The 72,089-nt window shown below is 43.0% G+C and overlaps 1 protein-coding gene across 1 annotated transcript; it reads left to right on the forward strand.

Moving 5' to 3' along the window:
* Positions 1 to 3,352: 3,352 nt before the first annotated feature.
* Positions 3,353 to 50,904, forward strand: SREBF2 (sterol regulatory element binding transcription factor 2). Its single transcript, XM_083156564.1, has 19 exons — positions 3,353 to 3,656; positions 25,685 to 26,047; positions 26,239 to 26,441; positions 27,470 to 27,616; positions 28,323 to 28,544; positions 28,916 to 29,030; positions 29,796 to 29,980; positions 31,233 to 31,425; positions 33,540 to 33,724; positions 36,579 to 36,840; positions 37,206 to 37,375; positions 39,182 to 39,353; positions 42,437 to 42,545; positions 42,695 to 42,807; positions 44,309 to 44,438; positions 45,054 to 45,219; positions 48,731 to 48,916; positions 48,997 to 49,108; positions 50,420 to 50,904. Exons 1-19 carry the CDS (start codon positions 3,575 to 3,577, stop codon positions 50,638 to 50,640), a joined length of 3,336 nt encoding a protein of 1,111 aa, XP_083012690.1. The 5' UTR covers positions 3,353 to 3,574; the 3' UTR covers positions 50,641 to 50,904.
* The last annotated feature ends 21,185 nt before the right edge of the window (positions 50,905 to 72,089 follow it).

Consider the following 72,089-nt stretch of genomic DNA (forward strand, 5'->3'; position numbering starts at 1 on the left):
CCCATTTCCTTCCCACACAGTTATGGTCTGCATGCCTCTCCAAACTGACACAGTATAATTAGCTGAAAAGTTGTTTATTAGCTTATCAGAGAACCGCTTTTTGCAAACCTAATTTCTCTTGTCATGGAATTTCTGGCCTGGTTATACAGAACCCTATCCCCACTTCTATAAGGCTCCTCCTTAGCCCAACAGAGTTGCCTAAGCTGGGCATTGAACCATGGTTTGTTGTTGCTAAAAACACTGATTGTTTGGTTGGTACACACATTTCCTCAAAAAAACAAATATATGATGTCACAGCATCTTACAGATCATCCATATCAATAGCTAAGTCTACAAAGACCTCCACAGTCCTTGCAATCAAATCAGGCCTGGAGCTCCAATTTTGCCTTGCTAGTCCATCTTGTATCAGTCCTAACCACAGGCTTAACTAACCTCAGATTCTGCTTTAGGTTGGGAGGTGAACTAAACAGTGGTTGGAAAGACCCAAAACTGCACGAGGAATGGACCAATAAGCAGCCTTGAAGTGGTGTAACAGTGATATAAAGTGCACCCCTCACTAGTAGGCCACTTAACATGCTGGTTTCGTAACTCCTGGCTCAAGTTAGCTTTGTTAAAGTCGGTCACAGCCAGTGGGGGAAATACTATTCATCACAACAAGTTGGCCGTGAAGTGCAAAGGTTTAACCAGGTGCAATGGATTCCCTGGAAAGCTTTGGGTGGTATTGCAGGGTGGGGCTTTGGGGGGTTGCTATAATGCTGCTTATATACTCCAATAGGTGGCTGCATTCCAGCAATAATGCAGAATGGGCCATACAGGATGTGCACCAGGTGAGGATGCTGTGCGGATGGTAGCTGGTCCCAAAATAGTAGGGGGTATGGCCGTGTACCCACAAGGTTGGGAACACACACCCCAGGTGGTCCAGAGATGGTAGGGGCATGGTCCCATACCAACAAGGTTGATATAGGCACCCCCCAGGTGGTACAACGTTGAAAGAGCCTTTATGCACCGCTTCCTTTTCCTTGCATTGAGATTGGTTTGGTTTTAAGTATGTAATAATAAATAAAGTTGTGAATGATTTAAATTTGCCAAAAGTTTCATGTCTGTAATCATACCTCCCAACATGACCCTCTCCAGGAGGGACACAATGTTCTGTTTCTGCACTTCCTTCTTAATGTATGATTGCCATCACCTATATTAAACAGGTTAACTGATAAAAAAAAGTGTTTTACCACGACATCCATAGAGGGAGAATAAATTAGTGTGCCCGCTGCGTGGCGAGTGCAGCGAGCCCGCAAAGGGGGGGCGATCCACGTCCCCCCCTTGTTGGGATTTAGTTGGTCAGGATTTAGAACGCCGGGTTTCCGACCGCCGGGATTTAGTACCAATCCCAAATAAAGAGGGAAGTCCAGGAATAGGAGTATTCTGTCCCTCCTGGAGAGGTTTATGTTGGGAGGTATGCTGTAATTAGTTGGACATGGCAGGGCATGGGTAAGTTGGCCTCTCCATCCTTATGGTGCCTATACACTTGTTTCCCTTCTTTTATCCAGCACCTGTTGTCGCATGCCACCTGAGATTTTTGACATTTACTATCCCAAAAATACGGCAATTCGTATTCGTATTGATAGCACATCAATACGACTACGAATTGCCGTATTTTCGGGATAGTAAATGTCAAAAATAAGTGTATTTCTGGATACAAATAAACCTATTTTTTTTTTACAAATTTCCTTTAGTAAATTTCCCTCTACACATCAGGTGCTGGAAGTGGACTGGCGTGCGGCGGTGTAGCGAAAGCTGACAGGTAGCGGGTGGCAGAATTAGAATTTTTTTTTTTCAAAAGACTGGGCATCCCTCTTTCTTTTGAAATCTTTTTTTCTTCTTCAAGTTCTGCCGCCCACCACCAGCTCCCCTGACTACCACCAACAGCTCCTCTGACTAATGCCGCCGATTGCATTGTGATTGTTCATATATGGTTAAAAACCATGTGCGCAGGGCCGGCGCCACCACTAGGCAGGTCTAGGCATTTGCCTAGGGCGCCGGCCACTGGAGGGCGGCAGTTCGCCCCTCGCTCCCCGTGCAAAGGGGGTCCATGCCGGCTTCTGGTGCCTGCAGAAGCCTGCAGTGGTGTCCTTGCCGGGCTGATACCTCCTGCGAGGCTGAGTATAAAGCTTAAGCTGGCGGTGGCGGGGGGTCCCTTCAGTGAATAAGAAATAACTAGCGCTATGCGGCGGCGCGGGAAGCGCTTCTGTTTTGAAACACTGGCCGCACGGCGCACACTGATTGGCTGAGAAGCAGCCAATCAGCGTGCGCCGTGCGGCCAGTGTTTTCAAAACAGAAGCGCTTCCCGCGCCGCCACATAGCGCTAGTTATTTCTTATTTACTGAAGGGACCCCCCGCCGCCGCCAGCTTTATACTCAGCGCAGCAGGAGGTACCCGAGCGGCAAGGACACCACTGCAGGGCTGGCTCCTGTCAGACGCCAGCCTGGACCCCCCTGAACGCTCCCCAGACGGCGCAACAGGTACCCCGGCACCGGGGCACCCCCACCCTGACTCGCCTGGGGCGCTCCGGTGCCTTGCACCGGCCCTGCATGTGCGATCACAAATGCAATAGATATTATGTAAAGTACATAATATCTGGCGATGCGAAATTTGATCGGTGGGCCCGCACATCAAGTTGGATGGCACATACCATGACATGCAAGTTATCACGTCAATTTATCAAAATCGTATCATGCAATATATACAGTATGTCACGTGTGGCACCATTACACAGATATGCCATTATATAAAAGAAACTGTATGTCTCCTTCCTGTTCTATGATGCAATCTATGAACATATTTCAATCATGACATATGATTGTTGCACATAAATCTCTTGGTTAACTTGCAAACGTCATCAAAGTGTGTGTGTCATTATCCGACTGACACTATTTTAGTAAATGGAGACATAACTTTACCAGGCTTAAATTAAGCCACTTAATACATCTGCCCCTTACTTCCTTGCAATAAAAGAAAATAGCATGACTTTAGTTTACATGTGTTATTCCATTAACTCGCACTCGTAAGTAAGGGGTTAAACTAGATGAGATCACGATCACACACACATCAGTCACACAGAGCACAACGCTACTATTTTGTCCATTGGGGTGTTGCCCAGCGTCAAGGGGCTTTATACTGAGTCTGTCCAACCCAATATGCAAATGAACATCCCCTGATCACTGACGTAGTATCACCCCACAGCATGCCAAGCCCTCCCATTGGTCAGTGGCCTCTGGTCTCATTGACAACAAAACATTCAGCACGCTTCAGTACGAGGTTAGTGAGTGGGCGGGGATCTCAGTTTTGGAAGCCAAGCCTCTTCTTCATTCTGTATGAGTTCTTATGAGCTCCTGGTGGCCGCAGCGAGGCTTGGCACGCAATGTGCCGGCGTCACAGCTGGGGAGGGGGCGTTGTGCGAACATGGCGAAGGTTTCGCCTGTGACAGCTATTTGAGGTGGTGAGCCTGACAGAAGCCGGAACAAGGTGCCAGCTCCCCGGTGTGGAGTTCTAGCGTAGCGGCTCTCTCAGCTGCCGGATGGAAGCAGCCGAGATGAGCATGGAGAACATGGAGACCTTGACGGAGCTGGGCGACGAGCTTACTCTGGGAGATATTGACGGTGAGAACCGTGAGCACCGAGCAGACCTGTGGGCGATCACGGCTTTCAGAGTCGACCATTGCTTATATATTTCGGGGAAGGGGGTGGGGTGGGTTGCGAGGCATAGCATAGAATGCATCATACTATGTAGTGTAGGTGGGCGTAATATCTAGGAACACCCTACGGAGTCGGTATAGGAGTGCTAGGGTTAGACACAGATGTATCAAGCCTTGGAGAGAGATAAAGAGGAGTAATTTTCAAAAGCACCCAACCAGTTTTTGTTATTTCAAAGTCTGTGCTGATAGAAGTTAATAGGTTGCTTTGTGCACCTGGTTCACTTTATCTCTCTCCAAGACTTGATACATCTCCATAATATCATGCACCATTGGTGCCTCTTCATTTTAACTCAAAGTTTTTGAGTTTAAGGCTGGGGCCACACATCGTGGCGCAGCAGGACCCGCTGCACTGCAAGGAGTCTGCACACAGGCATCTATGCGGCTGACCCTGTATTCGTTTTGCGCACCCAGCCGTCGGGTCCGACTGGACAGCGCACCCAGCCGTCGGGTCCGACTGGACAGCGGGATGACTGCATTTCAGTGTGAACACATACATTTCAATGGTGCGGTGCCTCACAGTTTTAAACGTGAAATGCGGTTGGGAGTGGGCAGATCCTGTTCTCAAACACAGCCTCCTGAATGGGACCCACTGCACTGCGTTGTAAGGCCGCAGCCTGACTATTTCACACGCTCCGGCTCCTGCTGGGCGGCAAAACCCAGCACGGCCAGGTAGCCGTGCAGCACACATCAGTTTACAATGGTAGCGATGGCCATAGCCCGGCAGCCGTCCCTTCCATTGGTGCGATCCGGCTGCAACCGGGTGGCCGTCCCGTGTGAATGGACACAATTAACAACTACTGTGTGCGGCACGGCTTTTGGCCATGCGGGGTTTCGCCGCCCGGCAGGAGCCGGAGCGTGTGAAATAGCCCTAAGAGGCCCATTTATCGATAATCACATTTACAATGCGATCTGGGCAGAATATTTGCACCCAGGATCGCTTTGTAAAATGCGATGCTAGAGCTGGATGTATCATCCCCTTGCTTGCAGGGGTAGGGCTCCGAAAGGATGCGCTCAGCCAGAAACTGGGTTAGTGTTGATGCACATACGCGGTTAGTGTTGACCCCTTCGCTGCATTGCCTCGGCAGCAGTGCGATCCTATAGCCATAGGCTACAATGGGCTACCCCCATCTCAGAATGGCGATAGCCCAGGGATGCAAAGCCAGTCTGCCTGGTGTTGATACATCAGGCAGCTTCTCTTCCCCCATAGAAACCTATGGGGGATGTGGCCGGCGGTGGTGCAGGGGGGATCGCAGCAGGAATCTGAGATTCCTGCTGCGATTCCCCCTTTGTTACATTTCAGTGATACTTCATATTTGCGGCTAACACACCCCCCCCCAACTTTTTTTTTTTTCTGGATTTAGCCATAAATGTGGCTCAGAGAGAGAGAGAGAGAAATTAAAATCTCCATGCAGTACTTACCAGTTATCTGTAACAATAATATTTGCAGGTTTAACATCTGTAACAATAATATTTGCAGGTTTAACATGACCTATCTTAAATATATGTTTCTAATTGTAAATCTGTTAGGTCCATGTATTAAGTTATTGGATTAGATGAAGGTGCAGCTTTAGGTTCCTGTGTGTCATCCTGTGGTGAGTGTTGTTGTGTTATGTCAGAGGAAAGGTGGTGTCATTCTGTCTAAACAGGGTTAATGATGGTACACATGAGAGCTTGTCAGAGGTATCATTCAGAAGGTGTGAGTCTGACTCATTGAGGCTTGCTAGAGTAAAAGTTTACTCAGTGGCTTTCAACGTTTTCAACGTTTTCCACAAATTGGTTTGTCTGGGCCAGGCATAAGAATACACAAAACATGTGTGTTAAATTTACAATTTGTTAACAAAAAGTAGTAGATTTATTCAATAACTGATTATTTTACCTCATAACAGTGATATACTGTAGCAACCTACAGGGGAAACCCTCAGTGGGCCCCACTGGCTAGGGGCCCGCCTCCTCTTGGGATTATGGTGTATTTTTTACAGTGCTTTGCCATTATCTATCTGGTTATCCTGCATGTACTACCGTAGCAGTATTTACTATACATACTTATCAAGGGACCATGCACTCTGTAATGTTTGGTCAAGCCTCTATGGTAGCAACTACACTTAAAATGAATATTTTATTTTGAATACAATGTTTTTGATTTAAAACAAATTGCAGGTTTTAATCTAGTGGCTTGATCAAATCTCGTTGCTGCCCACATATTGCAGGCTATGATATTACATCTGTGCTTTTTAACAATGTTTAAAGGTGGTAATAAGTATCCTCATGATGTTAGAAGCACAAGTTTGAAATACCATGTTGAATCCAAAGACCATTAAAACATTGGGCCCAATATCAAGCTTGCTTTATTTTTATACTAGCTGACCCGCCTGGCGTTGCCCGGGAAACCCTTGGGGTTTCTTTATTTCCAAAATTGCTGACAAATGTCATCTTACAATACGCTGTGCCAAAGACCTAAGATTGTAATTTGTTATAGATTCCACCATAATGTTAAAATGTGTTTGCATTGATACTCAATGACGGCAATGAAATCAGGTGTGGTGTTGTTGTTTGAAACACAACGCTCCTGAGTTGATAACTTGTATGTGTTGATGAATTCCACATCCACTCCTGAGATTTAGCACCTACTGTATGACATATCCTCCAACATCTGAGGGTCAGAAATCGGTACAAAATCAGAAAGGGACGTGGCCACACCTCCATTTCTATACTTTCAAATTGTACAGTTTCTAGGGTGTGTAATTACAGGCGCTGAGTGCGAAGGGACCGGGGTGGGCGTTACGTACCCCGCCATAATTAATTAAAAATTCTCTGCTCCCTGCCACTGCCACTCCCCTCACCGAACCTGCAGCAGTCTCTGAGGTCTGGGGATCTGTAAAGCACATGCACCGGGCATCTCTACCAAACAGTGGGGCAGCCCCTGAGTGTGGGAGCAGGTCCACGGGCCTGGCCACATGATGTTATGACGCGACGCACGCTACCCGCACCACTGTAATGCCCCACTGGGAATGGGTGCAATGGGCCAAATTCTTCCCTACACCCGCCGAGCCAATCCACTGATCCAGCCATCACAATCATCAATGGGTGCATTGCTAAGGTTTGAGTGTAAGAAGTTGAAGAATAAGACTGAGAAAAAGAATTGCCATGTTACAAAGTGTACAATTTACTCAATAAATCGTGAAAAAAATGTAAGTGTACATAGAAGTACAATCAAGAAATGAAAGTAGGATTAAAAAAATAAGTTCTGATTCAAACTGATAATTGTTTGGATGGGGTGGGTTGTGAAACAAATCTATAGGTGGGGGTATGGATATTGTGGGCATAATTGGTGTTTGTTACACCTACATGGGGCCCTCAATTGATGGGATTTTCACTACAGTGTCACGGTCACATTGTCACCATAGGGGGATTCCCAATTGGGGTCCAGGTGGTCTTTTAGGGACCCTTTACAATCCTGTAGGTCTCTTCTCCTTGAGCTTACGGTCTCCCTTAATGATAGTAATTATAATCACTGAGGGAGACCATAGGCTCCAGGAGAAGAGACCAATGGAATTGTAAAGGGGTCCCTAAAAGACCACCTGAACCCCAATTGGAAATCCCCCTACGGTGACACTGTAGTGAAAATTTCTCATCATCTGGGTACCCCCTGTAGGTGTACCAAACACCAATTATGCCCACAATATCCATACCCCCTCCACCTATAGATTTGTTTCGCAACCCACCGCCATCCAAACAATTATCGGTTTGAATCATAATTTATTTTTTATTCCTACTTTCATTTCTTGATTGTACTTCTATGTACACATATTTTTTTCACGATTTATTGAGTAAATTGTACACTATAACATGGCAAATCTTCATCTCAGTCTTATTCTTCAACTTCTTACACTCATAACATTCAAACAAATGCATGCAGCGCTCATGCTCATCGACCAAACATTATCTATGAACCAAAAGAGTCTGGGAAACCCTTAAGGCAGAGCAGTGCCTGATATCCAACTGACTAATGCTGCTTTCCCACTGCAGACCCGTTTTAAGTTACAGGTAATCTTAAACGGTATTTAGCATTCCCACTGCAGCAGATTACAGTTTTAAATGCCATTTAAGTACCATTCCCATTGCAGGTAAAATGTTTTAGCTCTTCAAAACGTTTTTACAGCACAGATGAGTGCCTGTGACTTTAATGGGCTTTTCAGGGTTAAAAAGGTGCACACCTACAGTTGTTTTCACATAATAAAAGGAGGGGAAGGGGCCAGTGGTGCGTACAAATCCCGCAGCCGTCAACATTTGTGCTATGTGTCGGCTCAATTTAACCCATGGTGGACAGTCAAATATACATTGCTGGCCAGTGCCAGCTATGTATATATTACTGCCTAATAACTAAATCATTGGTGCCCAGTGGTGCCTGTAATAAATAGATTGCTGGCATGTGTCAGCAATCTATATATTACTGGCTTAGGATTCTCATTGGTGCCCAGTGGTACCAGAAATATATAGATTGCTGGCATGTGCCAGCAATCTATATATTACTGGCTTAGGATTCTCATTGGTGCCCAGTGGTTCCAGAAATATATAGATTGCTGGCATGTGCCAGCAATCTATATATTACTGGCTTACAAAAAAAAACATTGGTGGCCAGTGCTGCTCCTTGTGGAGCAGGACGGAGGGAGGCGGGGCATGTGGCCGGACCAGCGTCGCTAACGGCATCCAGCAGCAGCCAGCCGGACACAGCGGGGCAGCGTGGACAAGTGAGTATGACAGGAGGGGGGGGGGGCGGGGGGTGGCAGCGGGGCGTACCGCCGGGCTGAAAGTGGTTAATCTTTCAGCCTGGCAGCGTACACACACGGAGATGATGGCTGAAAAAATCAGCCATCATCTCTACCGTTTAAGATGCATTCCCATTGCCTCTTAAACGGTAGATTACCGTGTAAAACCCTGCTCTGAAAACGGGTTGAAATACCGTTTAACTTTAAACGGTATTTCAACTCTGGCGCTTTCCCACTGCAGCCTTAAACGGTATTTTGCCCTCAAAAATCGGCAAAATACCGTTTTAAGGCTGCAGTGGGAAAGGGGCATTACACGGTGAGTGCAGTGTACCCACTTTGTATTGATCAATGGGTGCATTGGCCAGGACAAAGATTTCTCAGTGCAACTGGAGGACTGGAGAGACGGATATGGGGAACAAAGTAGAAATGGTACATTAGGTACAGTTTTTATTTGCCGGTACAGACTGTTAAATAAACGGCAAATTATTTTTTATGTGTTCTGTGTCTTTGTGTGTGTTGTACTGTTTTTGTGTGTGTGTTGTAATGTATGTGGTTTTGTGTGTTATATTGTATGTATCTCTGTCCAATGCGTAAGTGTGTGAGGTGTGCTATGTATATACAGTATGTGTGTGTTGTGTCTTTATGTATCTGTGCAAAGTTTAAATGTGTGTGCTGTACTGTTTTTTTGGGTGTGTGTGGTGAATGTGGGTGTGTGTTGTGCTGTTAGAGGTATGTTATGTGTGTGTATCTGTGCAATGTTTAAGTGTGTGTTCTGTGTATTGTACTGTTTTTGGGTGTGTGTTGTAGTGAATGTTGGTGTGTTTTGTACTGTGAGTTGTGTGTGTGTGTGTGTTGTGTTGTGTGTATATCTGCCGAATGTGTAAGTTTGTGAGGTGCGCTACGTATATATATGTGTGTGTGTGTGTAGTGTGCTGTGCATATCCTGGCAATGTTTAAGTGTGTGTGTTCTCAGTGGCGTAGCTTGGTTTGGGGCGCCCCCCTGCCGTTAATTAATGGGGGGGCGCCTCCCCCCCTCCCCACCCTGGCCACCGGTGCCACCCCCCCCCCCCACATCGCCGCAGGCTTACCTGTCTCCGCGTCCCAGCTCCCCTCCTGGCTTCAATTAATAACTATGCAGACGGACCATGATAAAATGGCCGCCCCATACCGCAAACAGTTTCAGAGAACTGTCTGCTTTATGGGGCGGCCATTTTATCGTGGTCCGTCTCCATAGAATTGATTGAAGCCAGGAGTTGTGTGTTTGTTGTACTGTTTTTGGGTGTGTGTTGTATTGTGTATGGATTTGTATTGTACTGCATGCGGTGTGTTTCCAGCGATTTCAGCCCCTATCTCCCCTGTGTGTACACAGCTTAAGTGTGTGAGGTGCTCTACGTATAAATGTGTAATTGTGTGTGTGTGTTATGTGTGGTCTATGTATATCTTCAATTATTTCCTAATTGTTTAAAGCCTTCACCATAATGTTAGAATGTGTCTGTCATACTCAATGACAGCAATGAAATCAGGTGTGGAGTTGTTCCTTCGTCCACGGTTTCCCAGATCGTCGATCTTGTCCCCAGATCATCAATGAAGGAAAATTAAAACTTGGTGTTTTTTAAAATTCTAAGTGAAATTTCCCAAAAAACGGCTTCGAGGTGCACACCACCAGGTCCAGAGGTATCTTGTTGCCAAATTTGGTGCCACGGTGTGTCCGCAATGCGACGGACACGCACGCACACACACACACACGCACACAGACTCTTCAACTTATTATATAGACAATTATTTTCCCCTATCTATGTCCACTTATTAATTGGGGAATTAAGTAAATAATGGTAACATGATGTGTGTATGAAGTACAGACTGCCAAGTTTACATTTAAAATTATATTGTAAGCTGGAAAAATGGCTAATAGTGTACTTTTACCCTCTGTGCTTTTGGTGTTCGGTGGAGAACTAAATTCAGAGATCTGACAAATTATTTTCGGATGTAATAATTATTGACGTTAACTGGCAGCTTTCATAGTGGTGTTGTGATGAGGGCATCAAAATTGCAGTGCGAGTTCCATCTGCTCATATGTGAGATTTGTTTCTGTTCACTCTTGTGATTAAAGGTGCCCATATACATTACAATTATTGTATTTTTAATTATTTTATTGTATACAATTTCGCATCTTGGTTTTGCGATGAGATCTAGTACAAAAAGTATGTACTGCACATACTTTTTGTACTAGATCTCATCGCAAAACCGAGATGCGATATTGTATACAATAATTGCAACGTGTACGGGCACCTTAAGTCAATACATTTTTATTTTTTTTAATTGCAGCTAAAAATGTCAGTGCCTAATTTGTATTGGTAGAGAATGGGGTAATATTTTTTTGCCACTATTCTCTGGTAACCGGCACCACTGAATAATTTGTACCATGTAGATTGTAGTTTCATTATAGATATCAGCAATGTAAAGTAAAAAATTTGAAATCACAGCAATATGAACAATTGAAGGGACTTGTGCTTGTCAGTGAGTCTTCAGTATTCCACACTCCTGTACTTCATTATAGTAAAGAAAACTATTATCCTACTTTGTGTTGATGGTTTTTTTTCTGGTAAAGATTACAAATCTGAGATGAAATTAAACTTTTTGTTTTGAAGTATGTTTCTTATGTTCTTGTATTTAAATGATCTGTCAATTTTTTTATTAACAATTGGTGCGATTCAATTGGCAGAGTGAGAGTGTAGCTCCTGGGTTTACTTGCCAGAGATATTCAATTGTAGTGTACCTTTTAAAGGTATCCACTGGTGCAATATGTCCTTTTTTCATGCGATGGAGCTCATGAAAACTGGCACATCGCAGGTAGTTTTGGTGCGAGTGCGATTCCAGGCGCACTCCCGTGGTCCTTGCATATCAATCGCAAATCTCACTGGCTGCCATGAATATCTATCGCAGCCCATAGCCCCTGCTAAGATCGAATTATGCAAAAGGGCCACATACAATGTATCCTATGCAATTCTGTCCCCTGGGAAGGTCTGGGTCCACATTGCAAGCAAAATGCATGCAACCAATTTCTGAGATACAGTACATCACACTAGTGGATGGAGGCCTTAACCCTCCTGATGGTGTTAACTAGTTCCTCAGCACTAGTCATGAGCTTACCACTTGTGGCCTGCTACTTAATTTAAGAGAAGCAGCTTTCCATGAACTAAGCAACGGGCATTAATCATGATAAGGTGCACATCCCAGTTTAAGTCCCGGCTATGATGCATTTAACCGATTATCTCAGAGGAACTGCAACCCTACGGTGGTAACTGTTTACATGGACAGTGTAAGCGTTCGAATTATGTATTGCCTCCCAGCACTGAGGTCATGGGTTTGATTTCCACCATGGCGCCAACTGTGGGAAGTTAGCATATTCTCCCAGTATTTGCATGCTTTTCTTTTCCAGGTAATCTGGTTTCATCCCACAATCAAAGGTTAATTGGCTTCCAACCAAAATGAACCCTTGTGTGAATGTGTGCGTGTATATATTGTAAGCATTATATGGGACTAATGAGAATGGCCAAATTTCTCTATACATTGCAGGGAAATATGTTTGTGCTATGAAAATAACTGATAATTAGTAAATAATAGTTAATCTTCTTTGTGCTCACATTTTGATCCAATATAGAAAATGCCCAGCCAATGGGGTCTACGCCAAATTTGTTGAAAAGTGCTCGCACCTCCATAATGGTGCAAGCAAATTTCAGTGAATTTGACCCTGTGAAGGGTGCGAGTTAGGGTTAATTCAGGTGCTGTTTTCAGCGTGAAACGGCAACTAGGGGTTAATAGGATCGACTTCAATGTGTGTATCTATACACACCCAATATGAAGGTGCACCTCATCTAGTGTATTTTAGAAGTCAATACTAACACTGCCAGAGCGACCACTCCTTCAGGACAGCGTGGCCAGATATCGTGGAGGGTAACGCTGGTCATACACTAGACCAGTGGTTGCCAACCCGTCGCTCACGAACTAATGGTAACTCGCGGCAGCGATCCATGTGGCTTGACCACTCTGCAGCCCACGTCCCTTTATTACCCGCTGCCGGCTTCCCTTCCTCTGAGGGGAGGAGAGCGCATTGTGTGTCTCTCCTAAACCTCACTCTGCATCCCTGTGACTGGGCCGTCTGCCAATCAGAGCTCCGCCAATTGATAAATTGGAGTAAGTCGGCTCTGGTCCCATCCAGATGTATGGTACATCTGTGGGGCAATGTTGGACTCAACCTCTCTTTCTGCCACTGGACACGTGTGGTCTGCTGCAGGATCAGATCCGTCGGTTTCTTCAACCGAACAGGGTCCCAGTGCATCAGGCAATGCAGGGTCTAGGCCAGGCATGTCCAAACTATGGCCCTCCAGCTGTTGTGAAACTACAAGTGCCTTGCCACAGTTTTGCTATTAGGGAATGCTAAAACTATGGCAAGGCATGCTGGGATGTGTAGTTTCACAACAGCTGGAGGGCCACAGTTTAGACATGCCTGGCCTAGGCCTCATGGTATCGACATTCGAAATGGTTGAGTGGGCAGAATTCCACTCTCGTCCCCTGCAGAAGCTGATCCTAAAATGATGGGATGGTCTACCTCAACATCTCAGGTCTCTCACACCATTGGTACTATCCTCCCTGACCTGGTGGTTCAACAAAGCTCACCTCACAGTGGGTCAACCTTTCTGGATTACACAATGGGTCCTCCTCACCACAGATGCTAGTCTGAGGGAGTAGGGGACCATAGTAGAATCCCAATCCTTGCAAGAAAGAGTGGTCACTGAATCCCTCATATGTTTCGGTTGATTGTTGAGAGATGGGGCAAGCCAGACGTGGATCTCATGGCATCTAGTCACAACCACAAAGTGCCCCTGTTCGAATCTAGGTTCAGGGACCCTCGAGCAATGTTCACAGATGCTCTCTCCATTCCATGGAGATTTCATATTCCATATGCCTTTCCTCAAGTGTCATTGCTTCCTTGATTTCTAAGGAAACTGATACAAGAAGGGGGAAGTCTGATTTTGGTGGCCCAGAAGGCACTGGTTTGCAGATCTTCTGAGTCTATCCATTGCTCCACCATTTCGACTACCTCCTACAGCAGGATGTTCTCAGTCAGGGTCCTTGTGTACGCAGGGTTCTGAACCAGTTGGCTTTGATGACAATTCCAAAGTAACTTATGTAAATCGGTTACAATGTTTCTGTTAAACATCTGGATTGCTACAAATTTAAAATGCACATAAAGAAGCAAGTCTCATCATTGTTAAAGAAGGTATTCACTAGGAATAATCAGGCGCTTCAACAGTGAGCTGCTTCTGCAATATAAGCAGCTGCTTTGGTGTGAGGGCAGTCACTCCTCACTCAAGAAGAAGAAAAAGGGACTCGCACAAGGCGAGTTAAGCAGCGCTTGTATCAATGAATGAAACACAATAGTTTATGAAAAAGTAACAAATTTTACTGATAAAAATGGTGTACACAGTACAGCATTACATGTATAATAAAAACAATGAAAATATAGTAACACAATAAATTGGAAGGTGGGGAATAAACGTAAATTGGAATTAATAAAATAAAATGGAAAATGTCCCCGCCTCAATGGACATATCTGGAAGTATTATTTATGATCACTTGTTTAGAAAGATGGGTAAGTGCACATTACCAATGGAAGACTCTGGATCCTTTTAAAGAGGTATGGAGCTGGAAAGTCCTCTCGATGTATGCGGTATGTAGATGGTTACCGCTGGAGGTATGGAGGGTCGCTCAATAAATTTCAGTCCTCTGTTGGAGGTATGAGAACCGATGTGGGTGGTCTCTGTCACCGGAGGTAATTCCGAAGTGATGCGCCCAAATGAGGATTCCAGCAATTGGATCAAGTGAGGCTTCCGTGCCCAGGAATGGAACCTCACTGGTGTAGATGTTGTTACCAGGGGTTTCTAGAGCACGGTGTCCGCCAGCGAGTCGTGTCCAAACAAGGATAAGTGAATGAAAGTCCACAATGAATATGGTATCACAGCAGTGTCCAGAGGCAGGGAGGGTTCACCTTTCCATTTTATTTTATGAATTCCAATTTACGTTTATTCCCCACCTTCCAATTTATTGTGTTACTATATTTTCATTGTTTTTATTATACATGTAATGCTGTACTGTGTACACCATTTTTATCAGTAAAATTTGTTACTTTTTCATAAACTATTGTGTTTCATTCATTGATACAAGCGCTGCTTAACTCGCCTTGTGCGAGTCCCTTTTTCTCATCATTGTTGTCTGAAATAAATAAATTAATTGTTTGAATGGAACCACTGTACTCTTATCAGGATAGTACATGGTAATTTCTGAAATAAAATATGTTTGACTTCTCTGAAACTACAACAAATATTTATTCCATACTTTTTAACAATAAAGCATAAACCAGACAGCTTGTTTTGGTACAATTTTTGGGAAAGTTTTTTTCTTATTGCCTTCACAATATTGAAAGGAATGTATGCGTAACGGATGTAACCAGAAAATCGGCACAGATCAAATACATTAATCAGGAAATGAAAAAAGGCCCCTTGCATTAACTGGTACAGGGTAATTTACCTTTCTAACAATGGGCCTTATTCTAGTTCACTCTTTCTGACAAAATCCTTCTTAGATGGACAAAACCATGTGCACTGCAGGGGGGCAGATGTAAAATGTGCAGAGAGAATTAGATTTGGGTGAGTTATTTTGTTTCTGTGCAGGGCAAATACTGGCTGCTTTATTTTTACACTGCAATATAGATCTCACTTTGAAGTAAAACCCCACCCAAATCTAATTCTCTCTGCACAAGTAACATCTGCCCCACCTGCAGTGCACATGGTTGATGGACAATAAGAAGGAATGTGTCATAAAGAGTGAACCAAAATAACCCCCAATGTTTGCAGATGGGTACCATCTCTCATCATCTTGTTTTGGCCATAACCATCTACCTCTGGCTGGATGCATCATTTGCACACACAGCTCTCCATTTTCATTTATATTATTGACAGTCCCACAAAAAAGTGGACATGGGTCAAGAAAAAAAAAAAGTAGGGATATTCAAAATATGAATTTTCCCAGGCTCCTCTAAGGGCAGTATTCAATGACTATAATTACGATGTGCAGCGAATCCTGTTTAGGATTCGCTGCACATTCGCCGTGTTCCAGAGGGCTGGAGCCTTCGCTGCCAGCCCTCGCTGACATAGTATTTAATGCCGCAGGGGCTCGCTGCCCCTGACGACGAAACCGCAGGGAGCCGGGGGACGGCGGCAGGCAGGGAGATGGAAGTCTCCCTGCCTGCCCCAGAATGTATATGGGGGCTAGGAGGGCTCCCCGGGACCCAGGCAGCACAAGCTGCCCCCCGGGAGAGCTAGCAGGGGACTGGGTAGGAGCCGCTAGCACTGCTCCCGATCGTGCATATGTAATGATCGGGAGCAGTGAATATATGAATATGTAATGAGCGGCTCGGCTTCTGGCCCCCTGCTGGCTGTTATGTGTAAAAAAAAAAAAATATATAATAATAATATTTAAAAAAAATTAAATATATATTCATGTCGACCTAATGCTTGTCAACCTAAACCCATGTCAACCTTTTGAAGGTGCCCACCTTTAGTGGTCAACCCAATGAATGTCGACCTTCCTCTAGTAGACCTAATGATCCCACCTGAGTGCAGCGCCTTATTGACAAGAAGGTGGTTTTATTTTCACATTGCACTTTTATATTTAAAAACAGCGTATCGTCATCCTCAGGCGAAACGGAAGATGTTTGGTGTGGATAACTCTCACCTGGAGGTCCCAGACACCCACAACAGGTTTCTTCTTTTTGCCACGATGTCACCGGCTTAATGCCTTTCAGACGCCTCCTGCTGCATTTGAATTTTATTTACATGGAATTGCACAGCCGCTTTCCTACAGTTGTGAAATGCCATACAGACAGGAATTAGTACCTCTGTGTAGTCTACCAAAGGATTCATTCACCTTTTACTTTTTTGAGGCATGTGTCATGATTGATGTACACTTTACATTTGTATTTATTTTTTTATTTTTTTTTGTATAGCCTTTTCCCTATTTTTGCATCTTAGTTCACATAACGTGTATAAGGTTTTTTTTTTGGGTGCAAAGGTTTAAGGAATTAGTTACAGATAAAGCATAACCATGCATGGTAAGGGTTACTTGGGCCTGTTTTTTGCCTTTTTCCACATACTGCATTTTTTACCCTTAAATTTTATGTATTTTATTAGGTACTTTGGATGATTATTGTAATTCCCGTGTGACAAAAATAAAGTTGCAGATCAAGCACAACTAGTCATGGCATGGATCACTTGTATTAGACCTGTTTTTTGCCTTTTTCAGCGAGGCTGTATTTTCCTGGTATTGGGTATGCCGGAAATAGGGTTGGAAGGGGCTTGACAGAACTTTTACTTGCTTGCTGTTTACCTTCTGTCATTGGGTGCCCTTGGGAATGACCATTTCCTTACAAGACTATTGGTTTTAGGGAATCGGAATAAAGAGAGAACTAGGATACCAATGGGTTCCTCCCCAGCTTAACCCAATCAATATTTGTGTTGCCATGAACTCTTAATCTGTTAAGAGTTTTCTGTCAACTGGACTTTCAGAAGGCAGTAGATGAGAACCCTTCCAATACTGTAATGAGTGTCCATCAGAGCAATTAAATAAATGCTGCGACTAGCAGCTTATCTTGTCTGAATCTCTCCCTGAAATGTAAAAAGTCCCGGTTGGGCGGCCATTTTTTCACATTTCTGCTTGCCACCTTGGGTGGTGGTGATGGTACCTGTCAATCTTTTTGAAACTCCCGCAGAGACTGCAGCCACCCTACATTTATCCTGCCAAGAGGGTAACTTGAGTAAATCTAAGTAAGCACACAGTTATATCATTACTACATTATAAACCTTTCTGCACCTAGATGTTAGATTGAAGAACTACAATGATATCAAAATACAGTACATTGGGTTTGATTCATAGTTGTATGCAACGCTAATGTTTTTTCACTAACGTCCTATGGGATACTGGGAATGGTCTTAAGACATTGGGTATTAGAGGGTATCCGCAGGAGACAGGCACATCTATAACTTTGAAGCTGGGTGTACTGGCTCCTCCCCTCTGATTCCCCACCCAGGAACCAGTTTAGAAAAATGTGCCCTCAGGAGAGGATGCACACTGCTGGAGCTCCAGAGATGGGGCGTCTCAGAGACCTGTCCTCGCCAGTTGTTGGATGGCAAAGTCCATTTATACATGGGCTTCTCAAATCCAGGAAGGTATGCTGGCTGATATGTCACTGGCGCAAGTTGGAGAGAGACTTCGCCATATCCAGGATACAGCAAAAATCCTATGTGATACTCAAAAGGAGCTTGGAGCTATAAATGCTCGCTCTTCCGCAATGGCGGTTTCGGGTCGCAGGGCCCTGAGACAATGGGTAGCTGACCCAGAGTCCAAGCGGAGTGTGGAGAATTTGCCTTTTAAGGGAGAAAAGTTGTTTGGTAGTGAACTTGACGACCTCATATCCAAGGCTACAGCCGGCAAGTCGACTTTTCTGCCGACGGCTCCCACTCACGCTAAACGTCCCTTTCATGGTCAGACGTCCCAGTCCTTTCAGGCTTTTCAGTCCTTTCGGCCTTCCAGGCAGAGGGCGAGAGGCTCCAGCTCGGCCGCCAGAGGGGGCCGTGGTAGGTTCAGTAAGCCCGCCAGCACAGGATCTCAGGATCGTGCCGCTAATGCCACCGCCTCTAAGCCTGCAGCATGACTCGGGTTCCTACCCTGGAGTCACTTGCGAGGTGGGGGGTCGCCTGTCAGCTTTCAGCCACGTGTGGTCAGTCTCTCACCTGGATTCCTGGGTGAGGGATCTTATTACCAACGGCTACAGGTTGGAATTCGAAAGGCCTCCCCCTCACAGGTTCTTCAAATCAGGTCTGCCGGCTCTACAGGCAGATCGGGTGAACCTACAATAGGCAATACAACGCCTACTGACGTCACGGGTTATCATACCTGTCCCGCTGGAGGAACAAGGAAGGGGTTACTACTCCAACCTGTTCCTCGTGCTGAAGCCGGACGGCTCGGTACGCCCCATATTAAATTTAAAGTCTCTAAACCCTTTCTTAAGGGTTTACAAATTCAAGATGGAGTCCCTCAGGGCAGTAATAGCAAGCCTGGAGGAGGGAGAGTTCCTAGCATCGTTGGATGTGAAGGACGCCTATCTCCACATACCAATTTGAGGTCCACATCAGGCTTTCCTGAGATTTGCGTTGAAAGATTTGCACTTTCAATTCAAAGCGCTGCCATGCGGCCTGTCGTCGGCACCTCGTGTGTTCACGAAGGTGATGGCAGAAATGATGGTACTGCTCAGGAGGTCGGGAGTCAACATTATCCCTTACCTAGACGACTTGCTGATCAAGGCAAGGTCGGAACAGGTCCTGCTGCAGGATATAGCAAGAACCAGACAGGTTTTATCCGAGCATGGGTGGATCTGAACATCTCCAAGTCCTCGCTAACGCCGTCGCGTCGTGTCCTCTTTCTGGGAATACACAAAAGAGAGTGAAGAAAGGTCCCTCTGTGCGCCTAGGCAGCCTGCGGGAAGGTACACCTAAATGATATTCCCCAATATCAAAAAACAGAACAAAATACAAGCAAAGAGAAGGTGTTCCTCCTAGTGGCGCCCTATAAAGAAGAGTACGTCCCTGTAAATAAAGGGACGGTCCTCTTCTCCGTTTGGACGTGGTAGTGTATAATACCCCGGACTTCCCTCCTTTTAATATAGGGATCCTCTTCTCCGTATCACAAAGGAAAGCCAACAGATGATGTTAATCCCTTGGATCATCCACAGGGGGGCAGAATTCCCTCCAATAGTATAGATACCGGAAAAAGAGTGAAAAAGGAGGTACATAGAATAATACCTTTTATTAAGACACAAAAAATCCACAAATACAGAGGTAAAAAGTGGCCAATTACCCAGGTGTTGGAGAACTAGTGTGGGTACAGAAGTTCTCTAATGCGCATAAACGGAAGGTGAATACCCGGGATACACCTCCACATCCAGGCCAAAGGGGTAACAGGTCCACAATCCAATCCTCACTAAAAACAGATAGGCAGCAGGAGCTCCAAACGTTTTCGATCATCCACTGTGATCTTCTTCAGAAGAAGATCACAGTGGATGATCGAAAACGTTTGGAGCTCCTGCTGCCTATCTGTTTTTAGTGAGGATTGGATTGTGGACCTGTTACCCCTTTGGCCTGGATGTGGAGGTGTATCCCGGGTATTCACCTTCCGTTTATGCGCATTAGAGAACTTCTGTACCCACACTAGTTCTCCAACACCTGGGTAATTGGCCACTTTTTACCTCTGTATTTGTGGATTTTTTGTGTCTTAATAAAAGGTATTATTCTATGTACCTCCTTTTTCACTCTTTTTCCGGTATCTATACTATTGGAGGGAATTCTGCCCCCCTGTGGATGATCCAAGGGATTAACATCATCTGTTGGCTTTCCTTTGTGATACGGAGAAGAGGATCCCTATATTAAAAGGAGGGAAGTCCGGGGTATTATACACTACCACGTCCAAACGGAGAAGAGGACCGTCCCTTTATTTACAGGGACGTACTCTTCTTTATAGGGCGCCACTAGGAGGAACACCTTCTCTTTGCTTGTATCTCTTTCTGGGAATGTTCCTGGACACAGAGGAGAAAAAGATTTTCCTCCCTCGGGAGAAGATGGAAGCCATACAATCCCTTGTGATGGTGATTTTGGCAAAACCTCAGGTATCGGTTCACTAATGCATCCAGTTATTGGGCAGGATGGTGGCCACCTTCGAGGCCATTCAGTTCGGACGCTTTCACACCAGAGTGTTCCAACTGGATCTGCTGTCAAAATGGTCGGGTTCCCATCTCCTGATGTACAAGAGGATTTCTCTGTCGCATCAGACCCGGCAGTCCCTTCTATGGTGGACTCAGGAGTCGAACCTGCTTGCAGGTCGGAGTTTTGGCATCCAGGATTGGGTGCGACTCACGACCGATGCGAGTCTACTGGGATGGGGTGCTGTGACCATGGACAGAACCTTTCAAGGTCAGTGGTCTCGGTGGGAAGCGAGACTCCACATCAATATCCTGGAGCTGAGAGCTGTATACTATGCAGTGTTACAGGCCCAGGATCTCCTCCAAGGTCGGGCGCTCCAGATACAGTCCGACAACGCCACAACTGTGGCCTACATAAATCGCCAGGGAGGCACGAGGAGCAGGACTTGCATGAAAGAAGCTTCCAAGATCCTGGCTTGGGCGGAAATGTACGTAGTGGCTCTGTCGGCCATCTTTATCCCGGGTGTGGACAATTGGGAGGCGGACTTCCTAAGCCGTCACCCCCTCCACCCCGGGGAATGGAGCCTGAATTCTCAGGTTTTTGCAGCAATTGTGGACCGTTGGGGTCAGCCATCGATAGATCTGATGGCATCCCGGTTAAACCACAAGGTTCCCAAGTATTGCACAAGGACCAGGGATCCATGCGCAGTGGCGATAGACGCCCTGACAATTCCGTGGGTGTTTCCCTTGGTGTACCTGTTTCCACCCATACCACTGCTGACAAGGGTACTCAAAAGGGTACGAAGTCAGGGAGTGGAAGCCATTCTGGTGGCTCCGGACTGGCCAAGAAGAGCTTGGTTCGCGGATCTGCAGAGCCTGCTGATCGAGAATCCTTGGCCCCTGCCTCTAAGGAGAGATCTACTCACACAGGGCCCTTGCGTCTTCCAAGATTTAGGGCGGCTACGTTTGTCGGCATGGAGGCTGAGCGGCAAATCTTAGCTCAGAAAGGTCTGCACTCATCAGTTATCACCACGATGATTCCGGTCAGAAAGCCGGTAACAAACACCCACTACCACAAGATCTGGAGAAAGTACGTGGGTTGGTGTGAGGAGCAGAAGGTCCCCCCAGCAAAGTTTAACCTGAACAGGTTATTGTGCTTCCTGCAAGCGGGATTGGATTTGGGTCTCCGTCTGGGTTCACTAAAAGTCCAGATTTCGGCCTTGTCCATATTCTTCCAAAGAAAATTGGCTGTCATCCCGGAAGTACAAACATTTCTTCAGGGAGTGCTTCACATTCAGCCTCCCTTTATACCACCTACACCACCTTGGAGTTTGGACGTCGTCCTAAACTTCCTTCAATCCTCCTGGTTTGAGCCTTTGGAGTCGATAGACTTGCGGTACATTACCTGGAAGGCGGTGGTCCTTTTGGCCCTAGCCTCGGCTAGGAGAGTGTCTGAATTGGGAGCCCTATCCTGTAAGAGCCCCTATTTAATTTTTCACTCAGACAGAGCGGAGTTGAGAACAAACCCGCGATTCCTCCCTAAGGTGACTTCTTCCTTTCACCTAAATCAGCCTATTGTTGTCCCGTCTGCGTCTGGTTCACCGGATATTCCGGTATCCCTGGATGTGGTGCGTGTCTTGCGTGTTTATGTCCAGAGGACTTCAAGAATCAGGAAGACCGATTGTCTGTTCGTCCTGTATGACGCACAAAAGAAGGGACACCCTGCATCTAAGCAATCTATTGCTAGATGGATTAGGACTACAATCCAACAATCCTATGTGACGGCAGGCCTGCCAACACCTGCTGTTCTAAAGGCTCATTCCACCAGATCGGTGGGCGCATCCTGGGCGGCTGCTCGGGGTGTGTCAGCCCTGCAACTCTGTAGAGCTGCTACATGGTCGGGGCAACACACCTTTGTAAAATTTTATAAATTTGATGCCCTGGCCAAAGAGGATAACCAGTTTGGGCAGGCAGTGCTGCAGCAGTCTCCGCACGTACCCTCCCTTTCTGGAAGCTTTGGGACATCCCCAATGTCTTAAGACCATTCCCAGTATCCCATAGGACGTTAGTGAAAATAGGAATTTAATACCTACCGGTAATTCCTTTTCACGTAGTCCTTATGGGATACTGGGCGCCCGCCCTGTGCGGGGGTCTGGCTGCAGCCTTATTTCTGCTGTTAAAGTTCAGAAGTTCATTTTATTGTCTTCTGGTTGTAAGGTCTAGTTCAGTGACCTTGGTTTAAAGAAAATCCACTTAGTAAGTGGTATTATAGTTGTTTGTTATTTTAATGTATGCGGGTGTGCTGGCATGAATCTCACCACACATTTCACACTTATGTTTACATAGGTGACATAAAAGTTATTCCTCTCATATGTTCATTCTCCTTTGGGCACAGTTTTTCCATTAACTGGTTCCTGGGTGGGGAATCAGAGGGGAGGAGCCAGTACACCCAGCTTCAAAGTTATAGATGTGCCTGTCTCCTGCGGATACCCTCTAATACCCAATGTCTTAAGACCATTCCCAGTATCCCATAAGGACTACGTGAAAAGGAATTACCGGTAGGTATTAAATTCCTATTTTTGCTATTGCACTCGGGGGTGGGGGGTAGCTCAGTAAAGGCCCCCCATACACTATGCAATTCGCATTCAAGTTAGGCTCTTTTCCTGCAATTGTGAAAACCGTACAAAATGCGTGTGAATGACAGCAGGTCTGATGTGGTGCTATTGTGTAATCCTGCCATCCTGAGTGGGTAAAGGGGTGATTGTGGGTGACTTCTCGTGTGGAGAAGTCGCCCAAATGTATGCCCACATCTTAAGTAACGAGATCTCTCGTTATTTCCAAAAATTACAGTGGCTAATAGGATACCCTTATTACTGGACCAACATCACCTGTAAGATGGGCAAGGCTGGTCAAACATTGAGGAGCGTAGTGTGATCAGATTTTTCATCTAAAGGACACTTCAGCAGCTAAAATTACCAACTTGTGGACGGTTGCATTGCTATTGTTATGTCACCTTAAACAGGTGTAGCGCACTGCCTTTAATAACAGCAGGACAGATGTTCAAGATGAGCAGCTATTCGGCCGACCAAGCAAGTCTACCACAAATACCAATCTCTCAAACCCTTTACTTGTATAACATAATAGTACAGTATGTTCTGCTATGACATGAGCATTCTGATTGTCGGCACTCCACTCCTCCTCCCCACCAAAGGCTTTCGTTGCCATAACAAAGAGTAGAAATTTCAGCAATGGAGTGCCCTGCATCAGGGCGGGAGTGGCTTGTGCTACCTTTTTATTAGTATAAAACAATTATATATCTATCTTGAGTGTACAGTTAAATTGGAAAAATTTATAAAATGTATAAATACTATTTTAAAGAATCATTTAAAGTATCTGTAACCTCTTTATTATACTACTAGTCAATTTATTGCACCCTACAGGCACTCTTCACACCCTTAACTTGTGAATGTTTTTATTGTGTGAAATATTGTTTGCTACCGGTATATGAAAAGGGTGTATGATTGTGAATGGGGTTTTGGTTGTTGTGTTGGTATGACGAGTGATTACATAATGGCGTTTATGAAGGAAGTTTTAGTAAGTAATGTATTTTGGTGAAAGTATGAAAAGACATGTTTAACATATAAAGACTTTACACTGGCTGCAGGGTAAAGGTGCCCATACACGGTGCGATTTTTGCATGCATTATGGGCTAGATCGCATCTCATGCATTTTGTGTGCGATGCAATCAGAAGGCAGTACAAAAAGTATGTATACTTTTTGTACTGTGCGATGAGATGCCCCCAAGGGGTAGGGGTTGGGTGTGGGTGTAGTAGTGTTCATTCTTGCACCCGCTATCTTTGAAAACCCATGCAGTTCCTGTTCCCTGCCTGGGGTGTCGCTGTCTGCTGTGGTGTTTCTAGAACAGGTCTGCTTTGCATATCTGTGCTGATATACAGACCACACTGTGCTAGAAGCACTACAGCAGACAGCGACACCACAGGCAGGGAAGAGGAACTACATGGGTTTTCAAAGATAGGGTGTGCTAAAATGAACAATAGTGTAGTTTGCGTGGGGTTGGGGCATTAGTGTTGGTGTAGCTACTGTATGTGGGGGTGGTGTGTGTGTGTGTGTGTGTGGGGGGGGGTAGTGACAGGTGCTGGGCTCATAATGGTGGTGTAGTACGATGTGTGGGTGGTGTGGAGTAGTTTAATGCTGGGGCGTACAGGGTGAGTGAAGGACAGTTGCAGTGCTGATGTGATTGTGGGTGGTACCGGTGCGTTGGTGGTGTGGGTGGGGGAAGGATGTTGTAACTGCATTAGGTGAAGGGTTAGATAAGCCACATGATCCCCAGTGTTTGACCTACCTGCAGCTTTTATAGCTGCTCTCTATCCAGTTAGTCCAGCTGGTCAGGGGTTATTGCTGCTGTGCTGTGGATGGGTGAGTGTCATTTTGTGCCCTACCTCTTCTAGCCCCAGGGACAGGTGTACTATGAGAACAGGCTGATGTGCAAGAGGCAGCGGGTCCTCGCACTCACATTCCTGGCCGCATATTGGCGTGTGTGGCGATGTGGTTCCCCGTCCCTCCTCAAACACTGCTCCATATGTTATTGTCCCAGCACCCAGAGCAGCAGTGTCTGTAGTTGCCAGTCAGTCAACGGTTGGGTCCAATGTAGCGGCTCCTCCCATGTGTAGAGGCAGCACCTTCTGAGGGCCTGTGCACTATTTGGAGGTATGCCCATAATCGCCACCAGGGCACGCTTCCAGCGGTGATGTCACGGTCCCTCCGTTCATGTGAGCACAGTCAATCACAGTTGAGCGGCTCCACCCACTGCTAGTGGCGGCAGCACCTGGGGGTGTGTTTGCTACCTACCGGCATGCACCTGTTTGGCAGAAGGGCACGGCTCGCGGTGGCAGCGTATAGAGGGGATGTTTGCTACCTCCAGGCACGCCCCTGTTCTGCAGAAAGGCACGCCTCCAGCGGTGACATCACAGGCCCTCCATGTGTATTTACCGGGCACTTCTGCATGTCTATTTAAGTTGTGTGGTGGGTGGTTCCCCTGTAGTGTGTGTGTGGACATTATAGTTGTAATGTTTGGTGGGCTGTGGCAGCTATAGGGTGTGTGCTCACTCTGTGACTGTGTATGACTTCACCCAGTGTTATACACACACTCACAGAGTGACCGTTCTGGACTATTATATAAGAGATAATGCTGTATTTGGCTGGTCTGCAGGAAAAACAAAAAAATAAAACATGCCATAATATATTTGCAATGTTTATCGTGTGTGCTTCTATATTATTTTTAGTTTAACCATGTTAAGTAATATCCCCCTTCTTGTCTTTTTATATTCTTTTTCTTAGAAATGCTTCAGTTTGTTAGCAATCAGGTGGGAGATTTTCCTGATATATTTGAGGATCAGTTATGCCCAAGCTACCAAGGCAGTACTGCGATGGAGACAAGTGTACCGAAGACTTATAACCAGGTCCAGCAACAAAATTACCAGACTCCAACACCACAGCCTCAAGTCGTGTCTGTCAAAGTTCCTGTCCAGGCTACCCCACAAAGAACCGCGCCGCTTCTCCAGCCCCGACCTTTGCTCCAGTCCCCACCACAACTCCAGCAGCAGACTGTAATGCTGACTCCAACATTTAGCACTGCCCACCACACTCGATTTATACAGCAACCACTCATCTACCAGAATGCTGGTACCACAAGCTTCCAAGGTGAGATGTGCTAATGTTTCAACTAGCCACTGAGCTAGTGCGCCTAGCCAAAATGGTGACTATAAAAATGTGTATTTTGTATTTCACAGCATTATTTGCATTCTGTAGGCTGGATCAGCTTCTGTTTATTTAGTATTGATCTGTCAACTTGCGTTCTAGTTTTTTGATTACTGTTGGGTTGATGATTGCAGTGCTGCAGCCGCAAATGCAGAGTCTGATGGCAACACAGGTGCAGCCCGTCACTATCCAGCAGCAGGTGCAGACTGTCCAAGGCCAGAGAGTACTAACACAAACAACTAATGGAACCATCCAAACGCTGAGCCCAGCAACACAGAGCACAAATTATACACTGACTCCAGCTACTGTCCAGGCTGTAACACCACAAGTCCAGCAAGTAAGTGTGCCTTCACAGTAATGTGAGAATTTGTACACCGTTATTTACCATACACTGAATCAATTTTGAGTTTGATATTTGCTTATTTTTTTTAATTATCCAGTTGAGGGCAATATTCCTGAGACAGATTGTTATTGACAGATGCTTTCTAGTCCTTGGTAACCACGACTTTAAAAGTTTTTGCAACTGTCTGAACGTTCAGACACTCGGAATCCTACCCCTTTTTCACCCAGCTCTGCAGTTTATCAACATGTGGAATTCATTATTCCGCCTGTCGAATGTTGAAAAGCAGTTGGATTGTAGAGATCTGACCGCCGGCTTGACAATCCACAGGCATTTCCGTCAAAACATATCTGACTGATTTTAAGTCAGATCCTTAGGGGGATATTCAATCACCGGTGAGCATCTCCTGTCGGGGAAGATGGCTGCCGGGCCCTATTCAATGCTATCTTCCTCGACAGCGTTGAGCAGGGGGTCTCGCAGAACGAGCCCAACTTCACAAGCAGTCGGGCTCGTTCTGCCGGGAATTGCAGAACTCGCGACCTCAGCTGAACTATTCCCGGCCACTTCTCACGGCCATGCCCCCTTCTCGCTCCCCGGCAGGCAGGACATTGAATCCCGCCTGCTTGTTCTCGGTCGAGCTGACCGAGAACGGGACTGGGTCACGGTTGACGAGCCAGCTCCACAGCCATGAACCCCAAATTGAATACCCCCCTTAATATTAAACATAAATCTAAGTATTGTGTTGATATGCAATCAATATTATTTTGCTAAGAATTAGAAGATTGAAACTAATGCTGGTGTAACCTACCATGCTGTAGCTAGCAATGTAGGGTTGTATTAAGTTAATCGCTTGCCCCTTGAGATAATATGGAGCCACGTGGTGCGTAAAAAAAATATTTGAAGGACGCCTTGTTCAACTATAAGTTTTTAGAAAACAGAAGATCATTCTTGTTATGGAGGGCTACATGAAAAAAGACTAAGCTTCTAAAGTAATCATGGCTTTAATATAATTTCTGTGAATCTAGGTTTTGGTACAACCTCAGATAATTAAAACTGAGTCACTGGTGCTTACAACATTGAAAGCAGATGGGAGTCCAATGATGACTGCTGTCCAGAATCCTTCAATCACAACACTTACTACTCCACTACAGACCACTGCTCTACAAGTACCTGTAAGTTATATGTTCTCTTATGTGGAAATATGTGACCATTTGCTGCAGTAATAGTTGTAAGATTTGCTTATAAATTCTGAGTGTTCTAGGTGTTAAAATAATATTTTTTTTTTTTTTTTTGTACGATGTGTGTCCTATAAAATTAGAATTAAACACTTAATTTGTAAAATAGCTCAGCTGTGATATAACTAAAAATATTTTTATTTTTTAATCTTTCTCTGATTATTTTTATCATTATTCCTTTGATTGTCTTTTAGTTAGTGTGTGTGATGGTGTTTTTTTATTACTTTTTCTAGTCTATCCTTTGCTTCTTTACACTACCTCATCCCATTGTGTAGTAAGCATCTGGTCAGGGTGAGAGGGGTTGGGGGAATGCTGTCCTTTTTAACATGTTAGCTATAGAATGTAATGATTGATGGAAATACCTTGAAACCTTATCATAACATCACAGGCCAAGGTGCACAGCCCTAATTTCACATTTGAATGTAATAAATGATTATAAGTGTAGACAATGTGCACCCAGATAAGATACTATATTTTTACAGACCCCTAATTAGTTAGAGGTTAAATATGTTATGCAAGCTGAGATTACGTTTTTTGATTTACCTTTTTAACTGGAATAGAAGTGTGAAACCAGGAAGATGAAATCTAAAAATAATGCAGTTGCCAATATGCCTCTCTGAAATCTTGACCTAACTTGTTCTAGACATTAATGGGTGGCAGTGGAACAATTTTAACAACTATGCCAGTCATGATGGGACAAGAAAAGATGGCAATCAAGCAGGTACCTGGCACTTTGAAACAGCAAGAGGTGCCAAAGGAGGGTGAGAGGAGAACAACACACAATATAATTGAGAAGAGGTACAGATCTTCAATCAATGACAAAATAATTGAACTAAAGGACTTGGTTATGGGAACAGATGCTAAGGTGAGTGTACCATCATCGAGGAAAGATGTGCAGGTATCTAGAGTTAGTAAATAAATATTTATTACACTGTATGTAACTCTAAAGGCAAAACCGTGTTTAAATATTATGTAGCTTTATTCATAGAACTTCTTGGTTAAGTCTGGCCTATAGTTTGTGCTTGCCCCTCCTGCAGATAACAAACAAATAGATAAATATATGTATACTCGCTAAGCATATATAATCATTAAAATAGCATAAGTCAGTGTGTTAAAATATATTTAAACTTTGTACTGTCACTTTTGATGACTTTGACTAAGCTGCCTCTACAATGTCTTGTACTTTATGTGCTGTATTATTTTGCCAGCATTTTCTTAAGTGCATTTATGTTTTAGTTGCACAAATCTGGGGTATTGAAGAAAGCCATTGATTACATAAAATACCTGCAGCAATCCAACCAGAAACTTCGTCAAGAAAATATGGCTCTCAAGCTGGCCAATCAGAAAAACAGTAAGTGTTTTTGTTTGTTTTTTTGCAGTTGTTTATTTCCAGGTGCCCTACATGTGACTATTGAGGTCAGCCTTACATAATTGTTACATTTATGTATATGCATACAAAGGTTTATCAGATCCAGATAAACTAGTTTATGCTCTTCTATTATTATCATTGTTTTTAACAAGAGAAAAATGAGTTGCATTAGTTAAATTTTTTAAATAGCACAAGTGGCTTTTCTTTCTAATCAACTAGAAATAATCCCTCGGAAATGTTGAAAACATTATACTTTGTAATATAACATGTAATCATCTCATGCAACTAGATCCTTGTTTGTCAATTTTTATTTTTGTATTGGGGGTGCTCCTCTTCGGTTCTCTGGAAGCTACCCAGCAGTACAAACTCAGGATATAAACACTCAGGATATTTTCTGCCATTTATTAGTGAAGACATGCTGCAAAAGTTAACCAAGCTTTGCAAGACTGCAAGCAAATCCAAGGGAAAGAACCCAGTGGTGGCAGCAGCAATTCTAATCTACCAAATTGGGGTATCCTGAAAAGTATTGTATGTGTTGATCACTTATTGCTGACAACAATTAAATACAGTGCAACAGGTTAACACTGTGACAGCTGTGGTGCTGTACATGCACCTACCCTTACTTTACCTGTATGTGCTTAAATTTTTTCAGATTTTGTTTACAATCTTTATTTACTCAGCAAAATAGCGTTTTAAAGATGTTGGTCACATGTATATTGCTGATTGTAACTGTTTTTTGTTTTACAGAATATTTGAAAGGCATTGATTTGACCAGCTTGGTGGACACCAGCATGGATATGAAAATGGATGAGTTCAACCAAAACCTTTTAATGATGTCTCCACCAGCATCTGACTCTGGATCACCCGCAGTCTACTCTCCTTATTCTGTGGATTCAGAGCCAGGGAGTCCTCTGCTTGATGATGATGAAAAGGTGATGTCCTTATCATAAAGAAACCCAGTAATATGGGCCTGATTCTGATTTGAGAATTAAATAAGAAAGATCAAGTAACTGGGCTAAACCATTGTTGCACTGCTGGTGGGGCAGATAAAATATGCAGAGAGATTTAGATTTAGGTGGCTCTTTCCTTTTTTTGGTGTTCTCAAAGAAGAGCACTTTTAAGCCTTTTGATCTCTCTAGTGTTCCAATGCTTAGGACAAATATAAATCTACAAAAATATACTATTGGGTTTTGAGAATATACATTGTTAGTGAGAGCCGAGGGGAGTTCCCCACTTCCAAGTTTAGTCTTCTGCTCTACCTATGCTTTTTGGAAGTTGATTTGGATCACGGAGCTTAGACTTTATTCCTTCAAGGGTAAGGTCTTTCTATCATGTAAAAGAGGAAATATGCCTCACTATGAGATGGGAAACTTTGTACATGGAACAATTCACATCCAAACACCTTTATGTCCTTCTAATATGACTTTTGGGCAAAATTCTTTACTTCTAAGACTTCCAAAGGGTTCTGGTTTAGTCGGTTTAGTGTGCTTCTTTACATGGAATGGCTTCTAACACCTTTCCACAAGCCTGCTTTGTTCCGGAATAACTTGTGTGACTAAATCACTAAATTAGCAACAGAAAAGAAAAGTTACTTCTAGTTTTATTTAATTAATCCCTGTTCAAAATAAATATTTGTATAAGAAAGAAGCAGCAATAACCTGGATCACTCATAGACTTGATGAAAAATTGTTTTCACAACTCAAATTGGATACCACAAAGATGGCGCCGTAGAAGGCTGCCTCAGAGCTGTGCAGCTCAACCTAACTATATGTCTCCCCTTGTCTTCTGAGTGCAGTGACCTGCCGATTGTTGTGACAGCACAGCAGAGAAGTCCTTCTGAACTAGAGCTCACCACCAGATCAGACCACCCGTATGAGCCTGAGGGAGCAGGAGGTGGGCAGATCGGCAGCCCTTGCTGCCCTGTTCTCCAAGGCTTAGTACATAAACCCGAAGTACTTTCCTACTAGATCATTTTCTATACAGCGTTACTCATCAGAATAGTAAAAGAAAGAACAAACACTTTTTCATGAAATCTTTGTTTTCATTGTTACCTGTGGCACACACAATGCCACTCATAAATGTAGTAATGATGTGGAATATTCTAAAACAAAGTGTTGTTCATTATAGTATTACTTCATTTGAAAAGTCACATGCCAACTTTTTTTTTTTTTTTGTGTGTTGAAGGTTAAGGATGAGCCCGACTCTCCCACTGGACTGGGAATGATGGATCGTTCACGGATGCTCCTCTGCACTATGACATTCCTTTGCTTGACATTTAATCCTCTGACTTCGTTGCTTCACTCAGAAAGTGGCCAGCATTCGGACAGAGCCATTCAGCATGGCACAAGTAGAACTATGCTGGGTATCGAAGTCTCAGGTAAAGATAGCCTCTCATTTGTTTGCTGTAAAACTTTTATCTTCATAGTTCATTTCAATATAGATTGACTAAAAAAATGTGTGGACTACTTTGTAGTTTGTTTCTAAGTAAATACATCAGTAAATAACATTGTTCTTATATGCTGTGGGAACCTCAAAGTATGGGGTATAGACGTTCTAGGCAATGGGTAAGCACTTTAATTTTGTCTTCTCAATGCCCACACCAGTAGAGCGCTTTTTTGCTTTTTCATTAAGGCCACCTTTGAAAGCAAAATACAGTAATCTAATTTGTGATACTTGCTGTTAAATTATACTGTGGGACTTTGAAACATCTTGGGATGTAGAGAGACAAACCAGGATACTTAAAAAAAAAACAAGAAAAAAAAAAAAACCCAACTTGATTGTATACTTGCTTCACCTCCTCTACATCCTAAAGCGGTAGGAGTGATGTCACCCAGATAGTTTCAGATAAATGGATTTAGCGATAAGTACAAAAAAGAATTGTTGTCAAACGGCCAGTGGTGGATGCTGGGAGAGTAGTGGGAGCAGCAACGCTGACAGCCTGAAGTAAATAAAAAAAAAAAAAAAAAATTAGGGCTGAAAAAGCCCTCGCCTTCAAATGGTACCCTGTTCCTCAGAGCACCAAGGGAAAAAAATGATCTCTAAAGGAAGGGGTAATAAGGGAAGTGGAGCTATGAACTGCACTGTCCCAAGGAAGTTTCATCTCCTTTATGCCCAGTCCTCCAGCCCTGGAATACCCACTATCCTAGCATCCACCTTGGCCTACGAAAAAAGGATTTTACAGGTTAGAACCCAAAATTTCTGCTACATCTTATCTGAAGGGCCTTGCCATACTTTGGGGCCATCCAAAGCTGTCTGTAGGGGATGGTTAATAGGTCCTGCTGCAAGTACCACAACCGAGACAGCAACTTGAATGAGTCCTAGTCCAGTGGTTCCCAAACTCGGTGGTAGATGTGTAAAGCAGTGATAAGAGTGGAGGTGCTAAGGCAAGCAATCAGCTGCTGCATAGAATTTTATAGAATGCAGTTGCTAAATGTTACTTCAAAGCTGGCTGGTTGTCATGGCACATTTCTTTATCAGTGCTGAATACATCTGACCCTCAGTCCTGAAAAAAACCCATACAGGTTTTGTTTTCCAGGTTACCCGGCAAGTGCACTGTGTATCACCAACACTCATTTAAAAAATACACAGATTTGGAAAACATGGACTGCTTGTGTTCCTTGAGCACCAAGTTTGGGAACCACTGTCATAGATGAAAGGCTTGAAGTTCTGACCACTAAGACGCTAGAATTTAGTAAATATTTGCTTTCTTCTTCTCTGTTCCACTCAGACCATTTAATGATACGCAACGTGTAACAAGAGCAAATAGACTTAATTAAACCTACTCCTTTTCAAGAGGTGTCTAAGGGGAGACACAATAATACACAAAAAAACATTACTAATGCCACCATCACTCTCAACACAAGACAAGTGGGAATATAGGCTCAAGAAGCTAGGTCAGAACTCCTACGATAAGTGATCACAAGCCACATTTCTAAAAAAATCTATACTTAAGAAAATGTGGGAGAATGTGATAGAGGGGGCGGGCTATATGCATCATCTTTGCTTATTACAAGGCAATGTATTATATGCATCTCGGGTGAAATAAGCTTTTATGGATGTCACATGGGCATACACATAGGGGTAAATCTTATTAAAGCTCCTAAAAATGAAAAGAGAATCTGTTTGGTTGTTATGATCAACATTACCTTTCTATCATTTCTCTATTGCATCCTAGAAAACCATAGACCGACTGATTGGTTGCTACAGGCGCCATCGCCTCTTTTTATTTTTAGAAGCTGTAGTAAATTACCTCCATAAAGGAAGACAGATTTGTAACATGTCCCCAATTACAGTACACTGTAACCTAAATCTATTTAAGTTAGGATGATGGTGGCTCATGTCTGGTGTAGAATAAAGATCATGGATTAGCATTTTGTAATCTATTTGCACTCATAGTATGGCCACAGATAACTGTGCATAAGGCGCACACTAGTGTAGGTTACTTTTACTCTATTTGTGAAGTTTTTTTTTCTTCATTTAAATGTGTTTCAGGTCTTTCTGGGAGTTGGCTCGACTGGCTTCTCCCCACATTAATTCTCTGGTTGGTAAATGGAGTGATCGTTCTCAGTGTCTTCATGAAACTGTTGATCCATGGAGAACCGGTAACCCGATTGCACTCTCGCTCATCTCTAAAATTCTGGAGACATCGCAAACAAGCTGACTTGGATCTAGCCCGGGTAAATGACCCTTTTCAGCTTGGAGGATGGATACATGTGAAAATTCTAAACATTGAGCTGTGTGGGGAGAGATTATGGTTAGGCTGGGTTAGGGGTGGGTTTAGGACATTATTAATGTCAATGACTATATGATTTTCCTATATCGTTCAGTGTGGTTGTTTATATTGCCATGGCGATGGGATGCGGTGCACCAATACTGTGTTTTTAATGTATGTCGACATTTGGGACAAAAGAGAGGTGAAAAACCCATATCAACCTTTTGACTGTCAACCTAATGCATGTCGACCTATTTCAGGTGTCAACACAAGCCATGTCTACCTTTACTGGTCATCCCATTGTATGCTGACCTTTGGTGCGTCTGTTCAACGACCATATAACTGTTTGATTGTATTTTATTTTAAGAAAGAGGTTTGTCTAGGCGTGGTGCACCTGAAAGAATTTGACACCATAAAATATAACTTTTACTTATATTCAAAATTAAAAAAGGCGAAATATACAACACCTAACATAAAACAAACAAGTGAATAAAGTGCGTGTTTAAAAAGCGTGTGTGGGGCGTGTGCCTTTTATTGTCTCCTTTCAATTTAGGTGCTCAGTTTTCTTTACTGGTTATCACTTCTGATTTTTTGTAATTGTCTTGTGTTATTATATCATTTGTACACTTTGTATCATTCTGCAAATAAACATTAATTGAAACCTTGTAATCTTTTTATTACATGTCCTTCGTCATTTTGTGTGTTAGTGTTGAACCTGTAAATTATAGTTGTTAACTTTTTTGCTGCTTATATTGCACAGATCGTTTATTATGTATATTGTACAGGTTAATAGTGGGTTCAAGGCTTCACTGCCTGTTAGTAGGGGTGAAAGGTATCGTTTCAGAAAGACCGCAGATTAATACCCTGCCAGAGGCAACTGTCTCGCTGGGGGTGGGTATACCTTATGTCGGGATTAATCTGCGGTCTTTCTGAAACAATACCTTTCACCCCTACTTGAACCCACTATTCACCTGTACAATATACATAATAAATGATCTGTGCAATATAAGCAGCAAAAGTTAACAACTATAATTTACGGGTTCAATAGTATAATATGTAGCACTATAACACACAAAATGACGAAGGACCTGTGACATGCAATAAAAAGATTACAAGGTTTCAATTTAATGTTTATTTGCAGAATGATACAAAGTGTACAAATGACACAAGTTTAACACAAGACAATTACAAAAAAACAATTGATTACCAGTAAAGAAAACTGAGCACCTATATAAATTGAAAGGAGACAATAAAAGTCACATGCCCCACACGCGTCCCCATACGCGCTTTTTGAACACGCACTTTATTCACTTGTTTGTTTTATGTTATGTGTTGTATATTGCACAGTTTTTAATTTTGAATATAAGTAAACATTATATTTTATGGTGTCAAATTCTTTCAGGTGCACCACACCTAGACAAACCTCTCTTTCTTAAATTACTATTTTAACCTTTTGTCTGTGGTAGCACACCCCTTACAGTCCCAGAAAGCTAAAACCAGCACCATACGATCAGAATAGGGGGCCTCACGCTTATGCAAAATTGGTAAAAATTGATGATCAATATCTTGTGCGACTGTTCCCCACACAAAAGTTGATTGTATTTTAAGAAGGGAAATTTTGACAGCCTAGAATGGACAAGTTCGTGGTATCCCTGGCATATTTTCTTATTATATTTTCTGATCACCATTGACTACTTAGATGTGTGGTTTGGTGACATTTGCTGCTTGGGTGGCATTGGTTACTTCTACTTTTGCAGATGAAAGATTTATGTATAAGAAATGCAATGCCTTGCAAAATATTAGACTGTTTGGGGACTGTGGAATCCATCTAGATACTCTCTAGTATGTAGGGATTCTTTAAAAAGGAGGGTTTTTTTTTCTACACCCTCCAGCCTGCCTCCATAATAAATATTTTTTGTTATTTTTTTGGTAATATTTTTGCACTATACTTTTACGATGCATATATCAGGCACACAGTGATTTGTGTTTTTTTATTTTGGATATATTTTTATGTAGGTTAAAAAAACAATAAAAATTGTGGCTTGGTCCCAACAACTTCAGTTCCACACTCTGGGCCAAATGTAACGGGGTGTGAAAATCAGAAAGTGCGAGATTTTGGGAGCGTTGTCCCATATTTTTAAAGCTGTAATCAATTACATGCCAAAATTAACATGGTTTTTCAGGGTCAGTGATTGCTGCTTTAAAAAAAATGGGAAAACTCTCACTTTCTGATTCTCACACCCTATTACATTTGGCTGTCTGTCTTTTGCCTTATTACCTGCTCCTTGGGTATTCATTACAGTCAGAACTATCATTGCTTCTCTTCTGCAGCCATATGAGCCGCTTTCGTTTGTTTTTGCTCTTTTCAGGGTTTGTGGTCCCCAGCAGAAGGAAAACATTAGTTCAATGGGGCTAACTCGGTAAGCCCCACAGATTTGTTGTATGCACCCATGAGCAAGCCTAAAACTAAGCCCTAATAGGGGGCTATACAAAACCAAAATTTTGCAGGCAGGGCCCAGCATGTGGAGCGGCCTTGCCTTGTGCTTGGTGGCCCATGCAACTCACTTTAAATATTTGGAGAGGAGAGCTCACTTTAAATATTTTATTTTCTTTGGGATATGTTTAGCAGCACTAAATAATGATTGATATTCTGGTTTGATGTTAAATGTTCCTCTTTTACCACATGTATTCAGTGAATTTTAGGTTCAGGAAAATCTAAAGAAAAGGAACTTTTTACTTGATCCTACAGTAGATATGGCTTGTTTGTAAACTGTAACACAGGAAATAATCTTTTATTGTATCTTTTGTTTTATGATTAGGGAGATTTTGGAGCCGCTGCAATGAACCTACAGACTTGCCTGTGTGTACTGGGTCGCTCACTTCCTGCTTCCCGTTTTGATCTTGTTTGTAGTCTATCGTGGAACATAATAAGGTGTAGCCTGCAGAAAATCATTCTTGTACGCTGGCTGTTAAAACGTACTCCTGGCTACTGTAAGAAAGCAGAGTTTCAGGATGAGGCCACAACCAGCGCCCGAGATGCTGCTCTTGTCTATCACAAAATGCACCAGCTGCATCTGACCGGTAAGTCTACTTACTTATACTGGGTACACAGCTAAAGATTTATCTCAATCTATCTGGTGGAAACAACAATCTGGCAAATGTGATTGCGCAAATGACGATCAACCATTTGCTCCCAAATTATGGAAAAAGGACAATGGTCGCTCAAATTGGTTAAATCTGTTTGATTTAAGAAAGTTTTTTAATAACAATTGTCTTGTTCATTTTTCAGCATTTGGGAGCAAATGGTTGATAGTCATTTGAATTACATTTCCAAATTTTTGTTTCCACTAGATAGATTGGACAGATAAATCTTTAGGTGTGTACCCAGCTTTAGTCACATGTTAGTTTAGACTGTTTATCAACTTGACCCTATTAATTCCTCTTAGGGAAGTTGCCATCAAATTGGAACTGCTCCGGTCTTAACCTCTCCCTGTGTGCAGTAAACCTAGCTGAGTGTGCTGGGGACAAGATACCACAGAGTTTATTATCAGAAATCCACCTAACCACAGCTGTACAGATGAAGGCCACTTTCTCACGGAGATTCTCCTTCTTGTCCGTAAGTGTATAATGCATTGCACAAAATGTCATCTCCTCTGCTCTTCTGTCAGTATAACTATATGTTATATGCTATTGCAGTGGTGTTCATTCACATTTTAGCCAGTGTTTAGGTAGCTGCAGTAACTTACCTCCGCTAATATGGTTGGCCAGGGGCTATTTAATTAGCCCTGATATTTCTGTCAGATTATTCTTCTGATGTCTAGACAGACAGGAAAGTATAATCCCCAATAAGCAGCCCTCAGAGCTGCGACTACACATTGGCTCTGGATACGTACTGTATCATGGATCCCGCCATGTGTTATTACATGAAAACGGGACATTTTTCTACTAGAAAAAAAGGGGGTCATTAATTGGATAGCCCAATAGTCGAGAGAAAAATGTTTGGGGTTACCAGCCTGAAAATAGCATACAAGTGCTTGGGAGCAGAGAGGAAACAGAAATTGTGTAATGAAACAAGCAGATCAATACATTTTACCACCCCACATTCTGTCACTGGTGATACATTCTTAGGGCAGTATTCAGTGCTGGGGGCGAGCTGTGACAGCGAGCAGGGTTGCCTGCTTGCTGTCACGGATCGTAGGGTCAGTACTCAACTGACCCCCTGCATACACTTTTTTTCCCCTTGCGAGGGGGAAACGGCGTATGCGGCCGCTAAAACAGCAAGGCTTGCGGCTAAATGCACCGGGCTCCCTGCATTAACCGCGAGCCTCGCTGATTGGGGGATTCCTTGCTGTCCTCTGACAGTGAGGACTCCTTGGAACGTTGAATAGGGTGAGCGTCCGGCGCAGGGTTTAAACTGCGAGGAACGCTTGTTTTCGGCGTTCCCCTAAGTTTAACTCCTTTGCTGGCCGCATTGAATACACCCCTCTGTGTTTGTGTATATTTATTCTCCATTCTAGTTTTATTTGTTAAATCCACATGTAATATACCAATTAACATATCATTTAAGCAATGCACTTTTTTGGTGAACGGGTAGTATGTCTGTAGATTATACACCTTGAAGGTAGCCAGTTTGTGAACTGAGCCATTTCTGAGAGTGCTGCTTTTGCAGGTCTTTATGAACTGTTCACATCTATGTGCAGAAATAACTGTACTCTAGTGACCGGCTCGATTCGTTTGTATAGATTTTTCAGTTCACAAAGTGGACACTTGTCATATGTATACAAAAACTAACATGTTATTACTGAAATTTTTATTAATAGTCCTGAGCAAGGTGCTTCTTCTATTGATTTTGTAGAAAAATGTCTATGAAACAGTTATAGAAAATAAATTCCACATTTTCCATTGCATAAAGATTTGTCCTCATACATCTAGCCTCCATATGCCATGCACGACAAGATGCCTGGTGTGAGTTCGCCCCCAGCATTTTTAGGGCAAAATCAAACAACCGGGGCAAAATAAATCTAGGTGAAATCCGTGTGGATTGGTGAATTTGCTGCAAATCCACAAATTTGCACGAGAATGGACTCAAAAACAGATGAATGAATTCTGATAGAAGGGTATTCTCTGATTTTTGGGCAGGCGAAAAAATAGGGCAAAGATTCACCTAAGATGCATTTGTGGGGCAATAAGATACCTGATGCCAGCAGATTCTCACATGACCTAGCCTGCCAGGAGTGATTATTTGGCATGACTGCAACAATGAAGTATGATGACATATAGGTATGGTTTTAATTGTCAAATACAGTGTGGATTCATTTCAGCAGCCATGAATACTAAAGTGCTAAATTTAGGAGAGTTCCATCTTTTAGTCCTGAGACCTAATACTAAATGCTCCATTTTCACATGGTTTCCTTTTCTGTAGGCATATTTCCTTGGGTATGCACAAAACGCCAGCTCTACTATGGACACAGATTCTCTCCCAGAGTCCTTACGGTGGCTCTCACATCCACTAGGAAAACACTTCTTCATCAATTCCGATTGGACAGTGAAGAGTGCAGCTAAAGATTCTCTGTACAGCTCTTCAAGAAATCCAGGTGAGAGAAGAGGATACAGTACACAACAGACTTTATACCATGCCCTTGCAGATTAAATATCCAGTTCTAAACTATGCTGATTGTTGTCCTCTGCATTGTTTAAAATAATAACAGTTGCAAGTAGCATCATTTTAAGCTGGCTACACATTAGACCTGGCATTCCCCAACCTCAGTCCTCAAGGCACACTAACAGTCAAGGTTTTAGTGATCTATCCAGGCTTCAGGGCTGTGAGACACTGATTGGGAGCTTCTGGGGCACGGTAAGATGATGTCATCCCACATAGACTTCCCAATTTTGAATTACCGGCTTCTCTCAGTCTGCTTAATTTAATTTGTCTCCAAATAAAATGTGTCCCCCCCCTCCCTCTCTCTTCCCTCCCTCCTCTGCCCTCTTGTTGTATTACTCATTCCCACCCTCAATAATATTGGCCCATTGTTCTCTAAATTAAATTGTCTTTTGAATTTTGTTCGATTAATGACCAGTATTGATCGAGTGTCTTGATTGTTCATACTGTTGTATAATTTATTGATATCTGTATCCTTATGCGGAGAATGTCACAGCAAAAACTCAGTTATGTCATACCATTGTCTAGCTTGCCCTGTATGTTGACATAATTTCCAACTTTCTTTTACACTGTTGTACATCATCGCATGTCGACATATTGCAATTACGTTTCAAAAAAGATTAAAAAAATGACATCCATAGGCTTTTACATGAAACGGTGTTCAATATGCTGGAGTTTAGGTGGAAAAGGCACAGGTTACATTAAAACCTGGTATGTTAGTGTGCCTTAAGGACCGAGGTTAGGAATGCCTGCTTTAAACAATGTGGAAACAAATGCGATTGTCGTTCCAATTTCCCTTGAACTTGATCTGGCTCAAAACAACAAATCGTTCAACATATAGTCTAATGCAGTGGTTCCCAAACTGTGCGCCGCGGCTCCCTGGGGTGCCGCAGCGCTGTTACAGGGGTGCCGCGGCCTGTGGACCTAAGAAATGTACCTGGCAGCCGCATGGTGGGTGGTTTATTGTCTGACCCGCTGCGGTGCGAGCGGGTCAGGCAGTGAGCGTAGTTAGCCAGCCCTGGGGGTAGGGAGTACGGGCAGGATGTCAGGAGTCAGATAGCGGCAGAGGGTGCCGAACTGCCAGGGGAGATCTCTGCTTATCACCCCAGTCCCGACACCGCTGCGGGCACCCTCTGTCAGCTATGCGACCTCCGGCCAGGAGGAGGAGGAGGGTGGGGGAGAAGACTCTGGCAGTGTGCTCTGCCCTTGAGAGCTTCCTGCTGCCTAAACCGGAGGAGACTATCGCCGGCACCCCTCCTCCCGCGCTGTCGACTGAGCTTGGTTTAGATTCAGCACAATCAGTGCAAGGTAAGCCGCGAGGCAGCTAGTGCACCTCCTCCACTGCACTGTGTGGTGGATGCAGTGAGTGAACTTTTTATGCAGGTGCTGCTGCCGAGTTAAGTGTGTGCTTAAAATTGTATATGTGTGGAAAGAGTGCATTAAAAGATAAATTTAATATACTACGTCAAATCCAAATAAAAAACTGGTTGCAGTGAGATCATGTCAGATGGAGAGCGTCAAAAGCCACGTCAGGGCCTAATGCGGTCTCACTGGTCTCCGGTGTTATCTTGCTACTGGTTCCCGGGACTCTGTAACACGGGTCAGCATTTGTGGCGACACAAGGTCTCCTGAATGGAAGGACTACACATCTGGAGTAGCTGTTTGCCTATCAATAATACACCATGTGGTAGCCAGCCCACAGGGTTTTATGTCTTGTATGAGCAAATACCTGTTGTACCTGAATTTTACTTATTTGATGTGGTATATTATATGTATCTTTTAATGGACTATGGAGCGCCCCTTCTTTCTGCTTTCCTTCTATTCCCACAAACAGAGGTTCTGGGGGCATGTCTAGCAGCTCACACAGCACTGGCCATGCCCCCAGAGTGGGGAAAATGGGGTCGTGGCCTCGCAGGCGTAAAGTGATTTACAGGCCATGCCCCCAATTTTCGGGCACGCACCTCCATCGCGTTTTCAGAAAGTTTGGAGGTATGCAGCAATGTGATGTGGTATATCGGGCTCCAGCTGGGCTGTCTTCTCCTGCTGTCCCCCTCTGTGGTGTTGGATTCAGCCGACGGGTGCCTCTACACATGCTCCAGCGCCAGAGGTCCCGGGACGCTGCAGGGAGGTAAGGGGCAGAGCTACGGCTGGGTGCAGAGCAGGGAAGCACAGTTTCTGCCAGATGTTCAGATTCTGCCATTGTGCGATGGTAAATCTAAACACCATGGACACGCAGAAGCCACAGATTTAAATTCCACAAGTCAAGAACTTCTCCACGGTAACCTGCTCCATGAATTGCCCGAAGCTCAGAAAAGCCCTGTTTTCCACAAAACATGGCTATTCTATATCTTATTAGTAGACCCCATCAGTGGCGGCTCCAGAGGGTGGCTGCAGCACAGTCCAAAATTGAAATAGAGGACATGCACAACTGCCACCCAAAACAATGGTAGTAAGTCATGGCTGGCGATGTTTGGCATCCCCCCCCCCCCCCCCAACCATCCATTTTTTGCAAACAAGTTGTTTAAGTAGCATTAAGATCAGGAAAAAAGTATTTGTCACATTATTTTGGCCCAAATACTTAAAATAGGGACACTTTGGTAATTATTTTGACTTAAGGGTGCCTTGAAAAAATCATGGAGACCCAAAGGGTGCCTTGACCTCAAAAAGTTTGGGAACCACTGGTCTAATGTGTACTCCTCTTAAGTGTCATGGTTGTTGGATGTAATGCCACTCAAGTTTGGTGGCCGAGCAGGATGGGTTTTTTTTGTTCTTTTTTAAAGGAGCAATCACTTACAAGGCAAAACCATGCTTTGTAAATGATTTACCCCTTAAAAAAAAAAAAAAAAAAAGTCCGAGTTCAGCTGGCATCCCACACATCCACCGACCTCGATTGGCGTTACATCCCGCCCCCTGTGTGTTAATTTTTTGGTTTTCATTTAAGGCCAAATCCTCATAAGCTGCATTGACCTACCCATATTCACATATCATCACATTTTCTTTTTCTTCTCTAAAATACAGTTGATCCCATTGCTCAGATCCATCAAGCCTTTTGTGAATTCTTGCTGGAGAAAGCATTGTACTCTCTTGCAAAGCCAGAAACTATTAAAGTGACACCGGAGGAAGGCTGGTATGAACCTTTACTAAGACCTTTATAAATATGTAGAAAAGCAGAAACCTCAAAATTCATGTTGCATATGTTTTTTTCACTTTTTATTTCTGGGATCGTGAGTTTTTTTTAAAACCCAAAATGTTACTCCAAAAAATGTTGTTTTGCAGCGAGTTTTCCAAAGCTCAAGAATACTTGAAGGTTTTGAATGTATTTGCCGATTCAGTGGGCGGTGTTACCTCTCTACCTATTGGAGGGTCATCCAGCATGTTGTCCCCTGCCAGTAAGTATACAGTATAACAATGACAGTATACAGCTAGGTAATTCTAGGTCAGTCGTTCTCAAATCCATTACTCAGGACCAGACACAGGTCAAGTTTTCCAGGTCACTTAGCAGGTGGCAGATGCGTTCATTACACATGTTAAATTGACCTGCAGGTGAGACCATTTATTTCACTTGTGATTCTGTGAGACCTGCCAAACATCCATTATGGGGTCCTGAGGACTGAGTTTGGGACCCTGTGCTCTAGGTCACCATGTGCATGCTCTTTCCTTCCCCTGCTGACATTCCCTGTTCTATATGCCTGATCACATCTCTAGTATATTCTGTAATTCACAATTACACCTGATTTAGAATTGATAGGAGAGGAGTTAAATGGACATTTGTGCTGGTATTAAACCTTTCTCTCTGAATCATTTGCAGAGCACTGGTTATAGGGGTCCGTCTAGAAACACAAACAAATCTGATTATTTCATATAACTACTCCTCCCTTCTGTTCCCTCCTTTATAGGGAATGCTGTTAATTAAAAAATAACAGGAGAAAATAGAGAGGTAGAAGCCACATTCTCCTAATTGTTTGGGTTAACCCTTGCAAACTGTTTTTTTTTTTTTGTTTTTTTTTACCTTTTTTCTGAGAGCCATTAAATTAGCTAAAAATTCCCAGGAATTGACATAGCCTTCATTCATGCAGATTGTCTTCACATCTGGCTGGCTCATTTTGTCCAAAATCTGATGCACTGTAGGGATTACTCTTTTGGTTTGTAGTAGCTTGCTGAAAATCTGTTTCCCAGTTCTTCACACCTGTCCTGAACCACCACTGAGAGTATGGGAATATTTTGTTGTGCACCGCACATTATTCCATTGATTTGTCCCTCATTGCAATGGAGCTCTTGTTCCTCCCCAACAGTTTATGTGCTCCACTACCATGTCAATGTGACAATTTCTCCATTGCTCTTGACTGTGCAGTATACGGGGGTATTCAGTTCTATCTGAAAATAAAGTGATATTCCCGGAAGATGAGCGGTGGAGTGGACAGCTTTCCATAGTATCCTGCTATGGAAAGTAGTCCACCCTGGGAAAATCACTGAAACCGGAGAAAAACACTCCGGGTGAAATACCGTACACTTCACAGGTCATGTTGCAATGGGCAACCAATCACATCCTGTCTATCATCTTCTAGAGGGTGGTAAATAAGTAGCTTCTGATTGGTTGCCCATAGCAACATGACCTGTGAAGTGTATTTCACATCTTAGTAAATTTCACCCTCCGTGTGTATGCATTGAGCATTTTTCAGGTCATTGATTTTACCCATCATCGGTCCGCATACACACTGGGGACCATTTAGTGAAAATGGGGCTATAGTACTGGTAATACATTTATGGCAAGATTCTATGCGAATTATTATAATTTTCTTAAACCTTTTTAAAAGGAAATTTTTAAAAATAAGCTTAATTTGCCTTATAGAAGAACATTTTAACTCCTTTTTATGAATCTCTATCCTATAGGTACGGATTCTATCTGTCGCTGGTGGTATTCTGTATCCTCAATGGCAATTGGCTGGCTGCAAGGGGATGATTGTGTTGTGAAGTCTCATTATTTGGATGTAGAAAGAATTCCCAAGCTCCTGGATGCTGAGTAAGTTTCAACTGAAATACCCACCCTCTTTTACCTTGCTTGAGTAAACCTAGATAATATGGCTGTGGTGTCCCTCTGCGACTGCAGCCTGTGTTCGTTAAATCTTGCTCATGCCCTTTCAGACATAACAGCAAATTACCGTGTGAAGCAGTTCTACTTGGTAATTTGTGTAGTGTGAAAGGGTCTACCCGGGTCTTCAATCCTGGGTTCCCGACCCTGTTTTTTACCAGGGTTGTTGACCTGGGATTTGTGACCTGGGTAGACCCTTTCACACTAAACAAATAACCTGTCGCCGCCCGGGTTGCGAGGTCAAGGAAACTGCATCCCAACGCCAAATACCGGCGGCCCTTCCCTGTAAACACCTCTGTCTTTCAATCCGGTAGAGGTGTTAATTTTTCTGTGTTGTAATGACAGGACCTATCCTGCACACGTGCAGGACAGTACCATCGAGCATAATGTGGCTTGGATCTCTTATGCGATCCAACCTGTTTTCGTTCCTCAGTGTGCAAAATCATTTGCAACATATTTAAAGATCTTATCATTGCAATTATTAAATGTCTGCTTTGAGTGTGTGTTTGGCTAACTAATAATGCACCTGACGTTCATATTATTCAGGAACCCTTTAGTGAAGTCGGTGATCCATATGTGCAGAGCCTTGCACATGTCTGTGTCAGGGAAGACTGATAGTGCACAGAACGCCTTCTATCAGTGTGAGAAAGCCAGCTCCTTCTTATGGAATAGCCTGAATATGAGCAGCACGTGCAACAGTGAGCTCAACAAGGTGAGTTGCAGCTGCAGCAGCCATTTGAAAAACGCCACATTTGGTTTCGTATATTCATAGCACTGCCTGTTTTTCTTTTTTTTGTTTAGCAGATTTGCAATACAAATTCTAAAAAAAGTGGTTGGAACATTCCTACTGTACTTGGCAAAGTGTTTAATGTTACTGAATACTGGTGCCTTAAGCAGGAGAGCTGGAATTCCTTTCATTACGATATATTTGGTGTCGCTGTGGTGCATTGTTGTTGCATTGCATGTCACCTTGGCCTCTGTGCAATGTTTCTTCAGTGCAGTACGGAGGCGTCAGCTGCGTCCTATACCTAAAAGTTTACAGACATGGCCTTTGCATCTGTATTTTTAAGTGTTGTATATATTCGATCTACAGTATAAGAGCGTACTGTATAGTACTTAATTTCTTGCTCCTGCCTTGGACTTGCTAACGAAGATGGTGGGGCAGGGTGAAGGAATTAGGTCCCTGGATTGCTGGAAATAATAGTTTGTTTGGTGCCCGCTCCCTATTGCACTACCTATAGCCATAGTCTGCCTGTGTCCCCTATGGCTCTAGAAGAAAAGGATTTAACAGGTAATATACACAGTACTTTTCCTTTACTCTATCTTAACCGTTTTAGTTTTTACTCTACTTTGTGCAGCATAGTAAAAACCTGAAAGAATTCCAAATTTCTCGAATATCTTTTATTTTTCTAACAAAGATATTGCAAGTTATTGCGCTTCCCACCCTTGATGTCTCATTAGTGCATTGTCCAAGAATTAATATTCTCATATGCAGCATTTCTTAGAGATGAAAAGATTATTTTACTGGTCCATTCCTGTCTTATGTTCTGCGTCATCTAAATCCTAACCTCTACTTGGGTTAATTTGGTGGAGAAGCTGTAAGAAAAGCTTTTGAAGGGCAATCAGGATATCCAAGATTAATGTGCATTGAGTGGGAGTTTTTGGAGTCTGCACACAACCCAATGATGCCTTGTTGTTTAGGCAGATTTGAGACCGCAATTAATTATTTATTTATTGGCAGGGGTGCTATCCTGGACAACAATATAAAACACACTGGATATATACAAAGGAGAAAGGAGTTGCACACCTAATAAAAAAAAGAGTATCTTGTATGCTTAAAACTTACATTTTATTAGTTAAAATGGGGTGTTATTTGAACCTTTTATTATATATAGTGGTTAGGGATATGCCTCCTTGCTTTATGTGAAAGTCAGAGGTTAAAACCAAGACGTACACAACAATTTGATATGTAACAAAGTGCAAGAAAGAGTAGAAAATAAAAATGTACCACTGGTTGACTGTCAGATGCCTGTATCTTTATTATCACAATTTACTGCTGATTAGGGTGATGTTCAGGTAAGAATTGTGTACTGTACTTACGCCAATAGCGCACTACATGTGAGGATCTTCATAATTTATTCTTGTATTCTCTCACAGTGTGTGCCTGGAGTTTAATGCTGTACTTTTTGGCATACAGCCCAGAGATGATTAGTATGAGACTGATACTTTGTATATTGATATGTTGTTACGGTACTTGTTTAGTTTCATGGCGGCTACTTAGCATATCGTCCCTTTCAGAGTTGGCCTCGTGTTCCCGCGACCAGCGTAGTCAGTTAGAAGTAGTGTAGTGTGTTCAGCTAGTCAGCGTAGGCAGTTCTAGTCAGCGTGTGACAGTCATGGCTGCTGAAAAGCTGACACTCTTGATCCTGCCACAGACTGAGGAGGAGTCGGTGGCATTTCTGCAGAGCCACAAATTCCTGCCTGACACCCAGACCTGCCCCAATGGGCACCCTATGAGGCTCAATGTCAGGGTGCTGCCATATCCGCAGCTGTGGCAAGAAGGTCATTCACAATGAAGGAGGCATTTGCCAGTGCTCCTTGTTACATACTGGCAAATGCCTCTTTTTGAAACCCCCCACTATCCACGGCAGCCCGAAGCATGGCGAGCGGCCGCGGTACGCGTCCTCCCGACCTTTTCATACCCCCACTATCCATGTCGGCGTGGAGTTGATTTTATAAAGTGGCGAGCCACTGAGCCCGAAGCGTGGCGAGCGGATGCAGAATACATGTGAAGTAATCCGCGGGGCTCGCTGTGCTTCGGGCTCGGTGGCTCGCTGCGCTCACTACACTTTATAAGATCAAGGGCCAAGTGGTTCTTATCTGCCATCAAATTCTATGTTTCTAACTCCACACCGACGTGGATAGTGGGGGTATGAAAAGGTCGGGAGGACGCGTACCACGGCCGCTCGCCACGCTTCAAAAGGAGGCATTTGCCAGTATGTAACATGGAGCACTGGCAAATGCCTCCTCATTTTGAATGAGACTCACTTGCATCTGCACCCCCACTTTGGAAAGGACACGCATGCGCTACACAGAACCCCTAACTCTGTCCGCAGGGTTGATGTACCCTGCCGCAATAGCTAATGAGACGCAGGAGCGTATTAGTGCAGGAGCGCCTGAGATGCTCCTTCATCTAAAAAAAGGAGCGCCTCTCCGCCGGTGCCAGCATGATCCCCTCTCCGCCAAAGAGAGGGGATCATTCTGGCGCCGGTGGTGTGAGAGACGCTGACTAGGCTTGCTGGGGGCAGAGATGCAGTTCCTGGCAACACTTGTGTAGTTTCACTGCGGCAGCCTACGCTGATAACGTAGCTTAGGCTGGCACCGTGAAACTACATAAGTAAGGCAGCCGTTGGGCTACACCTGGGGTAGCCAACCCTAGTCCTCGAGAGCTACCAACAGTGCATGTTTTGCAGGTCTCCTCACAGAATCACAAGTGAGCTAATTAGCTCCATCTGTGTATCTTTTAAAATGTGTCAGTGATTAATGAGTGCAGCTGTGCAGCAGCTAGGTTGTCTGGAAAATGTGAACTGTTGGTAGCTCTCGAGGGCTAGGGTTGGCTACCACTGGGCTACACTATTAGTGTAGCTTCAAACGTAGCGTAAGCTGCCACCGTGAAACTAAACAAGTACTGTTGTTACTTGTTGCCATTCACTGTGGCCCATGTATCAGAAGTCAGGCAGGTTCTGTATAACATGCAGTGTGGTGTTTTGTCAGAGTATACTGTTTAGTATCAGGGAATGGAAGATTTGTTTAATCAGACTTTAATAATCATCTGTGGCTGATTACGCTGGTAGAATTGCAGCCACTCTGCAATATTTATTTTTAGCATGTGATATTAATACGATCTCTCTGGGATAATCAAGGGGTTAAATTATAATAGATGGTACTTTTTAGGACTTATGAGTAATATTAATCATGCAGCTGTCTGATGTTACTGAGTTGGGGGTCCCATTGTGAGGAAGGGATCTTGGGACCAAGACTCCAACTTTGTAACATCAGACCTAACCCATGGGCAGATCGGACAAAAGAATATTACATATCTGCCCACTTGAGTCCAAACCTTTTATTGGCATTTTGATGGAACTATCAATCATCTTTTTCAAATATTCATTATTTTCAAATACTGTATATTAATTGTGTATGTTCTACTCCTGTTCTCCTAGGTAGTGCAGCTGTTTATCTGTGACCTACTGTTATCTATGCGCACTTCATTATGGCAGAAGCAGGCCAGTTCCAGCCCAGCATCGGGAGAACCAGTGCATGCTTCCACGTCAGTGCTGACCGGATTCCACAGGGATCTCAGCAGTCTTCGCAGGCTGGCACTCACCTTCAAACCTGCACAGTGCAAGGTATGTCTTCAGAGAAAAGTGCTAGTTTTTGCTGGGCCGTGTTGAGAGCGACATTGACTAAAATAAATGTCTAATCCTAGTTGTTCCTGCATGAAGCTACAGTCAGACTTATGGCTGGGGCAAGTCCCACTCGTACACATCAGTTGTTACAGCACAGTCTTCTGAAGCGTACCCCAAATACCAGTAAGACTGGTAAGTACTGTACATCTACTAATCATCTCTGCAGATGGTGATACCATATTGGTGTCTCCTGATTTTAGGACCTCGCTAGGAGCGTGTTTTTTTTTTTTTTTTTTTTTTTATCGAATTGTAATCTATCTATAATGTTCATATTTACTTAGCTAATGCAATATTTCTAGAACTGCTTTTTAACTTTTTGATTTCTTTATAGTATGTTGGTTTTTATCATATGCAGATGTCATTTTGCAGGTCTAGATAGAATATATAGAATCCCTTTATTCGTCTCACAATGGAGAAATTTCAGTGTTACAGCAAGGTTCAAGTACAGATAAGAGTAGTAGCATAATAATAACACACATAATAAGATAAGATCCAAACAATATAACTCAAGAATCTAGGAACATGCAGGTCTTCTTCAGACCATTAAAAGTTGTACATTCTAATTGCAGCCGGAAGGAACGATCTGCGATATCTCTCCGTTGAGCATCTAGGGTGAAGCAACCTATCACTGAAAGTGCTACACAGATCTGTCAAAACGTTTTTGAGCGGGTGTGAAGCATTATCCAATAATGATGTCATCTTGTTGATCATTCTTGTCTCACACCTACTTAACAGTCAGCATTAACTTAATGTTTGCAGAAAAATATGTAGAACAATTGCAGCAGACTCCTATAAGTTAGCCAGCTGTATAGGTGTCAGATGAATTGTTGCTGAACTGACTTCGACTCCTCTGATCTGTGTAAATCAGGGGCATCCTCATATCCTGGATACAGCTTGCCAGAAATGGGATTAGGGGGCGTGGTTTCTGTAGTGGGGATAGGTAATCGCTGCAGCAGATAGTAACATTGAGGCCTCCCTGTTATCCTGTGCCACAGTGCTAGATTAAGCTACTTCACGTGAGGAACTAGTGATGGAGGTCCTCTATCGCCAGAATACCAAGATGTCTGTTGTTAAGGACCTTTTCCTCCCCCGCTTAGTCAACTATTTCATCAACTTCTACTTGACAGGCATTCTGCCAAACTTGTACCTTTCTAAGATACGTTGGGGTTCCAAGATTTCCTGAAATCCATCTCACCAGTTACATAGCACGTTTACATACATTTTTCCCTAAAACCACATAAAATTAAATATATTTAAGCCTTGTGTGTGTTGATAGGATTGAAACCAGCAAACTGGTTCTATTCTGTCAAAAAATGCAAGATATAAGTGTTCTAATTTTATCTGTTAAAATTACAGTCTTCATTATAACATGGAGAGCAATTAATTGAATTAGCAAGTAATCTATAATATTGATCTAATCGGAATCTGTTTCTTCGCTTCCAGGTGAATTGGACTCATTACTGGGACAGAGGGAGAGAGCCACAGCTATCCTCTTGGCGTGCCGTCATTTGCCCTTGTCGTTCTTGTCTTCCCCAGGGCAGAGAGCAGTGATGTTAGCTGAGGCAGCGCGGACTTTGGAGAAGGTGGGCGACAGGCGCTCATACCTGGACTGCCAACAGATGATGGTTAAACTTAGTGGAGGCACTGCTATGGCAGCCTCTTGAGACTCCTTATTCTTTTTCAGTATGAAATCACATTGTGACCTTCTCCCAGACATAAATACAGGCCCCTTTTGTAACATAGGTCAACCCAGTCATCCTATAAAGCTGAGATGATTCCAATATTTTACTGTAAGGGACAGTCATCAGAATGGAAGAGAAGCATAAAGGATAGTACTTCATTTTCATGCAGTATGTGTGTGTGTGCTCCAGATAATGATACTGCTGGCCACAACAGAATCTAGTGCTCAGCTTTTACATTTTCTTACTATTATACAATGTGACCTTTTTAAAGCTGTATTCCCATCTAATCGAGCAATCCTGTCCTGTAATTACTGAATTGCCTTTGGAGCACTTTGTGCTTTCCCTCCCACGCACCTCCTCGCATTGGGTATTATATGAGGGAAACTAAGGAAGAAGAGATGGCCGCATCGGGTCATTGCACTCCTGCTAGCCTGACCTTCACACTACCAGCTGAGATGAAGGTTCAGAAATCAAATCAATCTGGTTAAAAAAACAAAACCAATTCTACATTATATAAAATACTTGGCGAAGAATAAAACCCTTTTTAGTAGTACATAATTTTTTCATATTTGAATTTATTTACTGGAGTGGTTTCTTTATATCTGATTAAGGAAGGGACCAATGTTTTTTAAGTCGGTGGTACACTGTTTCAGTCAAGTACTGTCTGTGAGTTGCTGACATCCTTGGTCAATGACTGTAAAGCTGTGTACACAATAAAGGGATCTCGGACCGATATGTTGTTTCTGACCTAATCAGAATGACATATCTGCTTGTTTGGTCAGTGTATATGGCCAATATGCGCGCCTCCATCATTGTAAGTGCCACCTCCATACGTTCACCTAAGGTTCTGGGAAGTTAACCTCGCTGTGTGGTGGTGGGAGCAGTAAGCTGAAGTTTTGCCTAGGATACCAAAAAAACCCTTTCACTGGTCCTGGGAACAGACCTTCAATGTCGGCATTGATGAGCAACTTCTGATTGATGGAGTTAAAACCTTTATTCAAACATTTACAAAGACAGTACAGTTCTCCCTCATCTGCAGTATATGTCTATATTGCTTTACAGTTTAGTTCCACTTTTTTCTTCTTTCTACAAATAGATATTGGTTGTAAGTATAATTTATTCTACATTCCATTGCATTCTGCTTTGCTTTTAAAGCAAGATCTTGGAGTATGTTGCTGGATTTGGGGTATATTCAACCCCGGGTCACAACTGTCGGGAAAGACAGCATTGAATAGAGCCCCGCTGCTTTTTCCTCTGTCTGGAATAGTGGCGGGAGATTGAATAACCCCCTAAAGCTTTGCAAACTGTTGCAGTATGGAAGCTATGCTATATTTACAAATGACCCCTATTTGTAAAAGGTCATATGACTTGACACACCTAGTTAGAAATGACTTGCAATTACAAGTATGTTACATCTGAGGCAAGTGCTGGAGTAAAGGTTTATTGTAAGAGGGCATGAATTTTCCCTTACAGTTGCCTAATGTTTGTATTAAATTCTGAGCACCTCAGTTTCAGGAGTGTGGCTGGGAGCACAATCAGTTTTCTGGCTACAGTAAATAATTTATATTCAGAATGCAAAAATAGTGGTATCAGGGTTTCACAACTTTGTGCCGGTTGCTAATTCGGGGAGGCTCTAAAATTTATTTTGCAGAATTAAGATAAAAGAAATCATAGAAAGAAATGAAAAACTGGAAACCAGAACTCCTTTTAATTCCTGCTCAAATTCTAAAGTATTAACATAAGATTTTAATTTGAAAGCCATAATTTTAAATTTTTTATTAAACCATGCAGTGCTTCTATTTTATGTCTGCAAGCTTACAGATTTACACCGACACAAAATATGCACTGGTTACTAAATATTGGAAAAAATAAATTCTGTCTTTCCAATACGTTTTTAAACTTTTAGAAAGCAATATTCAGAAACGGGATAAAATTTGAATAAAAATGTAACATTATTGATACAAAATAGAAATCTGTACTATAATCTCAAATTACTTAATTTAAAATGGACTTGTTTTTACATATACAACATACCAGTAGGTCTATCTGTAAATAAGTGTTTGGTTTTTATTTTTTGTAATAAGTGCATCTAGATACCTTTTTTTTGTAAGGGATGTGTATATTTTGGATTATTTATTCCTTTTATTGTTTTGATTTTTATCTTTCTGTTAATTAATATATTGCTGCCTATGATGTTCCATGCATGTCCCTTGCATATTAGTAATTTTAAATGCTAAAAGCTAAACTATTTGTCAAATACATATTTACCAAAAGTACACCTACAACCATTAATTCATCACTTGCTATAACAAGCTACTGCTTCATTTTGAACGATCTGCTTTTTATGTACTTTTTACAATTCCAGTTTGGAACAAGATTATTCCTCCTATACTATGGCATCTTTATTTTTATCTTCCATTTTAATAATTTGTAGTATTTAAGTGTTTGTGCGACTAGTCTGTAAACATTACAGGAGGCTTTTAGATATAACTGTTCACAGCTGCACAGACTTTCATGGGATCATTTTGAGGTAGTGTTCATTCTAGGAACTGTAGTGGACAGGACGCTGTTGCATGGGGGCAGCATAATGGGGGTGGACTGGGCCCAACGAAAGAGGCGTGACCGAGCCGTGACATCACGAAAAGGGCGCGGGTTCCGCCATTATAAAAGGGCCAGGCCTGCCGAAGACACACCGCTGCAGGTTGTATTAGCATAGAGTGGGCAGGGATAGATCTACAGTGGGTGATTGCACCACCACCAATTTGGGCCCGTGTGTGCCCAAAGTAAAAAGAACTCACCGGACTTTTCTGCTTTTATAAAAATACCAATGGGGTTCTACTACAGTGCTCAAGTGGATGTAATAGCAGCTGTTCCCATGATAAAGCTTTGACTATTGTTGGTGGCCACATTGTCATTACAATTTTAAAAACTCTCTTGACTCCATTTGCTTTGGATCACACAATGAAGAATACAGGCAACATATGTGTTACTGTACAATATCATATATAAACATTCAGCAAATCTCTGAGCGCTAAATGCAGGAGTGAATTGTTTCTCCCTGGACCAGATGCACTAAGCTTCAAAAGTTATAAAATGGAGAGTGATAAATAACCAGCCAATCAGCTCCTGTCTGACATTTTTCACACACAGTCTGTGACATGGCAGGTAGGGGCTGATTGGCTGGCTGTTCATCACTCTCCATTTTATCACTTTTGAAGCTTGGTACATCTGGCCCACAATGTGTACCATGAATGGTGCTATTTTATACCCTGCGGTTCGCCATCTACGCTTTTCTGTATCCTGTGCTTCCAGTTCTGCAGCCAAATACGATAAAAGTATTGTTGTGAGATACCAGTAATCCACTTTGACACCATTACCATTTGTTGATGTAAACTATTCTTTCTTTTAGCACAACCTATTGTCCCTGCTATGTTACAGAAAGACTCTGGCAAACTCTGGCATTACACAGGCTCTTTGTCCCTAAACAGCTATAAATATTTTTACATTTATACAGGATTTGTTTTCTACACTTGTATAGATCTATGAACTGTAAAGGAGATAGCAATGCTGTAATGGTAAACCTTTCTGTATGCTATGTGTGCATTGTATAAAATTGCTATTACAGTACTTGGTTTTTAATTGTAAGTAGTAGCCAAATATATCTTTACCAATACACACTTTGTTGGGACTTTTTCTTTCTCTGGGTCCACAAACAAAATTTTGGGGGCTGGGAAGAGTTGGTGGGAAAGAGGATCTGTCAGATCCAATAATTGATTTATTCTTAACAATTGTACCTACAGGGAACACAAAGTTGGTATATACTTAGTGTGATCTAATAATGTATTTTACTTAATACAATATGGTGTTTATCGATCTTGTTTTCTTAAAGGTGTGGGGGGGGGGGGGGCCATATACCAACTCAAAAACATATATGTAAAGAAAACAATAAGTGTCATACAAAAGAATCCTTACTATATTTTAATGGGGTTGTACATCTCATACAGTAGATACCCTGAATATATGTATCAATAATAGTGCCAGTCTCTAAAAGTTGTGCGGTTAAAGGTAATGGTTTCCCAATAGGGGAAGTACTGAGATTATAGTATTATGCTGTGTACACACGGGGCGATTTTGATAAATATCACGGGAAATATGGTTGCGACCATATTGCCCACGATGGGAGTGTGCATCGGCGATATATAGCCGGGTGAGTGCTCCCGTTTTCTCCCCTGTAGTGATCGCTGGTCGCAGGAACATGCTCCCGCGACCAGCTGACTTCCACTGCCGGGCTCCCCCGGCAGTTTCTATTTCATCAGCCACCATATCTGGTCGCTGATGCAAACGGGACACTGAGCGATATATTGCTCATCGCGAGTGATATATCCCCCCGTGTGTACGGGGCTTTAGTTTATACCAAAACCTTGTTCCTCGATCACAGTGATATTCACTAAACAAAGTCACAAGTTGGTTACTTTATATAAGATACCATGCATGTTCTAACATCAGCCATACAGTATATGCAATTGATTACTTTGTCTTTGTGATATATATATAATATATCTGGTTAGCACAGTGTTTTTCTTGCCTTTACCTCACATAATTATCAATGCGGTTAAAATACATGTTAATAGTGACTCCTATCATAACAAGATAATCGATTAATACTTGTTTTAACTTGCACCAGCAAGGAAGTATTCTGCTGATTAAAGGAAACGCTATGTTGCTGATGCTCAATATATAAAAATAATTGACCGTAACACGTTTTTACTAACAAGAGTCCGACTATAAGAGAAAAATATGTTTCTGATGCTAGATGTGTCGGGAAGAAAACACATGAAGGCCAGGGGGAGGGAAAGGGAAAAATTGAGGGGATAAGGTGTGCAATGGACCCCTTGCAGTTTGGTACTGCTTCTGCTGCTTGTAATTGGCTTAGAATTGGCAGTAATACACTCAATACTGTTTCTGAATCTGAACAAGGGAGTGAGAGGTATGTGGATGCCATAGGTATCTGCTGTCGAGGCCATCCATGGACATGTACTGTTAGTGTTTTACCATCGCAGCAGCATTTCCATTGAGAGTACCCAGAAAACTGGTGTAAGTAGTCTTAGCGTAATTACCTGCACGGCTGAGCCACTCTGCTTCCCCTCACTTACTATTTAGCATTGACTAGAGGTGAATGACAATTCTGCACATAACAAACAGACACTGGTAAATGGATGAAGATAGGCAGGCTAATGTATGTATTCACAAAGCTTAGGCTGAAAATACCTGGGGACTGTTTAGAACGATTCTCAGTACAAAGCTTGTGCATAGGTGCCTCCACAACATGAAGTAACCATATAGCAATGGTACAAAGGTCAACATTGCTTCCTTACAGCACTATAATGCTATGTATTATGACCATGGTCTTGTCTGTGGGGAAAATATCACACAAAACCCAGGAAAACCATGCTAATTCCACAAAGTCATACGGGAAGAAGAGTTGGGTTTTTACGAGTGGAATGTAATGGTAGAAGTTACAAACTGATCCGTTTCAATCAGAAAGGAATGGCGTTCAATGGTTCTATCACACAAAAATAGACCTGGGATTGGTGCAGGGTTCATGCAATCTCTACACAGAAAACCAGAAGAAAAGTCCAGAAACAGAGCAATCTGTCCCTCCTTGAGAGGGTCATGTTGGGAGGTATGCTGGTAGTCCAAGGAGTAGGTGTTTTCTCAACATGGTACTGCCATGGTAGGTATCCCTACTATCCTAGCAGTCAAACAGCTTTGTGGGTATGGGTGGTATTGTGATCATGCCCACAATTACTAATTCCACAGCCAATTAGCAATCCATTAAGCACGTCCATCGGTGATGTGAACATAAACTTCATTCTGTTTAGTCCAGTTATATTGATTTGACATCTGGTGCTTTATGTTGTACCCCCAACAGTGCATGTTTTCCAGGTCTCACAAAATCACAAGTGAAATAATTAGCTCCATCTGAGGATCTTTCAAAATGTAAGGCAAGAAAAAATTTGAATGAAACCAGCGCTGTGATGAGATTCAATGGGAGAATTCTGTGGATATGGCAAACAGCATGAATCCTACTTTTAAAACGTCCCAATGATGTTTATGCAGGTACAGTAACTTGGAAAGCAGTTGGAATCAGGAATGTCCCCTATCGGCAGACACTTACTTCCAAGTTCTGACCCGCATGCACGTAACAGTATCTTTGTATCTTCTATAAATCCCCACGTCTGTACATAAGCAAATGGATTTGAACTTACTTATTATTTCTGTCACGAGTGCACGTAACAGGTTCTTTAAGCAAGACGCCCCACTCCTCTGAGGGTAAAAACGATTTATTCTCCAGGGACCAGACACACGGTAAAACAGGGGAAATGTACACGGGAACAGGTGAAATGAATGGAAGGACGCGGCGAGGCGGGTGTCAGATGAGCCGGTCAGCAGCGCTGCAGACGCTGAGGACTGTGACACCTTCCGTCTTCAGATCTGCGCCTTTGTCTTTCTTTCAGTAATGTGTCCACACACACGGCATCAACGCGTTTCGGAAGATATTCTCCTTTGTCAAGATATGCCGCTTTCCTTCCCGGGCTTCTTTTAAAGGGAGGCTTGTTGGTCACGTGATGTTTGCCTACCAATAAGCGATACCTAGCCCGGCTTGTATTGTTATACATATCTACCTCCTTAATAACACAATTGATACGATTTAAATAAGCAGGTGATATTAATACAATGATACTAAGATAAAAAATGTCTAAAAACATTATTTTAACCCCTTCCTGACAGAGCCAGTTTTTGCGTTCCTGACAGAGCCCTTTTTTTCAAATCTGACATGTCTCACTTAAGTGGGGATAACTTTTTTTTGCTTTTACTTATCCCAGTGATTTTGAGATTGTTTTTTCGTGACACATTGTACTTCAAATTAGTGGTAAATTTGGGTCGATACAGTCTGTGTTTTTTTGTGAAAAATACCAAAATATCGTGAAAAAATGGAAAATTTAGCGATTTGCAAAATGTTAAATTTTCTGCTTGTGAGACAAATAATCTTACCACTCAAAATAGTGAATAACTAACATAGACCATATGTCTACTTTATGTTGACATCATTATTTCAACTTCCTTTTAATTTTTTGGGACACTAGGAGGCTTACAATATGAATAGCAAATTCTCAAATTTTCAAGAAAATTTCAAACACTGATTTTTTTAGGGACCAGTTCAGTTCTGATGTGACTTTGAGGGACTTGTATGTGAGACACCCCCATAAATGATGCCATTTCAAAAACTGCACCCCTCACAGTATTCAAAACAGCATTTTGGAAGTTTGTTAACCCTTTAGGTGTTTCACAGGAATTAAAACAAAGTGTAGGTGAAATTTCAAAATTTCTTTTTTTTTGCAGATTTGCAATTTTAATACATTTTTCTAAGGAACACAGTACATTTTACTAGAGAAATGTGACTGAAAATTGATTCCCCCAATTCTTTTGTTTTCATAAATATCCTATATGTGGCCCTAGTGTGCACGGTGACCAAACCACAGGCTTCATAATAGAAGGAGCACCTACTTGATTTTGGAGCCTCCTTTTTATGAGATTATTTTTTAGGCACCATGTAGGTTTCTAGGCACCATAAGATGCTAAAAGTTAGGAACCCCCCCACAAGTGACCCCATTTTGCAAACTACACCCCTCAGGGAATTCATCTAGGGGTATAGTGTACATTTCAAACCCCCAGGGGTTTCACCAATTTTGATACAAGTGGGCAGTGAAAATGAAAAATTACATTTTTTTACACAAAAATGCAGTTCTGGCTCAAAATTTTTCATTTTCAGAAGGTATGAAGGAGAAAAAGCACCCCAAAATCTGTGCCCCAATTTCTCCTGAGTACGGCAATGCCTCACATGTGACCAAAAAATACCAGTTGGGTGCATGGCAGGACTCAGAAGGGAAGGAGTGATTTTTGGATTTTGCAGCTCAGATTCTGGTGGAATTTTGGTGGGTGCTATGTCGCATTAGCAAGACCCCCAAAGCACCAATACAGTGGAACCCCCCCACAAGTGACCCCATTTTGCAAAGTACACCCCTCAGGGAATTCATCTAGGGGTATAGTGTACATTTCAAACCCCCAGGGGTTTCACCAATTTTGATACAAGTGGGCAGTGAAAATGAAAAATTACATTTTTTTACACAAAAATGCAGTTCTGGCTCAAAATTTTTCATTTTCAGAAGGTATGAAGGAGAAAAAGCACCCCAAAATCTGTGCCCCAATTTCTCCCGAGTACGGCAATGCCTCACATGTGACCAAAAAATACCAGTTGGGTGCATGGCAGGACTCAGAAGGGAAGGAGTGATTTTTGGATTTTGCAGCACAGATTCTGGTGGAATGAATGGTGGGTGCTATGTTGCACCAATACAGTGGAACCCCCCCACAAGTCACCCCATTTTGCAAAGTACACCCCTCAGGGAATTCATCTAGGGGTATAGTGTACATTTCAAACCCCCAGGGGTTTCACCAATTTTGATACAAGTGGGCAGTGAAAATGAAAAATTACATTTTTTTACACAAAAATGCAGTTCTGGCTCAAAATTTTTCATTTTCAGAAGGTATGAAGGAGAAAAAGCACCCCAAAATATGTGCCCCAATTTCTCCCGAGTACGGAAATGCCTCACATGTGACCAAAAAATACCAGTTGGGTGCATGGCAGGACTCAGAACGGAAGGAGTGATTTTTGGATTTTGCGGCTCAGATTCTGGTGGAATTTTGGTGGGTGCTATGTCGCATGAGCAAGACCCCCCAAGCACCAATACAGTGGAACCCCCCCACAAGTCACCCCATTTTGAAAACTACACCCCTCAGGGAATTCATCTAGGGGTATACTGTACATTTCAAACCCCCAGGGGTTTCACCAATTTTGATACAAGTGGGCAGTGAACATGAAAAATTACATTTTTTACACAAAAATGCAGTTCTGGCTCAAAATTTTTCATTTCCAGAAGGTATGAAGGAGAAAAAGCACCCCAAAATCTGTGCCCCAATTTCTCCCGAGTACGGCAATGCCTCACATGTGACCAAAAAATACCAGTTGGGTGCATGGCAGGACTCAAAAGGGAAGGAGTGATTTTTGGATTTTGCAGCTCAGATTCTGGTGGAATTTTGGTGGGTGCTATGTCGCATTAGCAAGACCCCCCAAGCACCAATACAGTGGAACCCCCCCACAAGTGACCCCATTTTGCAAACTACACCCCTCAGGGAATTCATCTAGGGGTATAGTGTACATTTAAAACCCCCAGGGGTTTCACCAATTTTGATACAAGTGGGCAGTGAAAATGAAAAATTACATTTTTTACACAAAAATGCAGTTCTGGCTCAAAATTTTTCATTTTCAGAAGGTATGAAGGAGAAAAAGCACCCCAAAATCTGTGCCCCAATTTCTCCCGAGTACGGCAATGCCTCACATGTGACCAAAAAATACCAGTTGGGTGCATGGCAGGACTCAGAAGGGAAGGAGTGATTTTTGGATTTTGCAGCACAGATTCTGGTGGAATGAATGGTGGGTGCTATGTTGCACCAATACAGTGGAACCCCCCCACAAGTCACCCCATTTTGCAAACTACACCCCTCAGGGAATTCATCTAGGGGTATAGTGTACATTTCAAACCCCCAGGGGTTTCACCAATTTTGATACAAGTGGGCAGTGAAAATGAAAAATTACATTTTTTTACACAAAAATGCAGTTCTGGCTCAAAATTTTTCATTTTCAGAAGGAATGAAGGAGAAAAAGCACCCCAAAATCTGTGCCCCAATTTCTCCCGAGTACGGCAATGCCTCATGTGTGACCAAAAAGTGGCAGGACTCAGAAGGGAAGGAGTGATATTTGGATTTTGCAGCACAAATTCTGGTGGAATGATGGTGGGTGCTATGTCGCATTAGCAAGACCCCCAAAGCACCAATACAGTGGAACCCCCCCACAAGTGACCCCATTTTGCAAACTACACCCCTCAGGGAATTCATCTAGGGGTATAGTGTACATTTCAAACCCCCAGGGGTTTCACCAATTTTGATAAAACTGGGCAGTGAACATGAAAAATTACATTTTTTTACACAAAAATGCAGTTCTGGCTCAAAATTTTTCATTTTCACAAGGAATGAAGGAGACAAAGCACCCCAAAATCTGTGCCCCAATTTCTCCCGAGTACGGCAATGCCTCACATGTGACCAAAAAATACCAGTTGGGTGCATGGCAGGACTCAGAAGGGAAGGAGTGATTTTTGGATTTTGCGGCTCAGATTCTGGTGGAATGAATGGTGGGTGCTATGTGGCATTAGCAAGACCCCCGAAGCACGGTGAAATTATGAACCTAATATTCCATAGATGTGTGGTATATTTTAAAACACTCCTTTATACATAGGCCGGGTTTGTCGGGGCAAGTGTCACACTGGAAAATAGTTTGCTTTCTTATTCCCTTTTTATAGCAAACTTTGCACCTTTTTTGTGTCCTGCCCTTTTTTCCAGTGGAGGGGATTTCATCAGGAAAATGCTGCCCTGGTACAATACGGGGGCCAGTACTAGAAGTACTGGGGCCCTCTGCCTGCTGGTTCCCAAATATTAGGCCCTTTATGACTTCCTCTTGAAAGTGCATAAATGTCCCCCTCTGGCCGGTAGAACGGAATAGCACGTAAGCGTTATACAGTGCCATCTGGATGATATACACGGCCACCTTCTTGTACCAGATTTTTGTTTTCCGCAGGGCACTGTACGGCTTCAGTACCTGATCTGAAAGATCCACTCCGCCCATGTACCTATTGTAATCCAGGATACAATTAGGTTTTGAGGTGTGGGTACTGGTACCTCGTACAGGGACGGAGGTGGTACTGTCTCCGTGAATTGTTGTCAGTATAAGGACATCCCTCTTGTCCTTATATTTGACCAACAACATATTTTCGTTGCATATTCCCCTGCTTTCACCCCTTCTCATTACTTGGGCAATGTGCGTTTTTGGGAGGCCTCTTTGGTTCTTGCGCACAGTACCGCAAGCTGCTGTACCTCTTGAACCAAGGGCCTTAAACAGGGGGATGCTAGTGTAAAAGTTATCCACATAGAGGTGATAACCTTTATCCAGGAAGGGGTGCACTAAATCCCAGACAATTTTCCCACTAACACCTACGAGGGAGGGGGGGCATTCTGGCGGTTGAATTCTTGAATCCTTCCCTTCATAAACCCTAAACCTGTGGGTGTACCCTGAGGTGCTTTCACACAGTTTTTTTTTTTTTAACAACTTTTTATTAAGTCAAAGCTTCATTGCATAAAAAGATACATTGCTGAGCATTCAGGCATTCAAATCAAATACAATATATATTCAAATATATGAGATTAGATTGGGTTACATTTTAGACATAAGGTTCCGTATTATTAGAACATGTGTACAGCATGTCTATCCTAACACCAGAAGAGAACACTTTATTCTAGGATTAGCGGAGGATCATTAAGTAGCATTCGTTCTTCATACCAGCGAGTATTTTGGAAACATTGACGAAGAGTTTGCTTGGTTGATATGGGTAAAGTTTCCATGTAACTGTTCCAGGTGGCGAAGAACTGTTTGGTACGTGAGTCCTTTTGGAGGGAGGCCTCCAGCCAATCCATGTGAAAAATGAAAAACAATTTATCTTTGAACATTGCCAGGGCTGGAGGGGAGGTTTGGATCCATACTTGAAGGATAGTTTTGCGGGCAGCCGATGAGATCGCCAGCATTAATTTTTTGATGGGTTTAGGGGCTCTAGTTTCCTCTGGTAGGATGCCAAATATGGCCCATTCCGGGGTGAGTGGGGTGTAATTAACCAGATTTTCATTAGCAAAGTCACGAACATCTGTCCAGAATTTTTTAATTAGCGGGCAGGCCCAAAAGCAGTGATATAGGTCTGCTTGAGGGTTATTACATTTAGGGCATCTTGGGGAGTCTAGAATTTGCATCTGGTATCCTCGTGAGGGAGAAATGTATGATCTGTGGAAAATGTTTAAGTACATTTCCGAGAATTTGGCCATTGGGAATATCGTTATTGAGGTCTGTAGGGTCTTTAACAAAGTGTCTGTTGTTAGGGAGGGGAAATGTTCTAACCATTGGTTAAGGCCTGTGCGCTGTGAGGTGTAATCCAAAGGTTTTCGGAGGAATTTATAGTAAGTGGAGATCGCTTTTTTAGGTAGGGGGGGGGCCAAGAGTACATTATCAAGATCATTATTCCAATCTTTTTCCGGGATGAGTTTGGAGATTTTGTCGGCGTATGATTGGGCTTGGATAAAATTTAAGTTGAGGGTGGTTATGATTGGGTAATCTCTTGAGGCTTCCATGAAAGTGAGTGGTTTGTGAGTGTGGGTGTCTATTAGTTGTCCTACTCTATGAAGTCCTGCATTATTCCAGCTCGTGAAGAGGGGTGGAGCATTACCGTCGTGGAATTGAGGGTTTCGTAAGAAAGGCAAATGTATGGAGTGGTTTGGGTTCACTTTAAAAGTGTGGCGTAGGGTCAGCCACAATTTACGGGCAGACATTAAGAGGGGATTGAGGTGTATTTCTGGAGGGATGTCTCTGTCTTCTAGGTGTAAAAAGGCGGTTAGGGAAATATGGGGTAAGAAATTTTGTTCTAGGGTGGTGTTGGCATAGGTATGATTTAAAAGTAACCAGTCTTTGAGGTATCTAAATACCGCCGCTTGATTGTATATCGCTATATCTGGGAAATTTATACCGCCATTCCATTTGGGTTGAGTTAATTTTATCATTCCAATCCTTGCTCTCCCCTTGTTCCAAATAAAAGTTCGGAACAATTTCGTGATAGCGAGGGTATCGGATTTGGTTAGAAGAAGGGGCAAAACTTGAATTTGATATAAGAGTTTAGGGAAGTATATCATTCGCAGGAGGTTCGCCCTTCCCAAGTAGGACAGCTGGAGATGGCCCATTCCATTTAGGTCTCTAGCTAGATTTTTGATAGTTTTGCTTATGTTATAGGTATATAGGTTTTGTATATTTTTGGGCAGGGTTATGCCTAAATAAGTCAGGCGGCCCTTAGCCCATCTCATGGGTAGCTGTGAGGCCCACTTGGGACGCGTAAACCCCCGCTTTAGATATAGAATTTCTGACTTTTCCAGATTAATCTGGAAGCCAGATAGTCGTCCTGAGCTATGTAATAGATCTAGGAGTGGGCGTAAAGAGGTTTTGGGATTTGCTATGTAGATTAAGACGTCGTCCGCGAATGCGGTTGTTTTGATTTCCATGTTGCCTACTCGTATCCCCTGTAGGGTGGGCCAGGAGTCGATTAATCTGAGTATGGGGTCTAGGGAGAGGTTAAACAGAATTGGGGAGAGGGGGCATCCCTGCCTAGTTCCTCTGTGCATCTGAATAGGTGTGCTTTTGGTTCCGTTAATAAGTAAGGAGGTGTTAGGAGTGTCATAGAAGAATTTAACCAAGTTTATGAAATGGGGTCCAAAAGAGTATGCTGATAATGTTAGGAATAAGAAGGGCCATGAAACGGTATCAAATGCTTTGTGGGCATCTAAACTCAATAACATGTGTGGGGCATTGGGGTGGAGATTAGAAGTAACTACCGAGGCAATAGCAGTGCGGATGCCCTTAACGGATTGTCGTCCCGCGACAAACCCCATTTGGGTGGGTGAAATAATTTCCGAGAAAAAGGATTGTATTCTAGTGGCCATGATTTTAGATAGGAGCTTAAAATCCACATTCAAAAGGGTAATGGGGCGGTATGAGTCCAGCTTCGTGGAGTCACGTCCAGGCTTGAGGATTAAGGTTGTGTATGCCGCATTGAATGTGGGATAGGAGGGTTGGGACTTGTGGATAGTCTGGAAGATTTCTAACAATGCCGGGATGATGTCTGGTTGCAGTATTTTGTAATATTCCCCGGAAAATCCGTCCGGCCCCGGGGATTTATTTGTTTGAAGGGACGAAATGGCTTGAGTTATTTCCTCAGTTGTGATGTCTTTGTCTAGCATTTCTATTTGGGATTGGGAGAGAGATGGTAGTCTGGAGTCTCTAAGTAGTTGGTCCATTTGTGTATAATCTGGGGGGTCAGCCGAGTACAACGTAGTGTAAAAGTTTTGAAATGCATTGACTATGTCATGCGTCTTTGTCAAGGGTGGGGAGTCACTAGTTTGTTTTATGGATGTGATGTGGCTTCTGCGGTGAAAAGGTTTAGTTAAATTTGCTAACAGGCGTCCGGTGCGGTTCCCCCATCTATAATATCTATTCTTCGTGAAGTCAAGGTGTCTTTGAGCTTGTGAAAGAAGAAAGTCTTCGAGAAGGTGTTTTGCCTGCTGGTAAGCTGTGTGGTTTTCATCAGTGGGGTTTGAAATATAGGCGTTGAGGCAGGAGTTCATATTGGTATGGAGGGAGTCGTATTGTGTTCTGGAGGCTTTGTTCCGTTTGGCCACGTATGCTATTATGTGTCCCCTCATTACTGATTTCGCAGCTTCCCAAAATAGTACTGGCGTGTCCCAATGTTCTATGTTGGTGTCTACATAATCTAGCCAGTGGTGTTTTAGATATTGGCGAAAGTTTTCTGAGTGAAATAAATAGGAGGGGAATCTCCAAGATCTGTGTGACGGGTCCGTGGTAGATATGTTGAGGGATATAGTTATGGGAGCGTGATCCGAGATTAGTATGTCTCCTATGTTAGCTGAGGTGACAGAAGAGATAAGGTGGTCCGCTACTAGGATGTAGTCTATCCGTGAGAATGAGTGATGGACTCCCGAGTGGAATGTGTACGATTTGTCCGTAGGGTGGAATAGTCTCCATGCGTCTGTCACGTGTGTTTGGGCCGAGAATGTGTTGAATGCTGTCCAGATGTTGGAAGAGGTAGTTCGCGGGGGAGGTAGTTTATCCAATGTGGGGTCTTTGACTACGTTAAAATCTCCTCCTATAATTAACGAGGAGTGTGATCGTTGTGCTAGTAGTTGGGAGATTTGGCAAAGGAAATCTGAGGTCTGGGTGTTAGGGGCGTATATATTTAAGATAGTGTATGGCGAGTCCCCTATCCGGACGTCTAATAGCAGAAATCTGCCCTCGGGGTCTAAAATTGAGTCTGTGATGGAATAAATCAGTTTTTTGGAAAAAAGTATGGCTACTCCTCTTGATTTGGTGATATAGGGGGCGGATATGCATTCTGCAATCCATGGTGCTCTGAGTGTTGAGTCCTCACCGGCCTTCCAGTGAGTCTCTTGTAATAAGGTGATATCTGGGTCGTAGTGTTTTATGTGAGTTATTATTCTTCTCCTTTTGATCGGCGAGTTCAGGCCGCACACATTCCAAGATAATACGTTAATAGATTGTGGGGGGGGTGAGTATGGTAGGGTCGTGGGAATGTGCGGTGTCATCCTACTCCAGCCCTGGCAAAGATACTAGAACAGAAGTTGAGCATACAAGACGGTCCTCCATCCCAGCGAGTGTGGGACCGTGTCTTGATAAGTGGTAAATCCCATATCAAATAGGTTAAGCATGCCTGGTGTGGCAATATATTTCGGACATTAATAACTAAAAGAACGTATAAGGTAGATAACATGTGAAGCCTTGACAACATTTTCCATATTTTCCAAACCAAACTTTCCCGGTGTGTTCTGATTGGGGTATCAGAACCGACCGGATGTGTACCAAACAATAGTAACAATATACAAAACAGTGATAATCTTATCATTAATCAGAGTCTAGTATAGGGAGAAACAATAAAGAACAGTGGTGTTGTGAATAGGTTCAAGTATTCACTAGTGAGCCAGGAGAACCCATTGATGGCATAAAGTGCGCTCTTGCGGCTTCGGGGTCATCAAATAATAGGGTGCGTCCGTTGTCCGTCACCCGTAACTTAGCCGGGTACAATAAGGCAAATCTCCTATGGGAGTCCACCAAGAATTTACATATTGGGGAGAATGCCTTACGTTTCTGGGCTACTGCCACAGAGAAATCTTGGAAAATGAGTATACGTATGCCATCAATAGTAAGTTGTTCCATTTTTTTATAAGCACGTAGTATCAGTTCTTTTGTTCTGAAATCCAGATACCGTGCTATTACTGGTCTGGGGCGCGAGTTAGGATCTGATTTTTCAGGTCCGATTCTATGTACTCGTTCTATATATGGGAGGTCAACTGTGTCCGATACATCTAAAGCTAGTAGCAATTTGGAGGTAAGATAGTCTGACAGCATGTTTGGTTTAACGCTTTCTGGGATGCCTATAAATCGGAGGTTGTTCCTCCGATTTCTGTTCTCTAAATCCTCAATCTTGTCTTGGAGTTCTTGTAGCATCATGGTTGAGGCGTCAGAGGAGGATTGTGCACTAGTAATAGCGTCTTCCGCGTCACTCACTCTTTGTTCAAGGTCGGCTATACGGGAGGTATTAGCTGCAACTTCCCTGACTGTAGTCTGGAAAGAGGTTTTGAATTCGTCTAATTTTTTGTCAATATGTGGCATCAGGACTGACAATATTTCCTGAGCTGTAGACGAGAAGCCTGTCTGACTATCTGAGGGGGACTCGTCATTGGGTGGGGGGTTCGCTTCCATGGTGGATTGTGAGGAGTGGGGGGTTAAAGGTGTTTGTTTAGTGGTTCTATTGCGGCCCATTCTATGCTCGTCAGATGATGTGGTAGGGCGTGAGCGTGGCGGGGACAAGAATCTGTCCATCAACCGGATTAGGTATGGGAGGGGGGAATATGAAAAGCAGGGGGTGTGGTATCGCCTTGAGTTTAGAGTTAGGCAGTGGTCAGGACAGGTGACAGGTAGTCTGTTGTATTAACAATAGCTTGGATGTACGCTGTTCCTGGGTTCAGGCTATCTCCCCTGTTTCCTGGGTATTTAAGATCGGACAGCAGTAGTCTAAAATAGAATCGGGCTCACCAGTGGGGGTCAAAAGTGAGAATAAGCAAATATCACATTATTCTATTATAGCAAGTGAGTGTTTCCCCCTACCAAGGGTTATGGTCTACATTATATCTATGGAGCAGCGTACGATTGTAGAGTGATTAGCGCTTTGCGTCTCACACCATCTGCTTTCACACAGTTTATACATTTTTATGCCATACCTTGCCCTCTTACTGGGAAGGTACTGGCGGAATTTAACCCTTCCTTTAAAATGTATAAGGGACTCGTCGATACAAATAAATTTTTCAGGGATGTACACCTCTTCAAATTTGGCACTGAAATGATCAATGACCGGCCTGACTTTGAATAGCCGGTCAAAGGTGGGATCATCTCTGGGTGGGCACTGTGCATTATCGGTGTAATGTATAAATTTAAGAATTGTCTCAAATCGAGTCCGGGGCATGGCCATACGGTAAAATGGAGTACTGTACAGAACATCTGTACTCCAATATTGCCTAATTTCTGGCTTTTTTACTATGCCCATATGAAACACCAGACCCCAAAACGTCATCATCTCTACTGCATCTACAGGGGTCCACCTAGCAAATGATGACGTGGGGTTTTGAGCAATAAACTGCTGGGCATATAAATTAGTTTGGTCCACCATTAAATTTATAAAATCATCAGAGAAAAATAATTTGAAAAAGTCAATTTCTCTGAGACCTGTGGAATCAAATTGGATTCCTGGCATGGCCAAAAACTCAGGAACCTGGGGCTCAAAATTGTCTGGTGGTGGGGTCCATACTAGATCAATTATTGGGGGGGGAATCTCAGCTGATCTACGGGGGCGTCTTTGAGGGGGTCCCTCATCACCAGAGGAGGAAGAGGAGCTTAAGACGAATCCTTCAAATTCCCCGCTTGCATCACTGCCTGTGTCAGAGTCAGAGGCAAGCATGGCATATGCCTCCTCCACTGAATACATTCTCCTGGATGACTGGGAGGACATTTGGGAGGACATTTGGGAGGACATTTGGGAGGACATTTGGGATGCCATTTTTATTTTTGTGTTACTGGTAGTGAAATGTTTCAACACGTGTATAGTGTAGGGGGGGGTACAAACTTTATTTCAACCCGGGGGGTATGTAGTGTGTAGTGTGTATGTAGTGCAGAAAAAAAACATACTTTATACCAATAAAAAAAAAAAAAAATGAAGGGGTTAAAAATAAAAAATTGAAGGGGTTAAAAAAAAAAAAAAAAAAGGTCCTGCGCCAAAAATTGAGCACAGATGTTGGTCAGTAACGTCTGTCACTGAACAGCGCTCAAAGGCAACAGGAATCTGATCAAAAAAAAAAAAAAAATTGATCAACCCTGTGCCGAAAAAGCTGATCAGTGATGTACGTCACTGATCGGCGCACAGTGGCCACAGGACACCCACAAAATCAGTGTGTGTAAAAAAAAAATTAAAAAAAGACCCCACAGCACTCACAAAAAAAAAAAGGTGATCAGTGATGCGACACTGATTACCAGTGAGGGACAGCAGGTGCACAACCTTTGGTGCAACTGACAGTGCAACTGGCAGCAACTGACAGGTATATATATAAAAAAAAAACCTCTGCGCCCCCAAAAAGTTGCTGATCAGCACAGATATACTGATCAGCACAAAAGGGGGGGTAGCAGACACAAAATATACACTCTCTATCACTCTCTGTCACTATCTCTCTCTATCTCTCTATCTCTCACTATCTCTCACTATCTATCACTCTAGGACACTGCAGCAGCAGCACTGACAGTTATATGTATAAAAAAAAACTGCACCCCCAAAAAGGGGGGGTAGCAGACACAAAATATACACTCTCTATCACTCTCTGTCACTATCTCTCTCTATCTCTCTATCTCTCACTATCTATCACTATCTATCACTCTATGACACTGCAGCAGCAGCACTGACAGTTATATATATAAAATAAAACCCCTGCACCCCCAAAAAGGGGGGGTAGCAGACACAAATCTCTCTATCTCTCTACCTCTCACTATCTATCACTATCTATCACTATCTATCACTGTATGACACTGCAGCAGCAGCACTGACAGTTATTTATATATAGAAAACCCCTGCACCCCCAAAAAGGGGGGGTAGCAGACACAAAATATAGCTCTCTCTGTCACTATCTCTCTATCTCTCTCTATCTCTCTCTCTATCTCTCTATCTCTCTATCACACTGCAGCAGCAGCAGGAAGTCTCAGGAAGTCAGATCCAGGAAGCGTCCAGCACGCTACAAGCAGTGATAAGGTGATCAGGTAAGGTATTTGCAAGGATCAGGTAAGTATTAGCAAGGATCAGGTCGGTATTCACGGCAGGCAGGCACGGTGACCGTTCTGCACGCTATTCCAGACCGGAATGGCGTCTGCAGCGCAGTCACCGTCAGTTTAAATGTCGCGCCTTGGCTGTGATTGGTCCGTGGGTCCCACGGACCAATCACAGCCTTGGGGGCAGGTGGGGTGAGGGTGGGGTGAGGTGTCATAGTCACCGATGACCCCCTCATGCCCCCTGACGCCCGGCGGTGATTGACACCTGTGTTACCGAGCGTCTGATTCGCTGGTAACACAGGAAAACGCTGTGAATGGCTGTTCACACTGAACAGCCAATCACAGCGATCGCCGACGGGGGGGCGGCATCGCAGCCCCCCCTGGGCATGCAGGGACATGTCTGCTGTCAGGGACAGCAGACATCGTCCCTCTGTCACTGCGTCTCGAGACGCAGTGACAGTTTAAACTCATGACGTACATTTATGCCATGTGTCGGGAAGTACCTCCCGGCCATGACGTAAATGTACGTCAAATGTCGGGAAGGGGTTAATACATGTTATGAAAAATCCTAAAACCTTATAAAAACAAAATGTCAGGTAAAAGTGCATTACATATTGCCTAACTCTCTACAAGCCGGTATTTGCATGAGATTGCCGGGCATTGGAGATAGAAAAGACATAAAAAAAGGGGACAGAATTAGTATAAAGCTATAAAATAGACATTTTAAAAACCATTTACATTCAAAGTCTAGATTAAGACCGCTAGGGGAGAGTGTTCTGAGATCAAAAATAGTTCTCATCTCCAATCTTGCCAGATCACTCTCCCCATTGCGTGTCCTCCAATTTTTATTGCACACTTTTATACCGCAAAAGGATTTGAGATGTTTTATATCACAAGCGTGTTTTTCCTTGAAATGCATCGACACACTGTGAAGATCATACCCTTTTTTTATATTACGGGTATGTTCTGCTAGTCTCTCCTTTAACATACGGCCAGTGCGACCTACATATTGTAGCCCGCATACACACTCCAGAAGGTAGACTACATTTTTAGACCCACAGGTAATGAAGTCTTTGATCTCATATTCCATATCTGTAACTCTAGATTTATACCTGGTTATTTTGCTTTCGGTTTTGCAGGCTTTGCAAATGTTGCTTTGCCCGCATCGGTAAAACACGCTTGTGATATAAAACATCTCAAATCCTTTTGCGGTATAAAAGTGTGCAATAAAAATTGGAGGACACGCAATGCGGAGAGTGATCTGGCAAGATTGGAGATGAGAACTATTTTTGATCTCAGAACACTCTCCCCTAGCGGTCTTAATCTAGACTTTGAATGTAAATGGTTTTTATAATGTCTATTTTATAGCTTTATACTAATTCTGTCCCCTTTTTTTATGTCTTCTCTATCTCCAATGCCCGGCAATCTCATGCAAATACCGGCTTGTAGAGAGTTTGGCGATATGTAATGCACTTTTACCTGACATTTTGTTTTTATAATGTTTTAGGATTTTTCATAACATGTATTAAAATAATGTTTTTAGACATTTTTTATCTTATTATCATTGTATTAATATCACCTGCTTATTTAAATCGTATCAATTGTGTTATTAAGGAGGTAGATATGTATAACAATACAAGCCGGGCTAGGTATCGCTTATTGGTAGGCAAACATCACGTGACCAACAAGCCTCCCTTTAAAAAAAGCCCGGGAAGGAAAGCGGCATATCTTGACAAAGGAGAATATCTTCCGAAACGCGTTGATGCCGTGTGTGTGGACACATTACTGAAAGAAAGACAAAGGCGCAGATCTGAAGACGGAAGGTGTCACAGTCCTCAGCGTCTGCAGCGCTGCTGACCGGCTCATCTGACACCCGCCTCGCCGCGTCCTTCCATTCATTTCACCTGTTCCCGTGTACATTTCCCCTGTTTTACCGTGTGTCTGGTCCCTGGAGAATAAATCGTTTTTACCCTCAGAGGAGTGGGGCGTCTTGCTTAAAGAACCTGTTACGTGCACTCGTGACAGAAATAATAAGTAAGTTCAAATCTATTTGCTTATGTACAGACGTGGGGATTTATAGAAGATACAAAGATACTGTTACGTGCATTCGGGTCAGAACTTGGAAGTAAGTGTCTGCCGATAGGGGACATTCCTGATTCCAACTGCTTTCCAAGTTACTGTACCTGCATAAACATCATTGGGACGTTTTAAAAGTAGGATTCATGCTGTTTGCCATATCCACAGAATTCTCCCATTGAATCTCATCGCAGCGCTG

This window comes from Crinia signifera, chromosome 8 (assembly GCF_055691185.1).
Source record: "Crinia signifera chromosome 8, ASM5569118v1, whole genome shotgun sequence".
Classification (NCBI taxonomy): Eukaryota; Metazoa; Chordata; class Amphibia; order Anura; family Myobatrachidae; genus Crinia; species Crinia signifera.

Excerpts from the sequence above, each read along its gene's own strand:
- SREBF2 (XM_083156564.1), top strand. The coding sequence starts at position 3,575 with ATGGAAGCAGCCGAGATGAGCATGGAGAACATGGAGACCTTGACGGAG. Across the intron at positions 27,617-28,322 it reads CCACTGCTCTACAAGTACCT|ACATTAATGGGTGGCAGTGG; the intron begins GTAAGTTATATG and ends AACTTGTTCTAG. Across the intron at positions 39,354-42,436 it reads CAGCTCTTCAAGAAATCCAG|TTGATCCCATTGCTCAGATC; the intron begins GTGAGAGAAGAG and ends TCTAAAATACAG.